Consider the following 72,089-nt stretch of genomic DNA (forward strand, 5'->3'; position numbering starts at 1 on the left):
CCAAAACAGGAGTCCCAGAAACCTTAGGTGGGGGCTTGGGCCAGCAGGTAGCTTCTATTCTATTGCCCTCAGCTTTCCAGATGCTGTCCTGGCAAAAGGGTACTGCTATGTCAGGAAGCCTCCTAGTGTTATGGTTAAACAAACCAGCTTTGGAATCCCACTTCCCTAGGGTCAATTCTCTCCCCTGTACTGAATAACTGCCTGACCTTGAATAAGTCCTCACCAGTCAGAGCCTCCGTACCCCATCTACCAAATGGCAGTAGTGGTCCTCAACCCCCTGGGATGCAGAGCACTGGGTGAGATAATGCAGATACACCACTTAGCTGAGTTCCCGACCCAGAGTAAATATGAAGTAAAGGGCGGCTCTAATTTTCATTGGAATACAGAGCATTTTAGCACAATATAAAAGGATCAAGCCCATCACAGCCCCCAAAACAAGAACATCAAAAGCAGAAACTTCAAGATCAGTTGGAGATTAGAACCGACACACTGCTCACATAAAAAAAAATGTCCAGATGTTGAGGCTAGGGTGGGACAAAAGTGCTGATCCTAATGAACATAATATTCCCAACCATCGAAAGTGAACAACTTAGGCAAACATTTCCGGATGTTCATTAGAACTCAACAGGGTAACTGCCGAAAATTCAGGAGGAAGGACAGGAGTTCATGCAGTGCCCACAAGTCTGCCAAAAGCCTTTCCAACAGCTTGACTCTCAACCACACATCCTTAATTGAAAAAACACCATTTAAAAAGCCATCTGAGAAAGCATTGGCCAGGAAAGGAAAGTCACTTTCCATAGGTCAGCAAAGAAGAATCTAGTCTCTACAGCCAAAGCCTCCCCACTACTCCTTTCACCAATTAGTAAAAACACAACCTTGATCTCAAAGCCAAAATAAACTGCTTCCTCCATATTTTTTAACCTTCTACATATTATTATTATTATTATTATTATTATTTAATATATATTTTTATTGATTTCAGAGAGGAAGGGAGAAGGAAAGAGAGATAGAAATATCAATGATGAGAGAAAATCATTGATCGGCTGCTTCCTGCACACCCCCCACCAGGGACAGAGCCCACAACCTGGATGTGTGCCCTGACTGAAATTGAACTGTGACCTTCTGGTTCATAGGTCAATGCTCAACCACTGAACCACACCAGCCAGGCTCTACATATTATTATTATTATAATTAGCTGTGCTTCCTACTGGTAGGGTTCACCAATATGATTATCTATCTCACTACTTCATGTTTTTCAGTTGTATCAATTCTACTGAATCTCATCTATTTTAGTCAATGATTTCAACCAATGTATTTTCAAAACTATTCTTTCCACTGGATTCTGTTTCATGATTTTCTTCTTCTTTTTCATTTCTATTCTAGTCCCTTACCTAAGCTGGGGTCCTTCCTTTGTTTATTTTAACATCTGTGTCTGTTCTAATAATTTTGCTTCATGTATACACTTAGTCCAGTTTCTCATCTTTTCTTTTGAGGTCATTGTACTCCTTCAGTTGTAATCTCTAGGTGTCTTCTTATTTTGGCCTGTGAGTTCATAGTCCTCAAAAGTATCTGTCATGCTACCTACAAAAGGGTGAAAGGTCAAACCCTAGTGTCTCAGCCAAGATGCTTCTAGGAGACAGAATGAGACAAGCCCTAGGATGGAGAGTTTGCAATCACTCCTCTAGGTCTCGCCCACCAAGACATTCTTTTGGCCAAGACCTTCATGCTTTCAAAGACAAACAATATTGGGAGGAGTTTTGGAGAAATGGAACACATAGGAAATCAATCACCAGCCTGTTTCCTCAACTCTTCATCCCATCAGGGCTCTTGCTCTGTCCTAGTTTACACCCACACCATGGTCGTGGCTGTTTGCGCAGTTGCAGGGGCACACAGTGCTTGTCCTGAGTCAGTGGTGGAGGAAGACAAGGGCAGAAATGTAACCAGTTTTATGTAATTTATCTGAGCACATGGCCCTCTGACCCAGACTGCCACCTCCACCCCCACTAACCCCCCCTCTCTCCCTTCCCCCTCCCCAAACCTACAGCTCAAAGCAGCTTTCCATCTCCCCAGAGCTTTCTCACAGAGCTTTGTTGTATGTTTGGTTGGTTGGATGCTATTGTTTTTATATTTTTATTTTTTTTAATTTCCTATATTTCATGCTTTCCTCTATAATTTTTTCAGAATTGATTGGGGGTCAGGTTACAGGTGGAGCTGGAAGCTTGTGCTAATTTCACATCTTGGGAGGATATGGAAATCTCTTATAAAACTTTGTATATACAATAAGATCTTGTTACCGAAATGACTCCAGAGATTGTCAATCAAAAAAGGACGGTTAAAGCAGGGAATTCTTTTTTAATGATGCATTCATATCTTAAGTATTTCAACTTAAAACAAACAAACAAAAAATCACACACACACACACACACACACATACAAAAAAAAATCCTGAAATACTCTGCTATTGCTACTAAGAGGCAACCAGTTCTTTTTCTTTTCTTTTTTATTTTTTTAAGGAAAAAAAAAACAATAGAAAAAAGGAAAGTGGTATTATTTTGTAGTGTTTGGGCCAAGGATTTTTCTTTGGATATTAATCTGATGATTGGAGTTTCACTTTTTCTTCCTATCACAAATCACAACCATTTTGCAGTATCTAAGATATCCTATTTCTGTTTCTTTAAAATAGAATGAGATCTTAAAAATGCTTGTAAATAAATTCTAAATGCTTGATGCATTTTTCAATTGCACAACTATCATGACAGCAATATTTTTAAGCATCTCATTCTTATTTTTTGAAACATTCAGTCTAATTTTTCTAAAACAACCCTTTTTCTGCACTCATGTTTCATCAAGTTTTAACTTTTAAAAACATATTTTCTCGATAATTTAGTTGCATTAAGTATAACTGGCTGAATAGGTTTGGCAACAAACACAATTTCCTGTTGGTAGGAACACAATGACTTGGAGAAAAGCACGGGGTTCCGTAAAAGAGCTCAATAGCCCTGACTCTTAGTGCACCCTGGGCATCAGTCGGCAACGTTCAGAGAGAAAGGAAATGTGGATGTACCCACGTCCTCCAGGCCCTCTGGCAAGACCGCTGGATGGACATCAGCTAGGAGAGAGTCCCCAGTACCTCTACCAGGGTATGATTTGGGAATCAGCTAATAAGTTAGAGATCTCAATTCAAGGCAGACATTCCTATGATTTAAATACTTATCCCCTATTATGATTCAAGTACTTCTGGGAAAAAGTGATATATATACTCGGTGACTCTCTCTCAGAACGACGTAAGTCCAATATCAGGGGCTGTCTGTGGGTGAATTCTGAAACTCAACTTCATCTTCACAATGATGTCGAGCCCACTCTTTCCACGCTGGTCCTACAGGGACCCAAGACTCGGTATGGGATTCTCACCCTGGTTACTCAGATAACCAAATGTTGCTGCTAAGCTACACTGGGCACAATTGCTTCCCTGCCTAGAGGAGGCCTCAACAGAGAGAGCCTGGGAGCAGGCCTCCCTGCTGAGAGGCAGCGGTAAGAACAAGGGTCCTAACACTGGCTGCACCACTCCCTGGCTATGTGATCTTGAGCAAGGTATCTAGCCTCTCTGACCTTTAATTTCGCCATATTAAATGAGGATTTATTTATTCAACAAATGCTAACTGAGTGCCTGCTAAATGTCAGGCTCTGGGTTAGGTCTGGGCGTCCGTAATTAACATACATCGTTCCTGCCACCGTTACGCTTCCGTTTCCAGGGGGGAGCACGTATCATTCCAAATTGAGGCAAGAGCTTTGAGGCAGAGTTACAGAATATTACAGGAGAGTATGGGAGAGACTAATTCAGTTGGGAAAGGTCATGGATGATAACTGCATTTACCTCTGAGACTCCTGTGAGGATTAAATGAGACTGAGAGCCTGGGCAGTGCCTGGCTTGTGGCCAGAGCTCCATGAATGGTCACTGCTTCTGTTATTCAGCCCAGTAAGATGTCAGCCTTGGGGGTTGGCGAGTATACAGATGCCACGTTTCCTGCTCAACATGCCATTCCTGTCCTGCATCTCTGTGGTTCAGCCCGTCTCAGCTACTGACAGTGGGAAAGCAACTCTCCGAGAGTGAATGGAGGGGACACGTGTTTAAATGGAGGCAATGAAGGAAGGTCTCAGGAAAATCCTGCTATTGCTAATGGGAGGAAACCAATTCATTTCTTCTTTATTGAGAGAGAAATGGAGAGAGAAATAGAGAGAGAGAGAGAGAGAGAGAGAGAGAGAACACACTAGAGTTGAACAAGTGAGCATGTCTGTCCTTAACCAAAGTACTCTTGGTGAGAAGAGCCCTTTGAACAACTTGAGGAAGTGATATAAATGGGAGGATCTCAGTAATCATTTATAGCCCATGAAAAGTTATTCTGGCCATTTCATCCCTGCCTCGGGCTCCAACGAATCCATGTATTCTCCTGAAAGGACTTCTTGCCTAGCTTCACAGCCCAGCTGAGAACCAACACAGGCCAGTTAGTTTGGAGGGGGGGGGGGAGGGGGAGGGAAAGGGAGAGAGAGAGAAAGAGAGACTAACATTTCCTTCTTCCTGATACTTTTCTTCTCTTTCTTTTTCTTTTTTCCCATTCAATCCAGAAGATATTTGAATCTCAAAACATCAAGGTTAGGAGAAAGATCATCCAATATAGCCATTTTCAAATGCAAGAGAACACTTTTGTTAAATGACATTTTTACCCAAAACCCTAATACAGAAAATGGGGGGCAAAATAATATTTTTCCTAGAAGTGTATCATTTTAGCTTCAAGTTATCTGTCAATGAGTTTTATTGAGGTTCCTTTGATGGATCCAACGAAGTATCCTGTGGAATTCAGCATAATGTGAGACAGTTCAGTCCTATCTGAGCTTCAGCATCTAATTGTTGTTGCTGTTGCCATACAGTTGCAAGAAAATTCTGGTTCTCGCAATCAGGCAATTTGCCAGTAATTATCATTACAATTTTCTTGTAATCTTTATGTTGTGAATGAGAGAAATTCCATTCGACTGAGATTAAGGGGCAAAAAAGTAGAGGGGAGCATTTATCAGCTCATACAAGAAAAAGTCAAGGGCTTAAAAAAGGTCCACCATGGCAATAACCATCTCCTCTCTCTCCACCTCTCAGCTCTGCTCTAAGTGGCTTTGTTCTTAAAGAGCCTGCCTGTACTGGAAGGAAGGGTGGCCCCGCAGCTCTAGGCTTACATTATAGTTAAAGCTCATGATCCTGGAAGAAAACAATGGTTTTTATCTCCCTGAAATGCCGGAGAAAATCCCAGGGCAGATACTGATAGGGCAGTCTTCCGACACATGCCCTTCTTGGAACGGGGAACTCTTAACTGGCCAGGTTAGGCTCATCTTGCCATCTTGGTGGGAAGGGACGATATCACATCAGCCCCTCCCATCCATGAGGAATGGGTTTCCATGGGAAAGAGAGCTCCTGTTAGCAGAACAAAGGTAAAAAGGAAAATGTGCTGATGGGACAAAACCCACAGCTACTACAGCTCACTTAACTTACACAAGTAGTTGCATATTTAACAGTTTTAACAGCTCACGCTCCAATCTCAGAATGATGGAACAAATCCAGACCCTGAGAGCAGGAATTTTTGCTCTAATGATGAATAACTAACAACAATTGTTTGCATTTCTTAATTATTAAATATTACCTTAGGAGGGATTTGATGAGCAAGGTCTTCAGCCAATTTAAAATTTCCTTCTTTTGGGAAACCAGAACACTCTTCAGATGGATCTTGAAACATTCAACGACATGTGTAATTATTAGACATCTCAATTCCTGTTCCACAAAAGACTTCAAAACTACCTAGTTTATTCTGTTTTTAAATGTTGAGTCCAAAACACAACCTTTCCATTACTTTAAGGAAGCTTTAGCTGTTCCTATAGGCAAGGCGAAGCTTGAGCCCCACACTGCCATATTGAAACCATTCCGCTTACTAAAGAAAGCCAGAGCTGTAACAAAAACTTAAATGCATAAATGATCTATGAAATTATATTGTCACAACTCAGCATGTTTTATGTTCTGCTGTTACTACCCAGCTGATCTATGAAGTTATGACAGAGCCTCACCCAGCCTATGCTTGAGAATGGCCTGCACATGTGTTAGAAGAATGTATACATTTGCACAGTTTTAGGCAAGTAGATGAGTGCTGGCCTAAATTATTTCTAAATATTAGTGTAACACCCCAGCCCCACAAGTCAACGAGACTTCCACAAGAATTTTAAATAAATGCAGAGCTCTGGTCCAAAGTTTGCATAAACCATGCAATGTGCATGAAAAGCAAGCCGGGGGTGTTCCCCACTTGCTGCATTGTGATAGGTAACGCATTTGAGTCTGTTTTGTTTCTACAATTCTTTTTGATCAATTTTATTGAGGTATAATTAACATGCAATAAAATGTGCCCATTTCAAGAATATATTTCAATGTGTTTTCTAAATAACTAATTTTTTAAATGATATTTTAGATCAGCAGTTCTCAACCTGTGGGTCGCGACCCTTTTGGGGGTCGAACGACCCTTTCACAGGGGTTGCCTAAGACCATCGGAAAACACATATATAATTACATGTTGTTTTGTGATTAATCACTATGCTTTAATTATGTTCAATTTGTAACAATGAAAATACATCCTGCATATCAGATATTTACATTATGATTCATAACAGTAGCAAAATTACAGTTATGAAGTAGCAACGAAAATAATTTTATGGTTGGGGGCCACCACAACATGAGGAACTGTATTAAAGGGTCGTGGCACTAGGAAGGTTGAGAACCACTGTTCTAGATTATAATCTTCATCACTTACATAGAATCTAATCTTTCCCATCTTAAAAATATCCTCACTGGCCCTCGCCGGTTTGGCTCAGGGGATAGAGCAGCAGCCTGTGGACTGAAGGGTCCTGAGTTCGATTCCCAGCCAAGGGCACATACCTCAATCGCAGGCTCAACCTCCAGCCCCTGGTGAGGGCGCATGTGGGAGGCAACCAATTTATAGTGTCTCTCTCACATCGATGTTTCTCTCTCTGTGTCTCTCCCTCTCCCTCTCCCTTCCACTCTCTTTAAAATAATAAATGGAAAAATATCCTCGGTGAGGATTAACAACAACAAAAAATTAAAAAATAAAGTCTTGCCGAAACCGGTTTGGCTCAGTGGATAGAGCGTCGGCCTGTGGACTGAAAGGTCCCAGGTTCAATTCCGGTCAAGGGCATGTACCTGGGTTGCGGGCACATCCCCAGTAGGAGATGTGCAGGAGGCATCTGATCAGTGTTTCTCTCTCATCGATGTTTCTGACTCTCTGTCTCTCTCCCTTCCTCTCTGTAAAAAAATCAATAAAATATATTTTAAAAAAAATAAAGTCTTGTTAAAAAAATATCCTCCCTGGGATGATATTAGGAAGCTATCATAATGAAAACAGTTTGGTACTGGAGCATGGTGTTGGTTTGTGAGGGCAGCACAGTACCACAACCTGGGAGGAACTTACTGTCTGACAGGCTTGGAGGCTAGACGTCAGAAATCAAGGTGTTGAGACGGCCATGCTACCTTTGGAGCCTTTGGGAAAGGATGCTTCCTTGCCTTTTTGGTGGTTTGCAGGCAATCTTGGTCATCCTGTGGCTCACAGATGCATCCAATCCTCCCTTGCCATATGGCTGTCTTCCCTCTGTGCATGTCCACCTGTGCCTGAATTCCCCCTTTTTGTAAGGACACCAGTTATACTGGATTAAGACCCACGCTAATGACCTCATTTTAACTTGATTACCTCTGTAAAACCCTATTTCTTAGTAAACGAGGTCACATTCGGAAGTCCTGGGTGTTAGGACTTTAACACATCTCTTCTCTGGGGAACAGTTCAACCCGTGACAACCATGCATAATATATGACATAAAATTTTACCAGAAATTGACCCAAAACACACGCAAAAAAAATAGAATATGATAAATGTGACATTTCAAACACGTTGAGGAAAGAGGGATTACTCAATACACGATGTTTGAACAACCAACCAGGTCGCCATCTACTGTATCAATAACTAAGTTGTATCAGTACTTTACACATTGGAACTGGTCACTTTCCAGTTCCTGGTTCCAGTCCCTGGGGAAGTCTTGCTGTCCTGTGAGATCTATAAAATACGTCAGTATCCTTTCAAATCCATTCACTTTTTTACAAAGGGCTTCCTAACTGGGCATTCCTTCTCACGGAAGTGTATATGTTCTTCATAAAAATAAATGAATGAATGAATAAACAAGCAAACACATAAATAACTTTCCTCTCTGTCATTGTACCTCCTCCCCACTTACATCTGGCTTCTCACCTCTACCTGGAAGTAGGTTATTTGAAGTCAATCGGTCCCTTCTGGATCGTCCAACATTCTGGGCCTCCCAGAAGTGATCAGTCACAGTAGAAACTGTCCTTTGAGGGCCACTGGGAAGTCTGCAAAGCCAGCTAAGACCGCAGCTATTTTAAAACCCAGACATCAAAGTATTTGGATGGTTTCCAGAGTTTCCTGCCTCGTTGCGAACTCCCTTCCAGAAAAGAATCAAATTGTGGGCAGGAGGGGAAAGCACCTTAATTGGACCTGCAATTCCCAAGTGTGCTATTGGACTCCTTACTCCAGAAAGGGGGCTTTTTGGAAGCTGGCTTAGTAAAATATTTTTCTGAAAATCGGTGCACTGCAGGGCAGTGCTTAAACCAGACAAAGCATCATTGAAGCTGGAGGTTCTCTCTCTTCCAGTTTGCTCCTACATGGACAGTTTTGCTTATCAAATGGTAACAATAGTTCCCATCTATTTGGCATTTATGTGTCTTGCATCTGTACAAAAAGACCCGCATGATTACATTTTCGAATTCTCACAACGTCCCCATAAGATAGGTCCTATTATTATTCCCATTTTACAAATGAGGAAACTGAGGCTGGGGGAAGTTGAGTAAATTTCCCGGAGCACACATTTGGGAAGTGACTGAGCTCGGATTGGAACGCAGGCTTGTCTGACTCCAGAGTCTGTGCTCTGGGAATCCTAAACCACAGTGGCTAAGCCGATGGGGGAGAACAGAAATGAGCGGCACAGGTCGGGGTGAGACCTGAGGAGTGGTAGGCAGAATGAGGAGCTGGGGAGCTTGCAGTCCATTGGAAGAAGGCACTGACTTTGCAGCAACAGCCAGTCATAGCTCGGTGGGAAGGGGGCCCCGGGTGGCCAGATTTTCCATCTTCAAAGAGAAACTTGAAATCTGTTTTTTTATATGAAATCTACCAATTTTAAATGTTGAGAACTGGCTCAAATGCTTTTAGGAAAACTTTGTGCCGGCAGAAAAATTGGCATCTGCAGTCCACTCTTGGGCAGGAACTCTTGCTCCCTACTTCCCATGTTTCCTGTGGGAGGAACTTTAGCGAGACTATGCCCAACCTCCCGTCTTTCTCCTCTGATTGGTGCATTTGGTGTGCGCAGCTAATCTCCTTCCTCCTCAGGAGCCCGCCTGCCCACCAATGGGCAGTGTGCCACAGGCTGGTGGGAAAGTCCATCTATTCAGGGATGAGATAAGCACAAACTGTCTTCATTGCAAACAGAAAGCCATGTTCTCCTTGGTGTATTAGCCTCCTGTGGCGGCTGTAACAAAGTGCCATAAAACGGGGGGGCTAAAAACAATAGAAATTTCGTCTCACGGTGCTGGAGGCTGGACATGGGAAAGCAAGGCGTCAGCAAGGCCGTACTTCTTTTGAAGGTTTTGAGGAAGAATTCTCTTGCCTCTTCCAGGCTCTTGTGCCTTCCAACAATTCTTGGCTTGTAACCGCATCGCTCCAGTAAATAATGTCTAGTGCGTCTCTTTCTCTTCTTATAAGGACATCCATGACATTGAATTTAGGCCTCACTTAATCCTGTGTGACTTCATATAAATTAATCACATCTGGGAAGACCCCCATTGTATGGTCTCCACTTTCCAAATTAGGAAACTGAGACACAGAGAACTTGCTCAAGATACACAGGTAATAATTGGGTATAATTAGGTAATAAGCCAGGATATAGACTCCCTGCCTTTGTAAAGAAATTGCTGAAGAATCCTGAAATCTGTGAACATATTAAAGAAAGTATGATGGGGATTACTCCCACTGGCGATAAGAAGGAAAAATAAAGCTGCCATTAGAAGCTAATGCCACTAGGGGGCAGTAGACGCATGCATTACCTAGGCTTGACGCTAGCCCATATAAATTTTTTTTTAAGATGTTAAATACTGAAAGTTTTATCGCATATTTCATGCTGATTATTAAGGAAGATATTAATCCAAACTACTTTTCTATTTTCCTTTTACTTTAAAGTGTAGACGACTGCTGTGAAGATTAAACATTATATATGTGAAAGTGTCTGGTAAATTGCCAAGCAAATGAAAGCACATTATTCCATCAACATTCAATAAACCGTTGTTATTCCCTCCTGTGAGCCAGACACTGGGCTGCTGCCAGGGGTCAGGGTGTACCAGGCAAGATGTTCACTGAACAATGAGAGACAAGGGCCCACCACGCCACTGTACCACTCTGCACTCACCCTTATTCTGTGTGAAAAGATCAGAGACGGTTCAAGCACCAGATGGTGGTGGCTTGGTCTAGAGTGGGGGCAGCAGGGACAGAGAGAAGTGGACAGGTTCAGTGTTATGTCTGGAGCAACTGGATGAAAGTGCATTTGAAAAAAACAATGTGATAAGCACTGTGTGAGAGCCAAGTGGCGGAGGAGTGCAGGAGAGGGAGTTTCTGCCTGGAGATGACATTGGAACTTGGCTTTAATATGAAAAAGAGCCTGCAGGACGATGGAGAGAAATGGAAAAATACTCCAAGAAGGAGAAATACTCTGGACGAAGCTTCCAGGGCATGGAATGTCCCTTTGCCCTTGGAGAATGAGAAGAGGATACCTAGGAAGGCCTGTGGGATGAGATGGAAGGGAAGGAGAGAGAGCCATCCCCCAGCCCCAAATATTCAACACCGAAGACAAGTGGGAGAATAGTTTGTTCCTAAAGGACACAACCTCCTTCAATCACTCCTTCTCAATATACCGCCCTTGAGTAGGGAACTTGGAAATCCCAAGTTATAGATTTTATTCTTTAGCTCCAAAAGGAACTTATTTTGTGACCCCTTCCCATCCCCAACACCAATTCCAATATGTCCTTCAGCAAGAAGTTGGTTCAATAGAAAATCAGTCTTGCTAAGCATTAGGTCCATTTTATAGATTAAAAAATGGAGGCAACAAAGGGGAAGTAGCCCCTATATCAGTTGAAAAAATATCTACATCTCTCCCTTTCCTTTTGAAGGATCTTTGTGTTAATAGTTATTCTTCTCCTAGTCTTTTACTCAAGATTCCTCCATATGTAATAAAGATTATAATCAGACATAGGTAGGTGGGTGGCAAGTGTGATTAACATAAAATAGCCACAAAATTCTAAATTTAAATAATGTCTAGTTGAAGGGAAACATTAAGGCTTGTCATAATATGGAAAGCACTATTCATTTATAATGAAATTTGGTGACGTTTTAGGAATGTTTCAATTAACTTTTGAATTGGAATTTTATTTCATAGGCCTGCTTGCTTTTAAAAGACAACCCAAGGGTGAAGAAAAAAAGATGGAGTTTGACAAGAATCAACTTGAAAAATTATCAATGGTCAGAGCTCAACCAATGTGAGCAGTAAAATAGTGATGGTGATAAAATGATGATTGCATTGTAATCTAAAAAACAAAATTAATACCTACGAGTCCATACAGATATAAATAAATGTTGAATAAATAAATAAATAGGGGAAAGGAACAAATAAATATTCCTTAGAGAAGACTTCCAAGTAGTACATGTGAAGAAATGAGGGAAGTAAAAACCACCACTGGAACACCACAGTAGTAAACGCTGCAGGCAGCACCCGAGGAGGAGTGCTAAAATTAGTGGGCAGCCCTGACCGGTTTGGCTCAGTGGATAGAGCATCGGCCTGCAGATTCAAGGGTCCGGGTTGGATTCCTGTCAAGGGCATGTACCTTGGTTGCGGCACATCCCCAGTGGGGAGTGTGCAGGAGGCAGCTGATCGATGTTTCTCTCTCATCAATGTTCCTAACTCTCTATCCCTGTTCCTTCTTCTCTGTAAAAAATCAATAAAATATATTTAAATAAATAAATAAATGAAATGAAATTAGTGGGCAAAGCTTTAAAGAGAAACAGAACGTTTGCAGTCTCAAAGTGTCTCCCCCCAAATACTTACTCGTAACCATGGTGCTTTTCTTTTCTTTTTATGTTAATCCTCACCAACGATATTTTTCCATTGATTTTTAGAGAGAGTAGAAGAGAGGGGGAGAGACAGAGAGAAAAACATCAATGTGAGAGAGACACATCGGTTGGATGCCTCCCGCATATGCCCCAAACAGGGCCAGGGATCAAGCCTGCAACCAAGGTGCGTGCCCTTGACCGCAATAGGACCTGGGACTCCTCAGTCCTCGGGCCAACGTTCACTGAGCCAAACTGACTACAGCCTGTGGTGCTTTTAACCAATGTCACAAATTCCTTGATACGCTTTCCTCAGGAGTATGGTCTAAACTTAGTGACTCACCCATAAGGAACAAAGGATAGGGAAAGAAAACCAGAAACCTCAGTGGAGAAACCTGGCAGATGGCCCTACCCAGTGATCATGGTTAGTACCGCCAGCAAGTCACAGTGATGTCATATTATACTACAATATGATGAGGACATTCTTCCTCAAACTCTATAACCCCTGTCTAACCATAAGAAAACAGCAGACAAATCCAAATTTAGGGAAATATCTCAAAATTTCAACCAGGAGGCTTCAAAAGTGTCAAGGTCACGAAAAACAAGGAAAGGCTGAAAAAATGCCAGGAGATAGGATGACCAATTGCAACAGAATGAAACGGAATCTTGGGTTGGGTCCTGGAACGGGAAAAGGGTATGAATGAAAAACTAATAGAATCCAAGGAAAGGCTGTAGTTTAGTTTACAGCACTGTACTAATATTCAATTTCTTCGTTTTGACAAATGTACTGTTTATGTAAGATGTTAAGAATGGGGGAAGCTGAGGGAAAGGTATACAGGAACTCTCTGTGCTGCCTTTATACTCATCTGTAAAACTATAATTATCTTAAAATTAAAACTTTTCAAAAAGTGATTCTATATGATGTCCCTAATGGGATAAACTGCTGATAGCCCACCCAAATGCCATTATGGACTTGTGGATATGAGACAGGCATAAGTGCATCATAATCATTTCTTAGTGATTCTTACCTCCGATATTTTTTTTATCAATCTGATGTCCCTAGGATTGTCATATGGGCCAAATATATAAGATGATGCTTTTCTTCTTGTGAAAAATTTTGGTTTATTATGGTAATCTGTACATTATCTTCACAGACTGACATATTGTATCTATATATCACAGTGTTGTATATGACTTCCTTGAAAGCGTTCTTTTGAAAAAGAATTAAGAAGTCCAGGTAAACAGGGATAAAAATATTTTAATTATTGAAATACATTGGTAAATTGAGTAACTTACATTGGAGTACTAACTGGATACACATGACATCATCAAATTAAAAACTTTGCAAATATCCTATTAACCATCCCTCACAGGTCCTTGAAATAGTATAGAATTAACATGATGAGAGGCTGTGATCATTCGAAGGTAGAATGGGAGACGCAATGGCTATGAAGTGTTTGTATTCAGAGCCTTGAACTAAAGGAAACAGGAAGATAATCAAATGTGTATAGCATTGCCAGTTTCAGTCATTTATCTTTAATACTGCAATGGCATACATTGTTCCTAATAAAGGAAATTCTCTGACATTTAAATAAAGCTGAAAACCAAATCGTAAAAAAAAAAAAAAAAGGGGGAAAGAGATAACATTAAGAATCAATTTAACAATTCTACAGCTAAAAATTAATGTGAAGTAGAAATAGTGAAAGATAACAGACAAATATATTATTTCAGGGAATTCGTCTCTAGTGCCTTATTATCTTCAGTTACAAATAGAATAAGGACTTGGTTATATAAAAACTATCAAAAAAGTATCAGTGAAAAGACGTCATCTTCATGAACCGGTTGAGTGGCCAGGGTGGAAATGCTGCTGGCGCAGAGCAGGCTGGCTGGGCAAGTCTGTTAGCTCGTCTGTCGTAGGTGGACCGTGGAAAGTTCCATATACAGGTGTACTGTCTAAGTCCTTTCTAGTAGCACATCGTTCAATAGGCACCCATGGCTTTAACCACAGACTTAAGACCTTTGGGGAGGTTGGGGAGGCAGGTGACTGTTTAGAATTTCCTTGGAAATGTCTGCACATTGCAACGTCTCTAAATCTTGATGAACACGCTATGAAGATAACAGACAAAGGGGAAATAATTAGCAAGCTTGAGAAAGTACAACGTCAATAAAAATATATCAGTGCCTGGCCGGCGTAGCTCAGTGGTTGAGCATTGACCTACGAACCAGGAGGTCATGGTTTGATTCCCGGTCAGGGCACGTGCCTGGGTTGCAGGCTTGATCCCCAGTGTGGGGCATGCAGGAGGCAGCCAATCAATGATTCTCTTTCATGTTTGATATTTTTATCTCTCTCTACCTCTCCCTTCCTCTCTTAAATCAATATACACTGAGTGGCCAGATTATTATGACCACCCAATCGGTAGTTCATTGGGCCACCTTTTGCCTTCAATATTGCAGCGATTCTTCTTGGCATTGACTCCATGAGATGTTGAAAGGTGATGCGAGGAATCTGACACCATGCCTGATGAATAGCACTGCCCAGTTCTGTGAGATTTGATGGTTGTGGAACCAGCTGCCTGATGGCTCTTTTAACTTTGTCCCACAAATGCTCTATTGGATTGAGATCTGGTGATTGTGGGGGCCACCTAAGCAAGGTAAAGTCGCCCTCATGTTCTTGAAACCACTCCTGCACAATACGAGCACCGTGGTATGGCATATTGTCTTGTTGGAAGAAGCCATCTCCATTGGGATATGCCATCAACATGATAGGATGAACTTGATCAGCAACGATACTTAGGTATGTTGTGCTATTCAGACATTGTTCTACACAAATTAAAGGGCCCAAATCATGCCAGAAAAACATGCCCCAAACCATAACACTGCCCCCACCAGCTTTAAGGGTTGTACTCATGCATGTGGGGTGCATGCTTTCATGCTGTTTCCACCAAATTCTCACTGCCATCTGCATGATGAAACTGGAAACGTGATTTACTGGACCACATGACTTTTTTCCAATGTTCAACTGTCCAATCCTTGTGTTCCTGTGTGAATTGGAGACGTTTTATCTTGGTAACTGCAGACAGCAAAAGTGTTCAAACAGGCCTTCGGCTTCCATATCCCATACGATGCAGTGTACAGCTAATTTGCCTACAAATGTCAGGTGGTCATAATAATCTGGCCACTCAGTGTGTGTGTGTGTGTGTGTGTGTGTATCAGCTGAAGGTCTATCAATTATTTACTTATTTTCTTTAAAGTAAAACACACGTTCAACATTCGCTTACTGTTAATACATAGCCAGCACAGCGCTAATCACTGACTTATATAACGGGGCAAAGTCAGGTAGAAAAGAAGACTCATAAACTTACAATTAAAACATGTCATAATAATTCCCAAAATTAGCTGCATATCAGCATCACCCAAGTTGAAGGTACAGACTGCTCAGCCAAAGCCCCGTCCCTTCCCTACTTGGGCAGGCTCTCCTGGGAGGGGTCCTGCCATCCACATTATGTCGAAGGGGGGTGCTGACTAGCTAGCTAGCCCATCCATTGGCATCTGAGAGCATCCCTGAGCTCCTCTGTGCTGGCAGTACTCCACATGTCTAAGTGGGCATAACTTTCACCCTCAAGTCATCTGTATTAGAAACTACACATTTATATCGTGATACAAGTATTCTTAAAAGATTCTGAAATCACTCCTCAATTTGCTTCAAAAAGCACCCAAGTCAACTTTGAACTTCAGTCATTGAGTGAGTTCTGGGGCTTTATTTAAAAAGAGATTTTACGTGGGAGGCCACAAAAAGGTGTCTCCACTCCTCTGCATAAAACGTCTTTCTTGCCAAAGGACAGTGTTCTCGTCAGGGTTTCTGCCCAGTCATTTAAGCCCAGAAAGCCATGAGTTCAGATGGGTTACAGATAAGCACCACATGGACGCTTAGCAACTAGGGAAAGCGGACAGCCTTTCAACTTGGGAAACGTTGCGGGTAATTCAAAGGAGGCCAAAGAAAAAACCAGGATCAAGCCGGTTGTGTAGAAATAGGGAAAACTGAGAAGAGAGAGGGATGGCAATAAGTAATATACATTTACAGCTATGAGTTGTAAGGAAATAGTCTAGCCAGCTGTCTGAAGTTAGGTGGGCTGGCTTATGAGCAACAATGCTAAATTGTTATCAGGGAATTTTAGATGCACATACGAATTTTAGCAATCATCTTGCCTCCTCTGCGAAAACTAAAAGTGAGAGGAGCTGAGAGAAGAAGGTAAAGGATTTGTCTAAGGCCCTGCGTTAACAGAGCCACCGAGTCGCCTGATACCCGTCTACGTGGTACCTTTTCCCACTCTATCCCCTTGCTTTTTGAAATACACCCTGTTTTCAGGAATGCTCTCTTTCAACGACATTACCTTTTTTTAATTGATGCCAATAATTAAAGTGCTACTGCAATAGGGGGAAACTGGCAGGGAATTCAGAGATCTATATGGAGGGTGAGAACTCTATTAAAGAATACTAGGAATAGAAAACCTCCATCAAGTTCCTAGCGACACTCAACACCCTAGTGTGATCAGGGCACGAGGGAATGAAGCTCCGTGAGGCTGTTTCCTTGAGGAGGAAATCTTGAAGGAGGAGCTGCCAAGACTGTGTCCCCATCCCCAGTGGGAAAGCTGATTTGTCTCCACCTGTGAGCTTATTTTGTGACTCTCCCCCATCCCAAACACCAACTCCACTACTGTCCTTCAGCAAGAATTGGTTCAATAGCAATCTGTCTTGCTAAGCATTAATTCCATTTTATAGATTAAAAAATGGAGATAGCAAAGGGGAAGTAGTGCTAGTCAGGTGGCTCAGTTGGTTGGAGTGCCATTCCTTACACCAAAAGGTTGTGGGTTCAATCCCTACCAGGGCACATACAGGAGACAACCAATTAATATTTTTCTCTCACATTGCTGTTTCTCTCTCTTCTCTCTCTCTCTCTCTCTCTCTCTCTCTCTCTCTCTCTCTCTCTCTCTCTCTCTTCCCTCTCCTCTCTTCTCCTCTCTCCTCTCCCTCTCTCTAAAAACGTGTCCATGGGTGAGGATTTTTTTTTTTAAAAAAAAAGGGGTGGGGGGACACTTTCCCCAGCTCATAGTTAAAAGAGCTTGAATTCAAACCCAAGGCTGTATGGCTCCCAAAAGAGAATGGGTTACCTCAGGAATCTTAGGAGACAGAACATCCTGATCACTGGAGGTTCAAGAGGCAAGATGTTATCCAGCACGACTGAAAGGCAGTGGGATCCACCCACCAAATGTGTTGTTAGACCAGGTGGGCTGAGGCTCTTGCCTCTACCAAAAGGATGCTGGGTACATTTCAGAGACAGGGGGTAGGTAATAAATGAAGCTATTTTCACCTGTTCTTGTTCATCTTATTTAATTCTAACTCCAAGCTCTTCACCAGGACCCCAGGTCCATGGTGCATCCTTTAGACAATGTTTTCTTCTGTCTACATTGAACATGCTTTATGATATCCGAGGAGTAAACTTGGCCTGTGATTTTACTACTCCTTCCCACATAACTTGACACTGATGGCTTGCCCATCTCCACTGGAGTCTTGGTAATGATACATCTCCTCTATGTACATTAACTAACTCCTGGCTGTTGTCAAACACTTAATGTTGATCCTAATCTAATTCCCAGCCCCATCCTCTCTAGTCTCTCCCTGTCTAGAAGGTCCTAGCCCCATAACGTTTTAGGCAATGACGAGTGAAATCTCACTGTTTTGGGTAAACTCTTGGCTTGCTTGTATTAAATGAATTAAGTTTCAGTTGAAAGAAAATGAAAAATATTTTAAAACCTGCAAAAGAAATTGATCTGATCATTAAAGACTCTTTACAATAAAACATGTTCCATTCCATAGATTTGCGCACAAGATGAACCCTCCCTCCTAATCTTGAAGTCCACGATTTCTTAGAAATACATAGTAAAATAATAGTTCATTTATCAAGGCTAAGCATATCCAATTATTTAGAAAAATATACAGTACCTCTTGATTATTGTCATGATATTTTCTTCTAATCTTAAAGAGAAAATTAAGAAAAGTTAAATATTCAGAACATATTCTAGTTTCTCATAAAAGCACAAAGAATCGTGACATACATTATTTGCTAAGTCAAATCATAAAGTAGAGAAGCAGCAATGAGGAACAAATAAATAACGTATGCTAAAATTAATGCCATACAGCCTTGTGTGCACATTAGATATATGAATAGCTCTTCAAAACTCATGAGACAACTGTGCAGTGCCCAGTAAATCAGCACTCTCTACCACAACCCTCACTTAAAAGTTGACTTAAGCAAGAAGCTATCTACAAAGTTGCAGTCACACCTATTATCAAAAGAACCTCGTTCACTTCACAATTACTGTTAACCTTACTTCATTTAATTGTGCAATAGAGAGTTACTCTTCCTCCAATCGCTAGACTGATTATCTTGTGTGTTCTACATATAAGAATTTACTTGTATGTTCTACAAAAAAAAAAAAAAAAAACCCGTAAACTGACGGACACATTAACTTCCATTTTCACGCTGATCACCACTGAAATTAATTAAAAATGAAACATACCAATACCCCTGGAGCATAACCACAAACAGAGGCTAAATTATGGCTCTCATCATAGGAGTGGTAATTTCAACAAATGGTTCCAAGACCAGAGACCTGGCTCCCTGCTACTCAGTAATATGTAGGTGGAGATAAGGAGGCTGAAATTTAAATTTCATATTTTTCACAAAACACAAAATACATCTTTAGAGAAAATAAACATCACGTGATTTTGCTTACTTTTTTGAACTGTCTTTGTTGGATTGGATACCATGTTGACAGCTTCAGATGGGAGACCAACATACACTCCTCCATAGTTTCTTCAAGAAGCAGATATAGAAAAATCAGACCAATTTCGATGGAACTTTATATTTGAAGAAAGCAATAGAAGCATGGAGTAATTCAAACAATTAAAGAATTATTAAAATAACTCATGTTTTTTTGTCAAAAGTAGAATTCAGACTGTTATTGCCTTTGGAAATGTAATTTATTTTCTATTAAAAGAAGCTACATATATAAAAGAAAGCTGTATTAAGTTAGTAGAAATTTTAGATATTTTACTTACAATAGGAAAGAAGAAAAGAGATATAGAAATAAATATCGGTGGAGTGACGTAATATTTATCAAGAATTCCCAGGGCCAAAGTGATATTCAATGCTATGGGCCTACAAAAACATTTCAGCTATAGGTAGACATAAATATAAAATTCCGAGATAGAGAGCTAAGGAGTAATGAGAGCAGGGAGAGTTAACCAGAGGAGGAATGGGGAGACGGAGAAGGCTGCAAGAATAAAGGGAGGTCACCCAGTCAGGAAGAATAGCACATGCAATGGCCACAGGGTGAAAACTACTAGAGGCCGCGTGCATAGGACAAAAACCAAACTCGCTTGAAAGAGGCAAAGATAATGAACCCTGGGCTAGTTCTTTTCCAGATCACATACTCCATGCCAAAAGTTGTCTTGGTGGAATCTCTATTCTACTGGTAGTGTGCTACAGTGTTAAATTAAATTTGTGAGTCAAATTAAAGCACGTTAAATTACATCCATGAGATGTGGCCAAAATTATTCAAATTAAAGCCAGCTTCACTATCAAACATACCGCCTCTTGTCATCTTCTGTTAACGAGTCTTCTGTTCTGAAAGATCAAAAACATATTTATGAGCCATTTGGTTATGTAGTCAAAGACTTCATTTTTGGTTATGAGAAAAGGAACTCTGAGTTAAAATCTATTTGATTTCAAGTTCTTCCATCAAGTATCTTGGTTACACAGTGTCCTGGCTCCACCTCAATCATTCATACACTAAAAAAATTGGTGATTTTCTACTTAACAAACCATGCAAACCCAACAAATGCCAGAAAGCTCAACTGCAAACAAAATTAAATGCTGAGGGCAGCCAACATGGGGAAGAGCACAGAAATGAGGCGTCAGGAAGCCCTGGTTCTTCTCTCAGCTGTGCCACCCGCCCCCTGTGTGACTGACAGGCTGCGGGCAAGTGGCCCACCTGTATCTCATTTGAAAAATAAAGGGGTCGACCAGATGGCTCTGAAGGTCCCTTCCAGGGTCCTAATACACTATGACTTTGTATTTCTCATGCCAGTTCAGTGGAGCAACTCCAGGTATGAAGTATTTCTTTAGTGCAAAAAGAATTCATGTCAGCCGAAACCGGTTTGGCTCAGTGGATAGAGCGTCGGCTTGCGGACTGAAAGGTCCCAGGTTCGATTCCGGTCAAGGGCATGTACCTGGGTTGCAGGCACATCCCCAGTGGGAGATGTGCAGGAGGCAGCTGATCGATGTTTCTCTCTCATCGATGTTTCTAGCTCTCTATCTCTCTCCCTTCCTCTCTGTGAAAAATCAATAAAATATATTTTTTTTTTAAAAAAAAGAGTGAATCAAAAAAAAATACTTCATACATGATCTACTGCAAAGAGAAGGAAATGTTTAACGGGAAGTCTTAGAAGGAATCACTACTGTAAAATGCACAGCCCCTTTCCTGGTATAAGGGGAACCCATATTCTGCTAGAATTCCTTGGCATATTTCTAAGAGGATCAGGAAGCTTTCCTTGAAGCACTAGTTAGCATACATACGTTACTTTTCTGAAAGAAAATGAAAACTCAACGAGATCCAAATATATCTGGCTGAACTCAATATACAATTTTAGGGGCTTCAGTCAAGAAGAAAAGCAGCCCCGATGACATGGCTCAGTGGTTGAGTGTTGACTTATAAACCAGGATCACGATTCAATTCCAGGTCAGGGCATATGCCTGGATTGTGCGCTCAATCCCCAGTGTGGATTGTGCAGGAGGCAGCAATCAATGATTCTCTCTCATCATTGATGTTTCTATCGCTCTCTCCCTCCTCCATTCTTCTCTGAAATCAATAAAAATATGTTAAAAATAATAATAATAAAATTTAAAAGAAGAAAAGCAAAATGAAAACATCTAAACAGCTTCACTGAATCTTCTAATTCTAGGGACTATCTAGGGACTAATTGTGGGTTCACCCACTTCAAAGCAGTAAATATTCCAATGTATATGTACATGAGATTTTACTTCATTGCAATAGCCAGTAAGCCCCAAATCTATAAAGGACGGGCTTATAAAGGTGGCAATTATCTCTTGCACATTGGCCATGCCCACAGCTGATACTCCAATTGAGGTCAAGATCCCCTGGAGGTCTCATTGATCCAACTGAGGACATAACCTGCACTGGCCAGATAATTACCAACTTCATTTCTCTCTTGCTCAAGTTGGGTCATTTTTTAATTCAAAGGTGTCAAAGTCATACTGTATTAAAAATGGTGTTATGCTCATCGAAGTGGTACAACAAAGTGTTGTTTACTCCTTTTAATTAAAATGGATTTCTAACTTGTTAGTATAGGTAATAGGAAAATGATGGTGACAAACTCGTTCAAGATTATTAGAAAGGTTTACTGGGTCCTGAGTGACAAAGGTTATCATGAAATTATTTTTGAAGTTATATGTAACTGATAGATTTGGACATATTTTCTGCCATGGCTAACCTTTTCACATCCAGTTATATATCTGTTTATTTTGATTATTTTCCTTCCTAGTTCTGCTTAAGGATAGAGTCAAAGTTTTAAAATGTATTTTAACTTCCCCAAATATAACAAAATCACAAATAATTTTAATCTATTATATATTATTCAATATCCTAAAACCTAGTCTGTATTCATATGTGTCAGTAGTTTGTAATGGCATTCAAATAAAAATTGTATTCATTCTAAAAGAAAAACAATCAACAACCTCACATATCTAACTGGCAGGAAATGATCATGTAGCTACCACATTTATTGGATAATAAATTAAGCTTCAGATATAATACAAAATGTGAAAAAAAATACCACTTATACTTATAAGATGTCTATTCTTTTAAACCTTCAAATAATTTATAATGCCTGCCTTTGTACATATGCCCCCATGTATAAGACTGTTGCTTCACCCATTCCTTCCACAAACAATTATCCTGCAATACAATGATTGGAGACCGAAGACTACATGGGCAAATATGGCATGATCAGTGAGTCCCTCTCATGTGTCAGGTACAGTGTGGGGCACCTCACACCATCAGTGCTATTCCTCACAACAACTCGGAGAGTTCATACCTGAGGAAATAGGTTCAGAGAGCCATGTTGTTAATACACATGCGAGACCAACAAGCAAGACCAACATTGACCTCATGCCCCTGGCACCAAAGCCACACTCTGCATTCTCATCCACCACTCTGCCTCTCAAATAGAAAGATGTAAAAGTCAATAACACTTCCAGTGACAAACCAACAAGGTGGCTTCCCCTAAAGTGGGCTTCTCCCCTCTCCCCCCCCCCCCAACTCTATCAAAAGCCTTGAGCATCACCACTGGCTCACAGCCTGCTGTGTGACTGTCCCTGTTAGTGCTACATTATTTCCTTTAATCCTCACTACTACCCTGCAAGACCGGTGGTGGCCACATTTTAAAGATGGAAAACTGAGCACTGCATGGTTCAGTAACATACCCAGGGTTACACACCCACATAATGGAGTCAGAATGCACACACAGGCTAGTGTGATTCCAACTCCTGCTCCATAAACCGTGAGCCCATGCTAATTCAAGCCAGAGAAGCACCCTATCTCCCAAGCTAGATCTTCCCAATTTGTACCATCCCACTTAGGAAAGAGGAACCAAGATGGTCGAAGAGTCTTAGTCAACGTTTCGTTAGCATTAGGAGAAACCCCTAGCAGCTGCCGTAGTCACCGTAGTCAATCCATCTTCGCAGAACTTGACAAACTGCCGCGGAACTCATTTTTATCCAAGTGCCAAAGTTGTCCTGATCAGATGTTACATTAGAATTTATTCGCCTGAAAAATCAGATCCAGACTGAGATTCAGTCAGAAATGATGCTTGGTCCAGGGTAAACGAAATCCACCCTCGCCGGTCTGGCTCGGTGAATAGCGTGTAGGCCTGTGGACTGAAGGGTCCTGGGTTTGACTCCGGTTGAGGGCACATCATCATTGATATTTCTATCACTCTCTCCCTCTCCTTTCCTCTCTGAAATCAATCAAAAATAAAGTAAACTAAATCCCCTCTGAACAGATAGGTCCAAGCCATTGTGTTTCACTGCCTGAGGACCAATTGCTGCCCTGCTCATGTCCAAGAGGACAGCACGCTACCAGCTGGGATGACGTGGTCTGGCCCCAACTCCCCAGGCTGTGGCCTCAGGAAGAAGAATTTGCAGCAACAAAGCTTCCTGGCTAAAGGAAGGCCCGGAGCTGTTGAGCCACAGGCCCTGGAAAACCGGAGGAATTGCCACAAGGTCACTACTGCTGCGGGCGAGAGCTGCAAAATCCTCCTGGTGTGGGGGACTAACTTTTCTAAAAGAGCGTGGGGTTATTTTAGATTTTAAACTATTTTCTTTTCCTGGAGTACACAGCCTCCCTTTTCACCAGGTTATAATATTTTTTGCTTTTCGTTTTTCAAATAATTTTTTATTTTTTCAATCACAGTTGGCCTACAATGTTCTATCAGTTTCAGGTATACAACCCCGTGATTAGGCATTTATATAACTGACAAAGTGATCACTCCAATCAATCTGTACCCATCTGACACCATATACAGTTACTGCAATGTTACTGATTATATTCCCTTTGCCGGACTTTACATCCTCCCGACTGCTTTGTAACCACCAATCTGTACTTCTCAATCCCTTCATCTGACAGGTTCTTTCTTGTTCATATGGGAAGTGGATATTATCTTGAGGCAGTTCAAAACAGGGGGGTTAAGTTAATCTGACCACTAAACCACTGAGCAAGAAATGTAAGTCTTTGGGATTCTAATCCTTGGGAGAGTCTCAGGTTTGGAATGATGCCCTGGCTGTCCGCACACCGGGGCTGCCCATCTGGACACCATTTTAAGATATCATTGCGCTCGTTTCCTCTTGCAAAACACATTTTGAAAGGTTTTGTTATCAACCGGCCTTCACAGCGAATTCACTGATTTTTCTTAGACATTCAGATGCCAAAGGGAGCTTGTGATGAGCCTGGGATATCCCAGGTTCCCGCTGGGAGCTGATGTAATGGAATCTGGTGAGCCTGTGCGGCCTCATTGTGGGTAAATGCAGGTTTCCATTCAGTTTCTGAGGGAATGAAATTAATCCATCGTGGTCCTTCTTCGGCCTCACAAACCCAGAACGTCCAGGTGAGGACCCTGCTCAGGTCAGCGCCTCCCCACCAGGGAGCTCTGGGTTGAGCCCGTCTGCTTCACTGAGGACTTGATTATTTTTCTTTCCTGGTCACTACAGCTTACGTGGGAGAAGGGTGGCTACTGGGTGGCCTGCAGCTGTGATGGCTGATGGTTTATAAAATCTGTCCCCCAAACCGTGAAGGGGGAAGGAGGGAGAACAGAACACAAAGCCACACCTCCCGGCTCTGGGAGGACAGTGGCATGGACAATCTAGAAAGTCCTTGCTGCCAGTGCTGGAGCCATTCAGGAAAAGCAGCAAACGAGATGACCTCGCCCGTGAATCTTCCCTTCGAGAGGCGAGCCCGGAGATTAGATTATTCCATGCTGGAACAGATCAAGTGAAAACGAGGCCAGCTCACAGCAGATGAACTGGCAAAGAGGCCAAATGCTCTGCTGTTCTTGATGACACTACTCAGGAGTTACTGGTCCAAGTACCGCTATGACTCAGCCGGCCCATAATCTTGCTCCTTCAGAAAAGGAGCAAGTGGACAGACATCAGCCAGGATGAGCCTCCTCGGGGTAATGCACTTCTAAGTAATAGTTCTAACAGCGTTCAGGAGTCAAGGCCCAGACACCAACAAGCAGAGGTGCTGAAGAATAAGAAATCGACCGCAAACGGGGAAGATACCTTGAAAATAAGGCTTCTACCAAGAGAACCAAAAATATAGGGTTATAGGAGGTAAGGGACCAGGTACCATAAACCAAACCACCTCAAAATCAAAAGTGAAAGGTAACTTTTACCAGGTTCCCTCTCCGCTCCCCTGCCCTGGCGCCAAGGTCACCACTAGGGAGCCAAAGGCCAGGCTCAATGAGGGAGAAAGGAAACTAGCACAAATTACCAAAGGGTCCAGGGTGACCCAGAAACAACCACGTGGCATACCAAGACAAAACGCGCTCTTGCTAGACACGGGCTGGACATGAAGCTACTGTCTCTCACCACCAAGTCCTCACCCCCTGCTCTGTGACGCTGGGGCTGGGGTTCTGAAAACCATACTCTCCTTTGCCATCGGGCTCCCTGGCAGGCTCCACCAAGGAGATGCAATTGAATGCAAAGGAGGAAAAGGACTACGCCTGTCAGCATCCCCCAGCAGCTGGTGCCCGTGTCCAGAGCAGGACCCTTTACTCTCCTTTTCTGGTCACTACAGCTCAAGTGGGGGGCTGGGGCAGTGGCTACTGAGTGGCCTGCGGCTGAGATCACTGAGTGATTTCAAAAGTGAGATGCGTCACCTCCAGCCTGGAGCGCCCCGTCTCCCCAGCAACAGCCAGGCAGCACTCTCTCCTCAGAATCTGGGCCCCAGCCCCTGAGAACCCCTCTTCCTCCAGCTCCTAGATGTCCAAAACCCCAACCTCTTTCCTTTGTCACTCCAGCCCGAGCTCAGGTAGCCTCTTCCCACTATTACGGCCTTCCTTTCTTACCTTTTCAATCCTCCAACGTCTGCTTCACCACGTCCTCACAGGAAATTCTCTGCCAAAAGGGTTCGTGATTTCCCTTACCCTGACTGGGCACCAACTAATACATCACTTGGCAGCAAGAATGGGCTGTATCTCACCCACCGAACCCGTCTCACTAACCCATCTAAAGTACTTGTCACTTTCTGTTCATCAGGTCCACTTACAGTGTCATCAATATATTGGATCAGTAGGATGTGCTGTGCAGAACAGAGGATAGGACACAGGCAAGACTGATGGTGGACTGTCAGCTATGCCAGGACTAGCAAGCTGCTCCTGGTAATCTTTGCAAACTGGCTCAGAGGTGAAGGATCTGCCAGACCAAAGGTTTCATAACAGAAGCCAGGGCTCTGTTGGTTATTCTCAATGAAGATGCCATATCTTGAACAGCAGCTGAAACTGAAATCACCTCTTCATGAGGTTTACAATACTCCAAAGTCACTCTGTAAAATACACTTGCCTTCTGCACAGGCCACACAGGCAAGTTCAATGGGGATAGAAGAGGTATCTCCATGCCTTTGTGTTCTCAAGTCTTTTGTGAGGACACTAATTTCTGAAATTCCCCCAGGGATGCAGTATTCCTTTTGTTTATTATCTTGGTAGGGAGGAGAAATCCCACTGGCTTCCACTTAGCCCTTCCTACCAAGATAGCCTTACGTCATCAGTCAGAGGGCCAATGTGGGGAGTCAGCCAGATGCCAAATATGTCTTCTCCAATCATGAATTCAAGAACTAAGAAAATAACCAGAGCACGGTCTGCAGACTATTACACCCACTGTAATTCTGAACATTAGCCAAAATTCCATTTTTCACCTGACAACCATAGGCTCAGGCCCACACATGGACTGGTGGGCCACTGTGGCACTTTTGGGTCCTCGGATGTTAATATAAACTCAGAGCCAGTGTCCAGAAATGTCTAAAAAGTCCAGGTACTTTTTTTTTTTTTTTTTAGCTCTGGACACAGTTGCACATGAGCCCCTTTGGAGAAGACGGAGGATTATCTACAGCACATGCCTGTGGCCATGTTTAATGTTCCCTCAGGGAGCATGGCCTCCCCTTTAATCAAGGGGCTCAGAGACTACTTTGGGTCTAGAAACTGAGTTTCCATGGTGATGACTCAAGTCAGGTTCCTGACTCCCAGACCAGAAGTTTTCCCCTTATAGAAATACACAAAGGAAGAATATTAACCTTTAAAAAGGCCGTCCATCTAATTCATCCCAATGGAGACTGTGATCAACTAGCTACGATCAAAGATCCTTCCAGGATAAAACATTTTTTTAAGATGTTTTGCTGGGGTCCAACCCCAGCAGGTCCAGGGGTCCCCAAAGGTGTGGACGGAGTCGGCGAAGAAGGAAGGACACGGAGACAGTGTTCAGTTGATCAGCAGCCTAGCCAGGATCTCCAGCCAGGATCTCCAGCCAAGTTCTGGTCTGGATCTCCAGAGGGGTTCTGCTTCGGATCTCCAGCCAGGTTCTGTGGCCATGTTCCCTCGCTAGGTTCTCCAGCCAGGTTCTGTCCAGGTTCTCCAGCCAGGTTCAGTCACCAGGTTCTAGTCAGGTTCTCTTGCCAATTTCTGTAGTCAGGTTCAGTCCAGGATCTTTTGCCATGTTCTCTCCAGCGAAGTTCTTCTGTCTGTAGGTTCTGTGTAGGTTCTGTCTTCTTGGCTCTCTTCTAAGTTCTGTCTCTCTCTGTCTTGTTATATCTGTATTTATACCAGTTGACTCAATCCTATCAATCTCTATTACAAAGGTTAGGGCGTTTCTTATCTCCATTCCAGGGAGTAAAGATTATGCAGCTTAAGCATGATTGTTCGTAGTTAAAATGATTAATTACCCGCCTGGCACTTAGTTAAAAGGTTTTATTCCCTCCCTAACTTCAGGGGAAAATCCCTACCTGGGGAAACAACCTTTCTCGGAGAGGTGACCTTGGTTAAAACACAGCGCCAAGAAGGTGAGCAAACATATTAAGAACCATATGCCATATATGCCAGGTCCCTTGAAACAGCAAGCATGGACTGGCTCCCGGCAATGTTTAAAATTGATTTTTAGAGAGAAAGAAAATGAGGGGGAGAGAGAAAGAAACATCAATGTGAGAGCAAAACATGGATCGGCTGCCTCCTGCATGCCCCCTACGGGGATGGAGCCCAAAACCCAGGCCTATGCCCTGACAGGAAATCAAACTGGCAACCTTGCAGTGATGGGACAATGCCCAACCAATGGAGCCACACCAGCCAGGGCCGGGATAAAACATTTACTGCCTCCTCACCCTGCTGCCCATGACAGTAAGTGTACCCACCTTGTCTCACATGTTAAGTTCTACCACCACTTGGCCTCTGCTCCTAAGGGCCCATCTCAGGGACAGCTTCTCCCACTGTCATAGCCATCTTATGGGGGAAGCCACCTCAGAGCTTATCAGAGATACTAGTACTCCCTCTTCTGTTTCTCAATGGAGCAGGTCACACTTCAGAGATTCATACCGGCATTCCTACCCCCTTAAGCCTTTGGGTCCCCTTCCTCTCCGTTATACCAGGGAAGCTCTGTCATAACTTCCCTGGTTAGAGTGCAAGCTCATTCTGTTTCATCAACTGAGTTAACTGAACTGTCCCAGCCGGGCACCTAAGTTATTAAACCTAGAATCTCCATTAGATAATAAATCCAGTCAAATTCAATAGATACTCCTTCCCCCTTGGTTGCACACCCTTAGAATCCATTCCCAGACACATTCCCTCGGTGTCTGGTCATACAGCCTACAAAACTCTGCAGTTGTTTTGTAGTCTAAACTCGCTCCTCCCAGGTCAGACTGTGCACTTGTCCCTTTGGGGAGCACTGGGGTCTGACTCTATTTGTGGGTCTAGCGGCAAATGGGTGACTAGAGTGAGTCTGGAGGAGGACAGCTGTACCCTAACAAGGCAACCACCGCAATTCCATGCCTCCCACCCTACTGGCCTACCCCCTTTCTCAACGGCACTGCCAGGAAGACAGAAAGTTCCGGGACGGCAAAGAAAGTCCACTCCCTGTCATTAGTTTCACCTCGGTTCTAATTTGGGCCGGTCTCGTGCTCTTGAGAGAGGAAATAGGAAACATAAGCGGCCACATCAGCTGTCTCTAATCTCACCAGGGACTAAACAGCCACAAAAGCCTCCCTGCAATATGGAACTGAATCTAAAACTCTGCCAGAGAAACCCTTGAGTTTACCACAGTTTTAACGCCCTAATAGAATAACCAAATGCAGTGAGACGGGAAAGTCACAGCCCACCTTGACTTCTGGCCTCCCTAACGAAGTCAAGAGTAAAGGGAGGTAAGGACACAAATAGGTCGGCTTTTTTTTTTTATTCAAAGGTATCCTATCTAATAAAACAGAAACATGGTAATTGGCATACGACCGCTACCCTTCCCATTGGCTAATCAGTGAGATATGCAAATTAACTGACAGCCAAGATGGCGGCCGGCAGCCAGGCAGCTGGAAACTAACATGAGGCTTGCTTGCTTTAGTGACAGAGGAAGCCAAAGCTTTCCCGCCTGCCTTGCCGGCCTCTCAGTTGCACTCTAAGCAACTATGTTACAAAAAATAGAAGCTAAACAAAACCCCCGGCTTTAGCCAGCAGGATCACAACATTGTTTCAAATACAGAAGGGTAAACAAAGGCCAGAAACCTGCTTTCAGCAGTGCAAGTCTCATAGCTGGAGCCGAGCCTCAGAGCTAAAGCTGGCCCAGAATGAAAAAAAAAAGGAAAAAAGGAGCGGTTGGGAGCTTCAGTCACCCGCCAGCCTGAAAACGGCCCTCAGCCCCTCACCCAGGCTGGCCAGGCATCCCAGTGGGGACCCCCACCCTGAAGGGCGTGTGACCAGCTGCAAACAGCCATCATCCCCTCACCCAGGCTGGTCAGGCACCACAGTGGGGACCCCCACCCTGAAGGGCGTGTGACCAGCTGCAAACAGCCATCATCCCCTCACCCAGGCTGGTCAGGCACCACAGTGGGGACCCCCACCCTGATCCAGAACACCCTTCAGGGCAAACCAGCTGGCCCCCACCCGTGCACCAGGCTTCTATCCTACATAGTAAAAGGGTAATATGCCTCCCAGCACCGGGATCAGTGGAGCCGCGAGGCCTCCCAGCACTGGGATCAGCGGAGCAGCAAGGCCTCCCGGTACCGGGATCAGCGTGACAGGGGGCAGCGACCAAACCCCCCTGATCGGCCCTGCTCTGTGTGTGACAAGGTGCGGCGCCCCAATCCCCCCCGCCCCCCCACGGGCCCTGCTCTGTGTGTGACGGGGTAGAGCCATAACCTCCCCATCGGCCCTGCCCTGAGTGTGACAGTGGCGGCGCCCCAACCCCCTGATCCGCCCTGCTCTGTGTGTGACAGGGGGCGGTGCCCCAACTCCCCTATTGGCCCTACTCTGTGAGTGATACAGGGGAGCTCCTCAACCCCCTGATCAGCCCTGCTCTGTGTGTGACAGGGGGGAGCTCCCCAACCCCCTGATCGACCCTGCTCTGAGCCCGACCAGGGGCTGCACCTAGGGATTGGGCCTGCCCTCTGCCACCCGGGAGCAGGCCTAAGCCAGCAGGGCATTATCTCCCGAGGGGTCCCAGATTGCGAGAGGGCACAGGCCGGGCTGAGGGACCCCCTCTCCCCCCCAAGTGCACAAATTTTTGTGCACCGGGCCTCTAGTATATATATAAGCAACCAACTATGTGAATAATTTTAAGGGTCTAGAAAGGATGAGATTTAAGTATAGTTTAATTGTACCTGTTGGTTAAAGTTACAAATTCAAGATCTCTATGATCAGTTACGTGGGCCTCTGTGCCAAAAAGAGAAGCATGAGTGTGTGTGTGTGTGAGGGAGGGAGGGAGGAAGGGAGGGAGGGAGAGAGAGATAAAGGGAGAGAGAGAAGGGATAGACCCCCGGGAAGGGCCAGAACTAAGGCTGGGTTTTGGGTATCAACATCGTCCATTCCACAGCTGTGCCCGGAATCAATCTTAGAAGGAAGACTTGCTTCTATAGTCCAGAGAGCAAAGGAGGAAAGTAGTACTAAAGGACTTGCATTATTTTCTAGTTATATGTGAGCCACTACTCTACAGAGTAAGCTTGCGTGCTAAGCGTGTTTGCTGCAGAGAGAGCATGACCGAAAGCCTAATGGTAAACTGCGTTCTCCGCTATGAAGAGAGTGCTTTCTTTCTGACCATAAACATCATTTGAAAAGTTGTGGAAAGTGCTGTAGAGTTTGAAAAAAAATGTAACAGTGCAATTATTTTTTAATCATCAGCTCGCATACCATCTTATGAAGAAAACCTTTTAAGCCAAAGGAACATTTTCTAAGAGCCATGGAACATGTATTAACTATTTTGGACCAGGCTTAAAAAATACACTGGGCATTTCATTAAAACTGGGTCTCTTTTGTTAGCAAAAAATTAGCTTCTTTTACCAATGGAGAGGTGTTCAAGGAGAAAGAACGTCCAAGGTTAACCCCGTGGTTCTCAAAATAACCTCAAGTGAGATCACCTGCTCACAGGCATGGACTCAAATTCTTGGTCATGGCATCAATAAATATGTTTGAGGGTGGGCCACTCGTCACTAATATTTCCCCCACTTTGGAGATGGTTAAAGAGATAAATCTTCAGTTGACATTTTAAAACTGACAGACCCTTGCAGAGTGGTATACTGTTGAGTGACATCTCTCTTACCAAAGCTGGCCCAACACTTGGCCCTCACACAAGCATGTCAGAAAAAAAGAAAAAGAAAAAAAGAGGAACTAACCATCGGCAACCACAACTAAACGTACAGTTGGATAACTTCAGATTTCAAACCTGCTTTCTTCTATCTCAGTTACCACCAACACCTGTAGCCTCCTGCCTGTGAACTTGCTAATGTCTGAACCCTTATCAGACTGAACATCCGCACTGATTCAGAGCCTGTCTGCTTCACACTAGGTCTGTAGACCCTTCCTGAACGAACCAGACAGACCGGATTTCTCTCTGACTTCTTTCAAGTCCAGGTCCCAGGAGGCGGGCTGCCTCCAAACCAGTTACGTGCCTGTGGTTGCTCTTTGGGGGGAGATGGCTTTCCTCTGCCTCTCCTGTTTATCACTGTATTCTGTGCCTTCCTATTTAAAACCAAGTATCTGTACAGAATACCTAAATCTTTCCATCAGTTTATACTACTATGATCTCCATCTTATCAATAACTATCACTTTAATTAAAAGAAACCTTATCCAGCCCTGACCGGGTGGCTCAATTGTATGTCCCATACACCAAAATCGCTGCAGGCTCGATTCCGGGTCAGGGCACATACTGAGGTTTCAGGTTTGATCCCCAGTCCGGTGCATGTTTCTCTCTCACATCAATGTTTCTCTCTCTCTCTTCCTCTCCCTCTCCTGTCCTCTCTCTAGAATCAATGTAAAACTATCCTTGGGTGAGGAAAAGGATGGGAGGGAGGGAGGGAGGGAGGGAGGGAGGGAGGAGCCCTAGCCATTTGGCTTAGTGGATAGAGCGTCGGCCTGTGGACTTAAGGGTCCTGGGTTCGATTCCAATCAAGAGCATGTACCTTGGTTACAGGTTCCCTGGCCTTGGTCGGGGTGTGTGTAGGAGGCAACCAATCGATGTGTGTCTCTCACATGGATGTTTCTGTCTCTCCCTCTCCCTTCCACTCTCTCTAATAATCAATGGAAAAATATCCTTGAGTGGGAATTAACAAAAACAATAAATTTAAAAAGAAAGAAACTTTATCCAAAGTTACTATATCAAATATAAACCACTACTTTTTTCTTCCTCAGTAATACATGATAGTCAAAATGTTTTATTCACTTATTTGCTCAGTTTCTGAGTTGTATAAAAAAGCTATCTGAAGTGACCTTAAAAAGGGTTTCAAAGGTAAAATAATGGAGCCATGGCACGGATCCATTGTGTGCACTCTCAGGAACAAATACAGATGACAAATGTGAGACAGAGTTCCCTCCCCCACACCCAATTAGCATCTCCTAACTCATTCTGGCTATAGCCTGCCTTAAAATGCACAAAGTTCACTTCCCTAGCTTTCCAGACCTAACATAGTTATGTGGCAAGAGAGAGAGAGAGAGAGAGAGAGAGAGAGAGAGAGAGAGAGAGAGATTTATTTTTTTATTCATCAAGAAAAATATTCTAAATCTAGAGCTATTCTTATTAGCAATGATCTAAGAAGCTGAAAACCAGCCTGCAGTCTTTTCTTTTTCCATATTTGCAGTGCCACCAACTTAGTTTATTTGTAAACAGTAAAAATTTAATATGGAAGCCTCTGGAGACTTTGAGCGTAGCTAACTATCTACTTTTAGTTGCCATTCATCGTAATCTTTCGGAATAAGTTTGTTAATTGACAATACGGACTTCCAGTCACACCACAGTTCTCCAGATAAAGTATAATTATTTAACTTTCTTTATAATGTTTTTATGACGGCTCCTGCTTTCTAGGGTGCTTCTGATCAAGTCTACCAAACAATTACATTTGATTTAGGATCGAATTAATGTTTTATCGTGGACTGTTTCGGCCTATACGCAAACCTCATTCATTTCTTCCCAATGTCAAAACTTCTTTGGAGAGTCATCTTTAAATCTCTTCCTTGGATGAGCCCCTTGGCAATATCGGTCCCCTTCTTTCTTCTAGAATGTATTACTGGAGAACTTGAGTAGCATTCACTCCTTGTATGGGGCTAATGGATCAGAGCTGAATTACCATTTCCCTGCCCCTCTACTGCTCTCCTAAGAAGCACATGGGGTTGGGGTTATTTCATCACTGGCTGTGAAAGTAAATTTTGCCATAAGTCAGTCAGGAATGTTCTCTCCGCCTCCTTACCTAAAGAACCCCTGCTATTCCCTGATGGTATCACTTTTCCAGAACCTGGACCACATGCAGCTTTTTTCTCACATCCGAGTCTCCAAACAGGAGATGGAGCCAGCATGCTCCTCAACCTCCCCACAGAGCTCTCTCACTCGGGGCCAATTCCGCCTTCACTCAAAACCTCTCCCCTTGGGCGCCGGAGCCTGCTACAAACAGCCCCAACGCACTGAAGACCTTGGCTTTCTTTCTGAGCATCATGATCATCCAATCGACCTCTTGCCTCGCATTTCACTGACTTCCTCTATCCCAACCATTTTAATTGCTGCTCTAATAACTTACTCCCACGGCTGCTCAGTGGAGCTTGGTTCCTGGAACTACTTCACCTCTGACATTTCAGAGGAGAAAAATCCCACTCCCTAAGGGGGGGGAAAGTCTTCCTTCCGCTGTTCCCAGTCCCAAGACGCCCGCTGTCTTGTTGCAACTTCACCTCCAGTCCCTACACACACACACACACACACACACACACACACACACACACACACACACGTGCGCGCGCGCGCCATTCATGAGCCCCTGTGGGCGTCCCTCCCCGTCTCTCTAGCTCATGCCTTGTAGTCAAGCATTTCAGCAACATTTGCTGGTCTCTATCCCTGGAGGAAGCCACCCATCTACTTTATCTCTTCAAGGTCATATTCCGCTGGGTCCTGCCCAAGGAAAATCTAACCGTGTACGGACGGACACCCTCTGGGACTGTGCAATCTCTATGAAGGCAAGGCCCTCCAGGCAACAGGTCTTCTGCCATCAGGTATTCATGGCGAAGGCTCTGCTAAATCTTCTCAACACCAATTAAACCACCCAATCGTTCTCTAGCATTTACAGGGGGGCAGCAAAGCATATGCCAAGTATTACACTAGGACACAGAACTACACCAATAACCATCATAACCCTCGAGCAGTCACTTAAGCGCTCTCTGCCTCATTCCTCATTTGCAAAATGAAACAGCATTACTGTCCCCATCGGACTGCCATGGGTACGGAATGAGATAATGTACCTGAAGTGCTAGAGTCGCTATACAGCTCACAGCCCTCAATCAAGAGGAGCTACTAACTGCAGAGGATGACGGTAAAGATGAAGATGGCTGCCCTGCACAGTTAGTGCTATTCTAATTTTGCAGATAAGAATACCAAGGGCACAGCTAGTAAATGGCAGCAGGTCTCTCTGCTCCCCAAATGCACGCTTTTCCAATGCTACCCCGCCCCATCCTCCACACCCTGCCCGCTACTTCACAGAGGATGGGTCCATCAGACACCCTCAGGTTCGTGACGAGGAACAGAGGGCTGATATAAGATACAGAAATTAATAAAGGAGTCCAAGGAAACTCAAGACTAGAGATTCGTAATTTCATTTTTTTAAAAAGACAGAGCTTCAGCGTGTTTTATGTTAACTCGTTCCAAGATAATTTTCTCTTCAGCTGCCACTTTCCGTAAGAATAAAATTGCTTTGTCAAGAAAGGAACCTTAATGAAATGTCACTTTACAAGTTTTAAGTGAAAGAAGCACTTGAGTTATCTTGCTTACAGTGAGTGGCTATGGTCTTTTCCTTTTAACAGCAGCTACTAAGTCTGAGTCAACTTGTTTAATAGCATTTCTTATTTGAAGCATACTGATAACATTTTTATAACTACTGCTTAAAATTTTAAGTTGAGAGTTTTTTTAATAACATGAAAATTGGCCTACATGGAGAACATGCTTTGCTTCTGCCTGCCCAGATGTAATTGCCCCCATTCTGGTAACGGCATCCCAATTTTTCTTTGGAGTGGGAACTGCCACTCTCTCACTTTTTGGCCAAATAGTCATGTGGAGCTAATGGCACTGATTGGCTGCAGCAGTGGGCACATGACCTAGGCCTGGCCAATGAGAAGCTCACGTTCCCTGGCCCACTGACTATTTCAGAAAGAGGCACAGGACCCCAGTCCTGGCCAGGGAGAGCCTCGCCCTAGAACTTTTCATCAAACCACAGGAAAAGAGAAGCCCTCTTCCCACAGGAATCATTAAGCTGATAAGATATAAACTGGCATCTCCATCACCACTTGGGGAAAGCTGCCTATGCGTGGAGCCAAAAACAGGAAGGCGGAGATGAGAGCATTCGTACCTGTCATTTGATTACCTGAACCCAGCTGATTAGGCCAAACCCCTGGAGCTTTTCCGTTACACGTGCCAATAAATTCCTTTTTGTTTGTTTGTTTAAGCCAGTTTAAGCTGGGCCTCTGCCATCTCCAGCCAAAAATATCCCAACACAACCTGTTTGTGCCAAAGAGCTAAGATCATTCACTGCAATTTTAAAAAGCATGGCTGATCTTGGCAGGTTTGTGAAAGCAGCCAAATGTCATCACACTGAAGCCACTTCTGTTTTGTTCTGCATGTTACTGCCCTGTGATTTAATTTTAAAGAGACAGAGGGAGAGAGAAAAAGGAAGGCTCACTCCAGGATATGCATGCAAGTCTGTCTTAAGGCGATTAAATTTCATATATCTTCACCCATGCATTCCTCCTTATCTCGAGTTTCTAAGGTTAATCTACATTTTTAATCCTTGTCCCCTGTTCTAATACCTATTTCCATCATTTATTTTCTCCCTCACCACAGATAACTCCCTCCCCAAACCAACCTCAGCTTTTCTGACTCAACTGGTTTCAACCCTTTAGCCTAAAAGTACACCTACATATCCTCCACGCAAAAATTAAATAAAAGAGTAACAGACTTCAATGTACCAGATCATATATACACACAATCAGGCAGAATTAGAAAAAATGGAATAGTGTAAACTATTAATGATGGTTGTCTCTGGTGGTAGAATAGCAGCTGATTTTTTCTTTTAACTTTTCTGCCAGCCAGCATGGCTAGGTGGTTGAGCATCAACCTTTGAACCAGGAGGTCATGGTTCAATTCCTGGTCAGGACACATGCCCAGGTCTCGGGCTTGATCCCCAGCAGTGGGCATGCAGGAGGCAGCCGATAGATCAATGATTCTCTCTCATCATTGATGTTTCTATCTCTCTCTCTCCCTCTCCCTCTCTTTCTAAAAATAAATTTTTTAAAAAAATCTGTTGGGGGGGGGGTCATAATCACATTCTTCAAATAGCACTTTAGTCATAAACCAAATGATAATCTTGATTTGTACATAGTACAGAAAGTATTTCCGTGTCTCTTTGGCCATACCTACATATATCTAAAGGTCATAATCATGAAATGAGTGTGTTCCTTAGAAAGAGTTTAGCAAATCATAATATTAAATACTTACACATCTTTAGCCGCTCCTGCAGGGCCTGGGGAGGAGGGGGGGGAAGATAGGTTTGTATTAGTGAGATAGATAGTATTGCCACAAAAATTTTCAGCCCCCCAAAAGAATTTAAGCCCAATACCCAAATAAAATAATATTCTATGAGACGACTTCAGAATATGGTGTTTTAAACGATTATTTCAGGAAAAGGAGGACAAGACAATCATAAAATTCAAATCCTAAATTTAGAATTTATCCTGCCCATGTTTAACAATTCCTATATATTACAGGGTGGTGGTTCTGAAGGGATTTTTACAGATCACCTCATCCAATCTTCTCGTTTTACAGAGAAAGAAACAGATGGATTTGAGAAATATTTTCCTTTCTAAGCCACAGCCCTTCTAAGCTGGTGTCTATCTGGCATTGTTGTATGTCACACTCTGCATTACTCACAAAGTAAAGCACAGTCAGGAGCCAAAAAGAAGGTGAGGTCCTATGTGACGTAGGACATGTCAAGGACACCAGCCCAGCTCCAGAGGAGTTACATACATTTATAAGCGTGCTCCCACTTGCCATGGAGCCCTCTTGTTCCTGCTTCCCCCTGACATGCCAGAAACAACCCATCTCTCTGGACCCCAATCTTATCACTCATCACAGGTTCTCCGCCCACAACATGGCCTCCACACTTCCTTCCCCTAGTATCCTTACCTAGCGACCCAGAGCTTGGTTCCAACTTTACTATCCACGTAACAGTCAGTGTCCTTCAACCTCTCAAAACCTCACTTCCCTCAGGTGTCAAATGAGGGTAATAAGAGTAGCTTCCTCAAAGGTTATGAAGATTAAAAACAAAAAAACTATACATGTAGACAGAGCACAAAGTCTGGCCATAAAAATATCTCAGTTGTTATTATTAACAGTCACATTCCACTTAATATCTCGATTTCCATATCTATGAAATGGAAATGAAAATAACTTCTGCACAAGTCACAGAAACATCAAAACGAAGGAAGATGTGCTACAGAGTAAGCGAGTGAGTCTGCAGGAAAAGTTATTGCCAAGACTGCAGGAACTATGCTCTGGGGTTACTAATTTAGGATTGTCCTACTGCAAACTCCCTGCAGAGCACACAGATAACCAAGACTGTGTCTCAAACAAATACTTTTAAGGCTCTGACCAAACCTCAATTTTGTCACAAACGTAGTTCCTTTCTTCAGGGAAGGGTAATATTTCTGTGCCACAACTATCACTTATATAAATAAAAAGTGCTTTGGCATCTGAGATCATAAAACTAAAAAATCCTAAAACTTAAAAAAAAAAAAAAAAAAACATCTTCACATAAGAAACACTGCCAACAGCAGCGTAACTTGAGAGAGAGAAAAATAAAGGATTAGTGCCACCAAAAAACCGTGAAAATGAACATTTTATTTCAAAGTCAAAACGAGTATGAGAATCTGGAAGACAGTCCAGAATTAAAATACTACCCTATTTTCTCATTTTTATTTTCATGGAAAAGGGTAGGGAATTGAGGGTTTGGGTGTGGTCAGGAAAAGGGAGAACCAATGTATCAGAAACTTGATTCTGTGAAGTGTTACAGGGAAAAGAAGGCCGAGACCATCACGTGGACCGTGAGTCCATTCGGCAATGAAGGGCCACCTAGGACAGCCCACAGGGAGAATGGAGGGGACAGACGCCACCCGCTCCATCTCAGCAGGGGCAGTAGGGTGGCAGGAAAAGAATACCATGGAATCGGAAGGCAGAAGGCTCCAGTCAAGTCCTTGTTCCAATATTTGTCCAACAGCCAATAAATCACTGTGTTTCAGTGTCTAACGCGGGGGGTGGGGGGTGGGAGGGGGTGGGATAAAGGCCGCTGAGAAGACGGCTCAATAACATGTGTGAAATTAGTTTCAAAACAGCACCATGTTGTCTAATCAGCACTTATTTTAATCAGCCACCAGGAAACCTCCATCCACTTCACCTGATTGCACCAGCTCTGGGCACCCAGGGGCCTCTTCCCAGCTGGGTTCACCATCTCCCTTCCCAGCAGGCCAAAGCAGATGCCTGGAGTTACCTCCCCAAAGGAAGTCAGAGATCATTTCTTTGTTCTCAAATGCCCCTTATTTACATCACCATCTATTTAATAATGGAAAGAAGGGCAAAGAAGTCAGAAACACTACTTCAAGGGCATACACATAATTGTAATACGTGCTCGGTTTTTGTTTTTGTTTTTTTTTAGGGAAGGAAATGTGCAAGGTAACATGGTATTTTAAGTTTACAAGGGCAGGTAGAACATGACCAACCCCCCCCCCCACCTCCCCAACCCCCACACACACACACAACTTCTCAGTAAAAAAATTTAAAAAAAAGTAATCGTTGGGAAAAAATTGCAATTGTTGGAAACCCCCAGCAAAACTCTCAGAATATCTAGGAATATAAAATGTGAAATATCTTTGTGCAGTAAAAGTATGAAATCAAAAAATTATTATAAATATAAGAATACATATCATTTCCCTCACTGCAACATTTTAATCACACTTCACCAAAATATTGATCATCCTTAACTAGATGAAGGTCTCTAATTTATGCAAAAAGTACTTTGGTTAGAACTATTGTGTGTATGGTTCCCGTGATTTGTCATTTATTAAACAAATATTTACAGTGGTGTGGCCACCTCTTTCCAGGCCCCGGGGGGGGGGGGGGGGGGGGGGAGAAGAGCAATCATCCCTGTCAGTGCCACTTCATTTCCTGCCAAAATGACTCTACTTTTTAAAGGTAGCCTTGGTGCATTAGCATAATGGCCTTAGGAGAAATAGAGGTGAAACAAGGTAGCCATGTTTCTTGTGGAATAAAAGCACCACAAAACAAACAGACTATTATTTTTTGTGGGTCAAAGAGTTAATGACTATTTTCCAACGGTGTAAAGGATCAGCATAATTTTAAATATCTTCCTAAAAAGTAGAAGGGGGGGGGGAGGTTTGCTTTCATAAAAGTATCTATCACATGCAGTTCTAGTGACAAAAAGGAATTGTAAATGGTTACAATAAACCAGTAAATTTAAACTGGGAAGTAAAATACCTTTCTGAGTTCAGAGAGCCTTTCTAACAAATTAGAAAATCTGAGGATGGGGCTGTGGACATCCCCCCCCCCAAAAAAATGTGCAAGTAACCTGGGGACACAATGCTTGTGACTGGGCATCTGCCGGCACCGAGCCCTGAAACCTATGGTGACTGACCCTGCGTGGAGTTAGGTCAGACCTGACTCCAACTGTAGGACACCCAGCTGGTGTCCGGGAAGCAGAGAGCTGGGTGCTAGCAGGAGGAAAAGACCTCTCAGGTATTCTTCAGGTTTTACAAAATATTTTATAAAAAATTGGCCTCCTAATAAATGAGATTCTGAGCCACCTTGAAGTGCTTTATGAATCATACCAGGATGGAATGGTGCTGTATGCACTTCAACCAGTAATTATTTACATTCCAGGTGTAGAGTTTTTAACAATATTTTTCGTATATTCTAATCTTGTCCCATTCCCAAACAACGGCAGAAAAGCCTCCTGTATTAGTTTCCTATGGTTGCTGTAACAGATCACCGCAAACTGGGTGGTCCCTGGTTATGCTCTCGAAGTTCGGGAGGCCGGAAGGACAAAATCAGGGTCTCAGGTCCACACTCTCTCCGGGGGCCTTCGGGAAGATGCCATCCCTGCCTCTTGGCATCTGTGGCAGTGGGCATTCCTCGACACTGACGTTCTTCAGCTTAGGCCAGTGGTCGGCAAACTGCGGCTCAAGAGCCACATGCGGCTCTTTGGCCCCTTGAGTGTGGCTCTTCCACAAAATACCGACTTCTGCGCATGGGCCACAAAGTTTCAATCACACTATACATGCACGCCCACACATGGTATTTTGTGGAGGAGCCACACTCAAAGGGCCAAAGAGCCGCATGTGGCTCGAGAGCCACAGTTTGCCAACCACTGGCTTAGGCCACTTTACTCTGCTCATACTCATACCACCTTCTCCTCTCTCTGTCTTCTCCTCTTCAGTTTCTCATAAGAACACGTATCATTGGATATAGAGCCTACCCAGATAACCTAATATGACCGTCTCATCTCAAAATCTTTAACTTAATTACATCTCAAAGGTCCTTTTACCAAATAAGAGAGCATTCACACTGAAGGATTAGTACATGGACATCACTTTTTAAGTTATCACCCTACCCGCTACCCCTTCTTATCCCTGCCCGCCCCACTCCAAAAATACTTATCTTTGTAAAAGAAAGACCACATACATTTTCACTTTTGAAAAGGCAGTCTAATTAATGCCTTTTTTTCATCACTACTCTATATGCACTTTATAAAGTTGATGTAATATACTGGAAATATTCACACAAGTAAATGAACTGTTAAATTATATTTCATTAAATCATATTTCTTCTTTCATACTAAGTGGTGATCATTTAAACACACACACCAAAAACTAAAATTATATACATAAAGAATTTCTAAAAAGTACTAAAGATTTATGTCTTCTTTCGCCATAAATTATCAGAAACATAATAATAATAATAAAAATGTGCAGGAATGTTTTCATCTTTATTTGCTTTACAAAAGAGCCCCTCTGAGAACTGCAGAACATGACTGCAGAAAAATAAACAAAATCCTCTTTAATTCTGACAGCTTGCTAGGTCTCCTCTGACCCACAATAGTTCTAAAACTATGTCATAGTCTCAGTTTGGCCCAAAGAAGTAGAACAACAGCTCTTCAGTTTATCCAAAGCAATGTTTATTTTTCAAGAAGCCAACAAAAGACACAGATTCATTTCTTCAATGGAGAAAACACATCAGGTCAATGTGTCCTGGAAATACAAAATTATGTTAATGAATGTAGAAGCGCTTACAGAAAATCTCTTGCTTACAAGTTTTCCTGAGTAGTCACACCTTAGGTAAGTAAAAATTAATAAAGAAAGGTGGCCATGTATGACCTAACCGGTTTGGCTCGGTGGATAGAGCGTCGGCCTGCGGACTGAAGGGTCCTGGGTTCGATTCTGGTCAAGCGCATGTACCTTGGTTGCGGGCACATCCCCAGTGGGGGGTGTGCAGGAGGCAGCTGATCAATGTTTCTCTCTCATCGATGTTTCTAACTCTCTATCCCTCTCTCTTCCTCTCTGTAAAAAATCAGTAAAATATATTTAAAAAAAAAAAAAGAAAGAAAGAAAGGTGGCCATGTAAGTACAGACCTAAGGTAACGCATTGACATTTAGCTGCTATAATTTAAGCCATGTCTATAGTGAGCTAGAAGCGGCTCATGGCAGAACTGAGTAATTTACTTAGGTCACCTTTATGAACCATTCACGTGGTTTCAAGGTCAATTCTGGGGATTGGAACAAGTGAACTTCCTGATTCTGAAGGACCAGTCGTGATGCCTGGGTGAGGTATTTCCACTCTCTTGTTGTTCACCATCACTTGAAAGGAGGTACATTCGAGAGGATATTGATCACCTACCTCTTCCTACCTCCCTTTTAGAGGTAGTAAGTAGCATCTCCTTCCAGTTCCCAGGCTTTAACAGTTTGGGTTCATGTTTACTTCCCCTTCCTCCTTCCTCCCTGACAGAAAGTCCACCCTCAGCCTGGCTCTGTCCTCCAGGGGTCTCTGGCATCAACACCTCCACCACCCCAGACCCTCCTCGCTGCACTGATCCCAGAGAACAGCTTTCATTTATGTCACCCTATATGCTCACTCTCTCCTTCTACACCAGCTGTGAATGTCTTTCCCGATATTAACAGATAGCATTTGAGTACTTAACAATATACAAAGTGCTTTACATACATTAACTCAGTTCATCTTGACTCACTTCCATAGTTACTCCCCCATTTTACAGTTGAAGAAACTATGGTACCAACAGTTTAAGCAAGTTGCCCAAGGGCATGCAGCTGATCAATGACGAAAGCAGGATTTGCTATGATAAAATGAAAAAAGCCTCTGTCCTCCTCACCCTCATCCTGACCACTCTTACCTCCTTCCAAACACCCTGTAATCAATACGCACTACTAAAGCCAGGCAGGCCAGACTTCTCGCCGCCTTGAAATGCACCGGGCCCATCTCCGTCCCCCTGATTTCATACAGCTCTAAGAATGCCCTTGTTTCTGTTTCTGCTATTCCAATTCTTACCTATTCTTCAAAGTCACATAAGTCAACTTCTTCCAAGGAGGCCTCCCAAATGTTTTATTTTGTTCTCTCAACTGCCATATCCGTCACGGGGTCCCCACACATTTTAGGACTTAATTTTGCATCATCTTTCTCCCCCACTTCTCCCCAGTACACTCATTCATTCAATAACAACAAATTTCTGAGGGTTAAAAAATTCCTTTGAAAGTTGGTTTGTTGGTCTGGAGCAGGGGTGGGGAACGTCCAGCCCAAGAGCCATGTAAGGTTCCCGAAGTCATTTGGTCTGGCCCTGCCAAGGCATTAGGGGCGAGTTAGTTAAATGTTGGACCAAAATATAGCAGGTTAATTATTAAGTTGATAATTTTCTATGGCCCAAGAATGATGCTATAAATATCCAAATAGCCCTTGGCAGAAAAAAGGTTCCCCCTCCCCCTCCCTGGTCTAAAGGCTGAGGGAACAGCTATGCACAGGAGGCAGGAGGCTCTCCCAAGGCCAACATCTGAACACAAGAGACAATAAATAGCAGCTCTCCAGCGGAGACGGTTTCAGAGAGAAAACAAGCGAGTTCAGCAGGTTTAAGAAAAGAAAGGAGGATGGTGGGGCTGGGGCCTAAGTGAGCTGAGCAGCACAAGATAAGAGGACTTCTTGATGATATCAACAAAACTGTATAGTATTTCCACCGCTGTTCAGCCTGGACTAATGCACAGTGGCAGCAATACTACCAAAGCATTTCTAGATATCAATTAAGGCTGGACTGTACAGCTACACCAGAGGAGAATGAAATTATCTAATTGGGGATGAGGATAACTAATCTAAATAATTGGACCCTGCTGGGGTCCAACCCCAGCAGGTCCAGGGGTCCCCAAAGGTGTGGACGGAGTCGGCGAAGAAGGAATGACACGGAGACAGCGTTCAGTTGATCAGCAGCCTAGCCAGGATCTCCAGCCAAGTTCTGGTCTTGATCTCCAGAGAGGCTCTGCTTAGGCTCTCCAGAGAGGTTCTGTCCAGGTACTCCAGTCAGGTTCAGTGTCCAGGTTCCAGTCAGGTTCTCCTGCCAATCTCTGTAGTCAGGTTCAGTCCAGGATCCCTTGCCATGTTCTCCCGCTAGGCTCTGTCTCTAGGCTCCGAGGCCAGTCCCTCTCCAGGATCCTCCGGCATGCTCTCTCCAGCAAAGTTCTTCTGTCTCTAGAGAACGTCCTGTGTAGGTTCTGTGCCTAGGCTCTGTCTCTCTTGGTCCTGTCTTCCAAGCCCTGTGTTCTAAGTTCTGTGTTCTGAGTTCTGTGTTCTAAATTCTGTGTGTTTCTGTCTTGTTACAACTGTATTTATACCAGTTGATTCAATCCTATCAATCTCTATTACAAAGGTTAGTGCGTTTCTTATCTCCATTCCAGGGAGAAAAGATTATGCAGCTTAAGCATGATTGTTCGTAGTTAAAGGGATTAATTACCCGCCTGGCACTTAGTTGAGGGGTTTTATTCCCTCCCTAACTTCAGGGGAAAATCCCTACCTGGGGATTCAACCTTTCTCGGAGAGGTGACCTTGGTTAAAACACAGCACCAAGAAGGTGAGCAAACATATTAAGAACCGTATGCCATATATGCCAGGTCCCTTGAAACAGCAAGGATGGACCGGCTCCCGGCAGGACCCAAGAGAATTATATTAACTCCCTGGGTACAATGATAAAATGGAATAAATAATCATTAAATGCCTCCTCCTCCTCCTCAGACTCTTGTTTTATAACTATCAGAAGAACCATGGTAGAAACATTCTGATAATCAACTGCCCACAAAGTTATGGTTAAGTAGTTGCCAGTCACATACCTCTGGTAGAAAAATTACAACTAGCCCTAGCCGGTTTGTCTCAGTGGATAGAGGGTCGGCCTGCAGGCTGAAAGGTCCCAGGTTCGATTCCAGTCAAGGGCACATGCCCAGGTTGCAGACTCAATCCCCAGTAGGGGGTGTGCAGGAGGCAGCCAATCAATGATTCTCTCATCATTGATGTTTCTATCTCCCTCTCCCTCTCCCTTCCTCTCTGAAATCAATAAAAATATATTTATTTTAAAAAGAAAGAAAAACTAATCAAGTCAATCAACTACCAAGAGCAGAATACTTCTGAAATAACTGTTACTGTCAACAATTTCTACAGCCTTAGTCTGCATGGAAATGGGCTATTGTAGATACTTGGAACCATCCAAACTTTTAAAGGACTTTCTGGTTTACACTACAGACTTGCTTAACAATCTATATGTATAATTATATAAGAGGGAATGACTGTCCTGTTATAAATCATTAGCTCAAATGCAGGCTTGCTCATTTCTCTGCCTGGTTAGAGAATATGTTCAAAGAAAAACAAAGGTATAAAGAATCTGATGGCTGAGGCAGAGAGGTGTGGGTGGGGGTCAGAGAAACACAGAGAAGAGCAAAAGTCCTCTGCCTTATAGTAAATGTTACCCTTTAAAAATGGACTATTTATTCCAGATGTTTCTCTATAGGTTAGAGTCTAGACTCAGTGCAGGAACATGTACGGAATCTTCGCTGAGTAGAAAATACAAATCCTCCCACTTCAGCCCTCAGGAGGGAAAAATCAAATTCCTCCACTGAGAGGAATAAAAATGTACTAAAACTAAATGGCTCCCATGTTCCCATCTAGACTGAAAAGCTGAACTCCTCTGGGATGGAACTATATTATTCAACATCTCCTGGCCACGTGGAGGTTCAATGTGCATTCTATTGGCTTTGCAACTGTTCTCTAATGGTTCATCTTCCTACTTAGTCTATTAACTTCTCAAGAGCAAGAAAGTTTGACTTCATTTTATAACCATCATTGTTGGCTGCCCTGCCCCTGCCCTAAATTCCTAGCAGAGTGCAGTGCTCTGCACAGTGAAGGGTGGGTTTACGTTTGCGCTTGCAGTTAGAAATCTCCTGTGAAGGAAATCTAACCGGAATGATCTAGGGCCTGACTGACCTAGGGGCTGATTTCTTCTGGCCGTTGGCCATTTTACTGCCTATCCGTTTCTCCACATAGTGGACACACAGAATCAAATTTACTCAAGTACACTACTAAATACCAATGTGTCCTATTAACCAATTCCACCAGACAAAAGCCAAGGAAGGCAGTTGTCCAGATAGCTCGGGGAAAGGAGAAACAATGACCTGCTTTCCCTGGATCACTTAGGGAGAAAAACAGGGCTTATAATGGAGATTTCCAGTTCGGGAGCATTATTAGAGTGTACTAACGCTTCCTCTGAAAGTGGATTTGCCATGTTCTTACAGAAAAATATTCAGAGAAAGCCATTTCACCTTCAACATGGTAATATTCCACTACTCTATAATAATTACAGTACAGAGTGCTTTCAATCAGAAACTCAAAAAAAAAGGTGAAATGAAACGGCCGTAGTAACACAACCAACACAGTGCCAAAGTCAAGCTTAACCCGCACTCTCCAGGCTCAAGTTCAGCATCCTTCCTACCATCTCTCTCTGTACTTTTGTTGTTGTGGTTGTTGCTTACGTAAGGCTATTGGATTGTATGACCCTGGGATATTTCGGGGACAACATCAATGTAATGCATTTCATTGTGCTTGGGTTCAGCACTACAAGTTTGCAGCTCAGTCAATAGCATACTTGATGCTAATGTCTAAGTTCACAACAGAAAGAACTGAAGTACCTTTGCACTCTGGTTTATTTTTCTTTTACCTGCCATCTCTCTTCCTGATGCATGTCCTTTCTGAAACTAAAGTCATACCACCAGCTAACAGAAAATTTCAAAAATAACAATGACCCAATCCCCAAGCGAGCCAGCTGGACTCAGCAGGGAAATGTTTGGAGAACGACTTCTCAAAGATAAGGGCAGGTCCCTCAAAGAGGTGATGCAATAACTCCCTGTTCATGATGTGTTCTTCTCCTTAATGTTTCACAGCCTGCACTTGCTATCTTGCTCTGCCCTGAACATGAAGTAATTTTTAGCAAAGAGCAAGCAAGCTACAGGAGAGACTAACATGTTCTTGCATGAGCTGTCCATCATAAACAAAAGTAAGGCTACTCATTAAAATGACATGAGTTTTTCCAATATAACTATACCTCCCTTTATGTAAGAAGGAATGTGCTCCTGGGGGAGGGAGCGAGGGAGGGGGAGGGTGATCAACCAGATATGTGTAAGGAGAATCATATTTTTCCCATTTTCTTACATTACCATTTCAAAGCTACCTTATCATCACTCTGGCTTAGCCATGGGACTCCTCCCTCTATCCTCACACCAGATAAGCAGTTCAGTAATAAAAATGTAAATGAACTCAACTGGCTCCACCTTAAAGGAAATGCTACAAATCATTCTATCAGTTTTTACTATTTTCAATGTTTTTATTGATTTTAGAGAGGAAGGGAGAGGAAGAGAGATAGAAACATCAATGATGAGAGAGAATCATTGATCAGCTGCCTCTTGCACGCCCCCTACTGGGGATTGAAGGCCAAACCCGGCAATGTGTCCTGACTGGGAATCAACCCTGACCTCCTGCTTCATGGATCCACACTCAACTCCTGAGCCACACCTGCCAGGCCAATTTTTTTTTTTTTTTTAATGTGGATAACTGTCCTTAACCCTTTTGTAAAGTAGGGTGTGTGCACATGCAGTGGATTGCATAGGGCCACAGGGCATGTAAATGGAGAAATGTAAATCATGGTGAATGATGTGGCCTTGACATTGTTCCAGGTTTCCAAGCAGAGCTCTCTGGCCACTCTCAGGTGAGAATCCTGTTCTTGCCCTCCTTGGCACAAATTAATCTATGGCACAAGGCACTAATTAACCTACGTCATTGTTATATGAATCGAAAGATTTGTTCCCTGGTGGCTCTCTCTGCACGTCACAAGGATAGGAATTTAATTCCAGACAATAAAAGTTTACCTGCAAGAGATAAACTTTTCAAAAAATCAATACTCGGGTTCATTCACAGCTCTAGGACTAGAATGCCACATACTTTAGTACCTTCTCTTAAAATATCCCATATGTGGGGTCACAGACAAGCAAAGGGGAAAAACAAACTTGGCCAATTACCTGAGCAGATTTCCATATCTGATCCCAGGACAAGAGCATCAAAATAAACTTCAAAATAAATAAACAAATAAAGCGTGGATTTTAAACTGACTCTTCCACCAAGATCTGAGTTAAGGGAAGTGACAGGCCCAAGGTCACAAAGTCATTGACAGGGCACCCATGCCCACACCCACACACCCACCCCCTAGGAAACACTGCAGCATCAGACCGCTGTTTACATTTGCTGGTTGGGTTAGGATGTGGCATCTGATTGATCTCAGCTGAAGGAAATACAAATTCTTTCTCCTAACGGACACTAAAATAGGTCAGCAGGCATTATTCAAAACAGATCCAGGCTCTTAAATCGGGAGGCACTAGCTGGGTTAAAGGAAAGGGTTAAATTTTGGATATAAGTCACTTGATAAAACACACACACACACACACACACACCTGGATGACTGGGGGAAATCTAGACTTCGCCTGCCAATCAACAAAACGAAGTGGTGTAAAAAAAGAAGTTTCAGGATGTGTTTATTTTTTTAATGAAAAATCTAGGAACAGATCACTGCTACTATTAAAACTCTCACATATCTAAAGCTTCCTTTGTCCGGCAGCCTCTCAGAGAAACCCTACAGACAGCCGGGCAGGTCTTAAGCATCAAGACCGACTCGGATGAAATTTTGGAGCCCTGTTTGCAGTTCTAACCCCACTCGCATTCCCCCAGCACCACCCTCAGAAAGTCCAGAATTGCTTTGCTACACTTTCCCAGGTGCAGCGAATGGGTTCCGGATTCCGAGGGGCTGGGGCGAGGCCGGGGTGGGGGGGAGGGGTCCGAGTGTTGGAGCGCAGGGCACGGACACGGACCGCTGCTAGGAACCCTCTCCCCAGGAGAATGCCCAGCCCAGCCACCGCAGGGGACCCCGCCGCCCGCGCTCCCCGCGGTCCCTCCGCAGAATCGCCCTGCAGGCTCTCCTCGACCAGGCGTGACCGCCCCCGCGCGGGGGGACATGCCCTGCTTTCAGCGGTTCCAAAAGCGGGCGGTCTGCTCCGGTCCCGAAAACGGGGACAGGCACAGGGGGTGCATGCCCTCCCTCCCCGGCTCCCCGCCGCCTTTCTCCTGGCCGCTCTGGCCGAGGTGGCCCGCCCGGCTGACTCCCCACCATCTCCCGCGTCGCCGACCCCAGGCTCCTGGCTGCCCGCCGCGCTCACCTGGGCCCGCGCCCGCGCTGGTGGCGGTGGAGTTCCCGCAGCCCATCGCGCCGCTGGCCGGAGAAGCGGCGCTCGCAGCCGGCGGCCGCAGCTCCCGGGGGCGGAGACGGAGGCGGAGGCGGAGGGCGGCGCGTCCCGAGCGGCGGGGGGCGCGCGGGGCCAGGGGGCGCGCGGGGGCCGGCGCCGCCCGCCGCAGACGCGCGCGGGCCAGGGCGCGGCGGAAACCGCCGGGCACCCTGGCCCCCGCCCTGACGGGACCCCGCCGGGCCCACCCGTCACCTCGGCAACAGCGCGCCGGCCAATACGCAGCCTCCTGCGGGCTCCCCGGCCCGGCATTGGTCGTCATTCGGAGGAGGCGGGAGTTTAAATTGGGTTTGGGGGCTAGGGCGAGGCTGACGGGCGTGGCCGGTGCGGAAGCGGGGCTGTGGCCTAGGAGCTCGGGGTGCTCACTTGCTCACCCTGCACAACCTTTCGCCTTCTCTTTTCCTTCCCCACCGGGATGTGGGGAGCAGAGGAAGTGGCAGGGAACACTTGTTTTGCGCGCAGTGGGAGCCCAATAAAATGGCATATAATGTTCAGATCTGAAGCCAAACCGAAATTCATGTATGTTTTAACAGGAGCTAATGCATCTCTGTTCCTGCATCCACACTGATTAATAAAGAACATAATGTTGGTCCAATGTTGGTCATATTAACTTATTCCTCTTTAAAATAAATGCCACCATTTCGATCACCTGGATACAGGACCTCCATTCTAAGTGGCAGAACTGTGAATTTGCATGGCACCTTTCAGTCTAAGAGTTGAGCGAGTGTGAGTGTTACTGGAATCAGATCGTCCAGGCTAAAATTCCTGCTCTGCCCCTCCTGACCTCAGCAAAGTTACTTAACCCATTAGTGTAGCTGCTGTTTTACCTGTGAAATTGCAATAATAATTCAGATACACCGAACACCTAACACGGTGCCTGACACAGTGCCTGATCCTTTAAAAAAAAAAAAAAAAAAAGCCAGCTATTTTTCTTTTTCTTAAATCTATTAGAAATGATTAATAATTCCCTGAAGGTAAGGACTGGCTGATTTATCATAATGTCCTGGCTCATAGTACAGACTCAGCAAATGTTTTGTGAGATGAATTCAAGCCAGGAATTAAATCTCCATTTTAAGCCCATTTAATATTTATAGAGAGCCTAGCCTGTGCCAAGTCCTTTGTTAAAATTAAGTTCCAAGGATACAAACATGTGGGAGCCAGTCTAACCAGGCAGACTGATTATAAACAAATTAATTGCAGTGTAGCAGGAATGCTACCAGAGGAATACAGGGCATTTTGGAAGCCCAGAAGGGACTCTGGTTAAAAGACCTCCTAAAGCCATTCTGTTGTAACTTAGAGAAAGCCTTGAAGCAGAATCAAGGCCCTAGTGGACTGACTGTTCAACATGACCTGCAAGGCAAGAGTGAGGACTGGGTAAACATATCACTCAAGAGCGTCATCCATCATTTGAAAATTAGATACACCTGGGCATGTGCTGAGATGGTAATTCTTGGACAAATAAGGGTGTTTTTGAATTGTTTGACTTCTAGAAGCAGTTTCTCTACCTTGGCCTCCACTATCTTGGTTCAGTGGCTACCCCCATACAAATCCAGAATTAGCAGGGAGGAAGGGGGGAACTATCAAACAGCCAAAAGAAATACTCCTGCTTATTTCTGGACTTAACACTGGACTCCAGCCCTAAGACACTCACCAGAAAGAGAAAAACAGACCCTGGCACCCAGAAACGGGCCTGACACAGCTAGGCCTTCGCGCTCTCCCACTAAACACAGCTGCACAGACACCAATGTCATCAGACAAGGCCACTCTACAACTGGGCTGAAGTGAGGCCAAATAAGACCACTCAGCAATCTTGTCTAAGTCTGACAAAAACAGTGTCACTGGTGAACCACAAAAACACCAAACTCCGCCCAATCCTGGCTAATACGGATGACTGCTACTTGCTTACAGTTACACTTTTAGCTCCATTCCAGTCTTTCTGCCTCATAGATGAGATTTATTAAGACTAGTCCCTGCTTCCTGACCACATCCAATCCAGAAAAAGGTCCTGCTTTCTTCTTTATCTTTTAATATATTTTTATTGATTTCAGAGAGGAAGGGAGAGGGAATTAGAAACATCAATGATGAGAGAAAATCATTGGTCAGCTACCTCCTGCACACCCACAGCTGGGGATCAAACCCACAATCCAGGCATGTGCCCTGACCGGGAATCCAACCATGACCTTCTGGTTCATAGGTCAATGCTCAACCACCGAGCCACGCTGGCCGGGCAAATCCTGCTTTCTTAAACGCCAACCAAAATCATCCAACTCAAACCCCAAGCCTTTACGGTCCTTTCTAACTCCCTGTAACTGAGATACATCATGGTCCCCCATGGTGTGCAATGAGGAATAAACCCTAGTTCAACTACCAGTATGATCTTGGGGGTCTTCGGCTGAAGGATGTTGACCCTTATAAATAAGGATCTCTGCCTTGTAATGTTATCTCTCCATTCTGAGTGTTCTCTCTCCATTCTTTCAACAAACACTGTTGAGCAGCCACTTTGTGCCAGCCGCTTTTCCAAGTTTGTGATATAGCAATGAACAAGCCACAGAGGAAAAATCTAGTGCAGTGGTTGGCAAACCGGCTCGGCAAACCGCGGCTCGTGAGCCACATGAGGCTCTTTGGCCCCTTCAGTGTGGCTCTTCCACAAAATACTGGCTCTTCCACAAAATACCGACTTCTGCGCATGGGCCACGAAGTTTCGATCGCACTGTATGTGCGCGCCCACACGTGGTATTTTGTGAAAGAGCCACACTCAAGGGGCCAAAGAGCCGCATGTGGCTCGCAAGCCGTGGTTTGCCAACCATGGATCTAGTGGGAGCAGACGGATCAAAATCAAACCAAAAAAAGATAATTTCAGATGCTATACATTCAATGGGAAAAAAATAAGGTAGGGCACTAGAATAGGTGATGAAAGGTAGAGGGAGAGATGCTATATTAGGCAGGAGAATCAAGGAAGGACTCTCAGAGGAAGGGGTATTTTAGCTGAGTTCTGATTAATGAGAACATATCAGACATGTGAAAACCAAGGAAAGAGCATGTCAGGCAAAGGTAATGCCATGTGCAAGAACCGTGATGCAGGAACATGCTGGGTATCCTATCTAATAAAGAGGGAATATGCTAATTGACTGTCACACTCTCAAAGATAGCAGCACCCACAACCACAAGATGGTGGCACCCAGTCCCCTCTGCCCCACCGGGGCAGCAGGCACGCAGCCTGGCTGGGCCCACCCCCAGGCAGGTCCAGCCGCTCCGCATGCCTGCCTCCAGAGTCCCCCATCCCCTCAGCGCCCCAGCCGTCCAGGGCCAGCCCGAGGCTCAGGTAACCAGGGCCAGCCGAGACTTGTGCTGCCGGCAGTGGCAGCAGTGGAGGTGAGATGGGGGTGCCACCTACCCCTGATCACCAGGTCGCCTCCTGCCCCTGAGGGCTCCCGGACTGTGAGAGGGGGCAGGCCGGGCTGAGAAAACCCCCCTCCAGTGCATGAATTTTCATGCACCGGGCCTCTAGTGTTTCATAAACAGAAAAAGGTCAGGATGGCTCACAAAGCAGAGATGGCGGTGGGTAATTGGAGAGGTAGGCCAGATCACACTAGGTATAATGGGCTTTGTAAGGAGTTAACAAAATTTAGGTATTTTTATTGATTTCAGAGAGAGGAAGGGAGAGGGAGAGAGAGATAGAAACATCAGTGATGAGAGAGAATCATTGATTGGCTGCCTCCTGCACACTCCCTACTGAGAAGCAAGTCCCAAAACCCGTGCATGTGCCCTGACCTGGAATTGAACCTGACCTCCTGGTTCATGGGTCTACGCTCAACCACTGAGCCACACCAGCCAGGCAGGAGTTAAAATTTTATTCAAAGGGCAATGGAAAGTCATTTGATGAGACAGTGTATGATAAGTTCCTAATAAAGTGTTAAGCATATAATAAGTGCCCCATAAATGTCAGTGTGGAATGAAAAAGTAGTCCAGTGTTTTCTTTTTCCTTTTTAGGAATTTGTTTTATTTCATAGACAACAGTTAGTTGCATTTGGATGTTTTCAAAAACAATGATGCAAAAGAAAATTATTAATGCGTGCCTCATTTCCTGACTGGTCAATTTCAGCTTCTTTCTCTGCACTAGTTGAATCATACTGGTTCAGCTGTTGTTTTCATTCTTCAAACAAGAGCTGATGTGGTGTGAAGGAGAGAGAAGAGGTGTGTGACTGAAATTGGTCTGATAAGAAAAAGAAGGCAAAAGACAGGAGAATATGGGGCTAAATATGTCTCAATTTTCATGGTGTCTCTTCCATAAAAGGCTCCCCACAAAAGTTTGCCAACCTGAGTTTTATTTTTGTTTTTCTCTCTTTCCCTGTTGACATACTGCTAGATGGTGGCCTCGGCTCTGAGTAGCACATCCACACACAGCAATCTCAGCAACAAAAAGGGGGCTTTTCTCCCTTCCTTTCCCTTTTTATTTTTTTTTTTTTTTGCATTTTCTTTCTTTTTTTTTTTTTCCTTTTCATTTTTTAAAAATATGTTATTTATTGGTTTTTAGAGACAGAGGAAGGGAGAGGAATAGAAAGAGAGATAGAAACATCCATGAGAGAGAAACTTCATCAATTGGCTGCCTCCTGCATGCCCCCTACCGGGGATTGAGCCTGCAACCCCGGCATGTGCCCTGACCGGGAATCTAACAGTGACCTCTTGGTTCCTGGGTTGACTCTCAATCCCTGAGCCAAAACCAGCTGGGCCTTTCTGTCCTTTTTAAAGCTGGACACTTCCTCTCCCATTTCATTGGCCAGAATTGGGTCACACGCCCTGGCCTGATCCAATCACTGAGAAGGTAAATAGGATGGCTGCAGGTGGCTCTGATAAGTTACAATTTATCCCTGAGTCATGATAGGGAGCGCAGGATAGACTCCCAAACAAAACTGGGGCTTTGCTGCGGAAAGAAAAAAAAAAAAAGAGGAAGAGGAAATAATTCATATCTGTTTAATCGGCAGTTTAATAGATATACAAATGTGTCTCAATATCTCATTGTGTTCTGGATTAGGCTTCTGGCCGCCTTGAAGATGGGCATGGACATATGACTCCCTTTGGCCAATAAAATGTGAGTGAAAATGAAGTATAACTTAGAGGCTGTATGAGTTCTGGTCCACTCAGAGTCAGGAGTCAAGAATACGAGATTTATTATGGGTCATGCTTGAAAGATACAAGAGAAAAGGGTCAGAAGTGGGCAGGAAAGCCTTCAGGCTGCATTGCAGGCCGGACACCCATGGGGGAAATAAGAAGAGAGACACCTAAGGAGAACTGGGGAGGAAGAAGCTCTGAGCTTGCTGCAGCTCTGAGCAAGTCTTGGCCAGGGCCATTGGAACTTTAAAAGCAGATTGCCTGTAAGGGCGAGGGTGGTCCCAGGCAGAGATGGCCAGGCTCAAGGAACCACTGTGGGCTGCCAGCTGCCCAGAGAGATGTTGATTTGGACTGGAACACAGCGGCAGACACTGAGGGCTGTCAGCCAACTCCACTGCTCACAGTAGGTTCTCTCTGGAAAGGACATCTGAGCAGCACATCTCCAAGCCTGCTGCACAAGGAGCGGTTGATCGTGAGAGCTAGATTCCCCAGCTGGGAGGACGCTGGGAGCACATGTGGAGAGGTTGCAGCCTCCATCAGCCTGGATTCCTAAGTCACTACATCAGGCAGGTCCCACCCACACCCACACAGGTGCCGCAACATGAGCCAGAAGGAACTTGTGTTGTGTTTAAGCCCTTGGGATGTTAGGATTGTGTTATCATAACATATCATATCAGATCAAAGCAGAGCAGAGCATTTCATAATATATCATAACACAGATACAGCAACAACCTGTACCTGCTACAGGATTCATGTTCAAGTTCATTGGCATAAAACTGATCACAGTAGCTTCTTGTGGCGATTTTTATCTCTTCTGTCTGTGACTGTGCCCCCTTTTGCCTTCCCAGAGTGTTTATTTGCACTTTTTCTTGATTTCTTGACTCATCTCACTATAGATTTGTCCATTTTATTGGAGTTTTCAGAGTCCACTTTTAATTGTTTTTGCTATCTTTTCTGTTTTGTTTATTCACTTATTTCCAGTCCTCGTCTTTACTATTTTCATCTTTCTAATTTCTTTGCATTTACTCTGTTATTTTTATAACTTGAGTTAAACCCCAAACTCATTTAAATCTTTCTTCTTTTCTTTCTCTCTTCTAAATTTAGCTTGTACTTCATCCCAAAAGTTTTGATATTTTGTATTTTCACTGTTGTTCAATACTTTACGACTTTCATTACCTATCAATCCAGGAATCATTGAGAACTTTTTTGTTTCCATATGTATTTCTTTCTAAAATGTATTAATATTTTTTACTCTTGATTTTAATTTGTCTTGGAGAGAGTTATCACTGTGAAAGTGGTGATTTGAAATATATTGGGACTTCCCTTACAATTCTCCTTATTTAATATTTGAACATGTTTCAAACCATTTTCTTATGGAACATGCTACTTAGCTCATAAATGACATTCTTAAACAGATGGCATTAAATATACATATTTCATATCTCTCTGACACAACTGTTAGCACTTTGAGGAGAGATGGTGTCCCACACTTTTTGTTTCCTTACTGCCCTACGAGAGCAGGTAAAATGTCTTGGTGTGAGTGCAAATGGAGGAGGGTGAGGGGAAGTGCAAGAAAATCATTGTGAAAACATGTTTAAGCCCAACTGCCATCATTAATCCTTGGACTGGTTTTCCAAAAACAATTTACATCATCTTTCTGAAAACAATAATAATACATTTTTGAGCTCTTACTGTGGGTCAGGCACAACGTCAAACACTTTGCATGGATTGTCTCATTTAACCCTCATGGACACCTTAAGGGGTACATTCTGCAGGGTGGTTCACAGACTTAATAGAAAGGCTGGGAACTCATCCTGGGAAGCGGTCAGGAAGCAAGGGAGGCTGGGCAATGCGACAGCGCAGCCACGGTGCACGGTGCATGGTCCCTGACCTCCAGTGCCACTCTACCTGCCCTGCCTCTACCCACGTTGCCATCACAAACCCAACCCCACCCTACCTGCATGCCTCTCCGTCTAGACTCCAAGCCCTGGGAGGGAAGATCCAAGGCCAAATGCTCTGTAGGCTCAGAGAGAGAAAGGAGCTGCCCCCCTTCCATTAAGAGACTTACACAGCAGGTGATGTCCCCAAAACTTGAGAAAGGGGTCCTTTCCTGAGTAGTTTAAAAAGGCCGTTATCCACTGGAACACGTATAGCGTTTGATTTAAGAACATCGAATCCCATGCTCTCACGTGAGAGCGAGGAGCAGAGCAAAGAGGCCCAGCTCACCGTTGCTTTCTTATTAGCAGAGCAAGAACTTGAACCCCCGGCTCTTCATTTCCTGCCCGGCTCCCTCAGTGATGCTGTCCTGCCTCCTTCATCCTGAAAGACAGGCTGGAGTGAAGGCATCCCTCTCACTTATCCTCCCGTGTGGATATTATTCCTCCTTTGGGAGAACGAGAAGGGCCGACTTTGGGGCCTCAAGTAATCATGAGATTTGGGGAGGCAGCTTTGCTTCTGAAAACCTAAAGTGCTTGTGGAGGCTCCCAAAGTTGCTGGCTGGGGAGGCTGGCTGGGAAGGAGCTGAGCAAGGAGTCTCATCATGGGTAGGAGAGAAGGATAGTCGTGTTTTTTTCCTGGCGCCTGGCCACAGGCACACTCCCTGGAGCTGAAGCTTGGCCTCGGTGGCTGCCGCACACCCCCTTCTCCACCCTACAGCTTCCAGAACATTCTGATCTCTCTGGTTCCCTCCCTTTCCCACTCAGATCAACCAAGATCACACCCGGGCTTCCAAGAGGAACTTTACTAGGAAGCCAAGAGACAGTAGTCTCCCCACACAGTAATTTTTCAGCCTAGACAAGGATAAATTACACAACCTATTCTAGCTAGATGAGACTACCAGGCACCCAAAAATACATCTGCCCAGGCCGATGGTCGTTGCCCTCCTGCCCCGGCTCTGGTGCCCCTCTGCTTGGCAGCAGGAGCTGACACAGGAATCCCTGCCTCCACTGTCCTAATGCAGCAGATGGGCATGCCCAGATGGAGACCGCTCCCAGGCTCCCCTGTTGCCCATCAGCCCTCTCACTATTGGGTGAGATTTGGCAAAAGCAAGACAAAAAGCACTGGCTCACAGAACTGAAATGGACATAAGCCAGGACCACTTGGGCTGTGCTTTGACAAGATGCTGAAAGTCATCAGGACTCAGCTTCACACCATCTCTCAGCTCAGCCCCATTCTCGGGCCCCACTGGGTGGCTCCTGGTAACATCAGACTCTCCTCATCATGGTGGCCAGGCGGCTACAGCGGCCCCTCGTGTGTGCTCAAGTTCAAAGCCAAAGAGAAAGCCGGTGCATCTTTTCTGGCAATTCCTGCTGCGTTCCCAGTAGTCACTCTGACAGAGCCAGCTCTCCATTGCGTGTTCTTCAAGGAACCAGCTGTGGAGGGCGAGAGGGGGTGGCGATTGGTCAGCCAGGCTTGTGGCACTCCTATGGCTCCGTCCGTCCGTACCGCAGGGACTTGAGAGGAAGGGGAGGAGGAGAGCTTGGTCAGGCATCGAGGCCGCTCCCCTTCCCTTCCCATTCCCCATGCCAAAGAGTGACTTTTCAGAATGTAGGTCTGACCAGATCACCCCTGCCCACCTTCCTGAGGGTCTTCAATAGCTGCCCATTTCTCGTATGATAAACACAAAAGCCCTCACTTGGGCTTGCTTGGTCTGACCTCCATCCACCTCTCCTTTGGTCTCTTGTTTATGTCGTGTCCCTCCCACCATTCTGCCTTTGCACTAGCTGCCCTCTGCCTGGGACACTCTGTTCTCTCCTCTTTGCCTAATTAATTCCTGCGTGGCTTTCCAATTTCACAAAGTATTTATTCCTTCTTCAGAGAAGCCTTGTCTCACCTCCCTGACGAGGTTACATTTCCGGAGCACACAGCCCCTCGGTCCTCAAAACAGTTGTCACGGTTGCAGCTCTAGGTTTCTATGCGATGCTTAGCTTGACATCTGTCTCTCCCACTGGACTGTCTGCTCATTAATACTGAGAGCAGGCCTGGTGTGGCTTCATCGCTGTTTCTCCAGCACCTGGCTCAGTGTTTGGACCAATGCAGGAGCCCAGGAATAGGTAAGAGCATCCATCTGTGCCGCCATGTTGCTGACCTTCTAGAGAAAGAGACAAAAAAAAAAAAAGGCCCCAAATCACCAGTGTAGGTAAGTGCAATGAAGATAGATATTCAGCCAACATAACAGGCTGAGATTAAAAACACACGTGGAACCCAGCAGGCATGGCTCAGGGGTTGAGCGTCGGCCTACGAACCAGGAGGTCAGGGTGCGATTCCCAGTCAGGGCATGTGCCCGGGTTGCGGGCTCAATCCCCAGTAGGGGGTGTGCAGGAGGCAGCTGATCAATAATTCTCTCTCATCATTGATGTATCTACCTCTCTCTCCCTCTCCTTTTCTCTCTAAAATCAATAAAAATCTATTTAAAAATATGTGTTTTTTTTTTAAAAAAAAACAAAAAACACAAGTGGTTTTTAGCTGAGGAAGTGACATTTTGGGTGACACCGGAGGATAAGAAGATGCCTGGCTCTCACAGCTTCTTGGCTTTGTGTGTTAGGTATGGGCACCTCAGGGCACCAAGTCTCCGGGCTTAGAACCAACGATAGGCAGAGGCCCAAGAATGGAGAGAAAGGTGTGCTAAGCAAATCTCCTAGGATTTCAGAGCCAGAAGGGGTCCCAGGAAATGTGGTCTGGCGCCCTGCCATCAAGCATCTGGTGGGACCCCATGCTAGAGCTCACACAATGTATCTACTTCATTGTCTCCAGGCTAAAGGGAGAGAGTTGGGCCTAGACCAGAAATAGAGCATCCTTTTCCCTCACCCATCACTGCCAGCCCTTGCACTTTGATGCTGTTACATTTTTATAAATTGACATGAAATTCACATGACATAAACATGCAATTTTAAACTGTGATCCGTGGCATTTAGTGTCCACAGTGCTTTGCAGCCATCTCCACTATCTCTTTCCAAACCATTTCCATCCCCCCAAAGAGAAACTGCGCCTGATAAGCCCTCACTCCCCACTCCCCTCCTTCATTCTCAGTCCCTGACAACCACTAGCCTGCTTTCTGTCTCTATGGATTTGACTATGCTGGATATTTCCTATAAATGGAGATGTTGCACTGGCCAGTTTGGCTCAGTGGATAGAACGTCGGCCTACAGACCAAAGGTTCCACGTTCAATTCCGATCAAGGACACGTACCTCGGTGGCAGGATTCTCCCCAGCCCGGCCCTGGTTGGGGCTCCTGCAGGAGGCAACCAATGGGTGTGTTTCTCTCACATGGATGTTTCTGTCTGTCTTTCCCTTACTCTTCCATTCTCTCTAAAATCAATGGAAAAATATCCTCGGGTGAGGATTTTTTTAAAAAAAGAGTAAATGGAGATGGTGTTGCATTTTAAATTGGTGTCTATGCCACCATCCTAGCTTGTACAGTGTTTTGTGCTCTTATGAATACAGACCGAGCAGGTCCAGCTGAGATCTAGGATGCAGAGTCAGCGGCTACTTACAATAATGAGGAGAACCAGGAGCAGGTCTCCAGCAGGAAGGTGACAAACCTGTTGCTTGGTGCCTGGTGGGCACCATGATGAACGTTTAATGCACATGTAAAATAAACAATGTCATGTCCTTTTCTCCGAAGCAAACTGTTACGCAAATATCCTCATTTCCTTCAGGGAACTGTGAGCGTTTTCCTTAGGGAGCTGAACGCTCAGGATCTGAAAAACATCTATTGTCCTGTGCACAGTGGACGGGCTTGCCCTGATGAATTGAAAAAAAGATCAAGCTAGAATTCAAACCATAAGCAGGAAGGAACTTGCTTGAAATCCTTTTTAGTTTCTGTGGGTTATTTTGCATATTATTTTTGAGGATTTGAAACATGGTTGAATCATCTTTGATGGCTTCAAAAAACACACACACAAAAAGATTCTTTCAATGTTGCATATTCATTTACAAATGTCACGTTAAATGTGCAAATGCCCTTTCATGTGAATCACAATGAAGACCACATATTTTAAATTCTAAAACAGGGCCTTTGCTGGGTAGCTCAGTTGGTTAGAGTGTCCTTCCAATATACAGAGGTTTTTCAATCCCCTGTCAGGGCACATACAAGAATCAACCCATGAATGTATAAATAAGTGGAACAACAAATGGATCTCTCTCTCTCTCTCTCTCTCTCTCTCTCTCTCTCTCTCTCTCTCTCTCTCTCTCATCAATAAATAAACATTTTTTAAAATTATAAAACACGGTCAAACCTTAGGGAAAACTGTGAGTGACCGTTTAGATGCATATATATGAAGTCTTCATTGCAACAGACTATAATTTTATAAGTTTAGTTTTTAAAGATGGGATTTTTAAAATTCCATACTTGTTTCTCCAAATTGGAAAATAAAAGGAAGCTTGATACTGAAATTCTGAAATCCACATTTCTCCCAAAAATGTTCTTTTCCTCCAAAGGAATTCCTCTCCCCACCAGATTATTTTTTTCATAGACTGCTTTAAATGAGCCACATTCTCACCCTAGTAATGATTTTGCAAATGTATTTGAAAGCCAAATGATATATTCTAACAGGCTAAGGAAACTTTTTCTTTAGTTACACCATCATTTCCAAGTGTATTGGCAATTCATGGAGATCATTCAAGCCTTTATGCTAGAATCTAAAAAATTTGGCTAACACAGCTGGACTGTCAATAGCATGTCTAAATTTAGTTGCTAATTGGCCTATCAAATGACTCCGTTGCCATGACTAACTAAACAATATACATAAATGGTTAAGATTAAATTGCTTGGAAAAGAAGGAGGAAACTGAAAAGTGAAAAGGAGACATTTAATCATTAGCTAAAGCACAAGGAATTTAGGCTCTGTGTCTGGACTCAAAGAGATTTTCTGGACTCAAAGAGATTTCTAAAGGAAGTGATTTCCAAATTCAGGCCCTTTTAATTGAGAAAACTAGAGGCCAGGATTCAGGGAGATAAGGAGGGACATCATTTTCTGATTTTAAGTGCTGTAACAAATAACCAAATATATATCCTATCTAATAAAAGAGAAACATGGTAATTGGTGTATGACTGCTACCCTTCCCATTGGCTAATCACGGCGATATGCAAATTAACTGCCAGCCAAGATGGCGGCCGGCAGCCACAGCTGGAAGCGAACATGAGGCTTGCTTGCTTCAGTGATGGAGGACTCCAACGTTCCCCGCCGGCCTTGCCAGCCTCTGAGCTTCAGTTTGAAACATTGTAACAAATATAGAAGCTAAACAAAACCCCAGAAACCAGCTTTCAGCGAGCCGGGATCTCAGAGCTGGAGTTGATACAGAGTTTCGATTATAGAACGCAAACAAACCAGATACCTGCTTTCAGCAGCGGAGGCCTAAGAGCTGGAGCCAGAGCTAAAGCTGGCCCAGAATAAAAAAAAAGAAAAAAAGGAGAAGTTGGGAGCTTCAGTCAGCCTGAAAACAGCCCTCAGCCCCTCACCCAGACTGGCCAGGCACCCTAGTGGGGACCCCCACCCTGAAGGGTGTGTGACCAGCTGCAAACAGCCATCATCCCCTCACCCAGGCTGGCCAGGCACCCCAGTGGGGACCCCCACTCTGATCCAGGACACCCTTCAGGGCAAACCAGCCAGCCCCACCCATGCACCAGGCCTCTATTCTATATAGTAAAAGGGTAATATGCCTCCCGGCACCGGGATCAGCGTGACAGGGGGTAGCGCCCAAACCCCCTGATGGCCCTGCAGCTCTGTGTGTGATGGGACGGGGCCACAACCTCCCTATCCGCCCTGCTCTGTTTGTGACAGGGGAAGGCGCCCCAACCCCCTGATCAGCCCTGCTCTGTGTGTGACAGGGTGTGGCGCCCCAACCTCCCCCCCACGGGCCCTGCTCTGTGTGTGACGGGGTAGAGCCATAACCTCCCCATCGGCCCTGCCCTGAGTGTGAGAGTGGCGGCGCCCCAAACCCCCCCTCCCCCCACAGGCCCTGCTCTGTGTGTGATGGGGTAGAGCCATAACCTCCCCATCGGCCCTGCCCTGAGTGTGACAGGGGGTGGTGCCCCAACTCCCCTATCGGCCCTACTCTGTGAGTGACGGGGGGAGCTCCTCAACCCCCTGATTGACCCTGCTCTGTGCATGACAGGGTACGGAGCCCCAACCCCCTGATGGGCCCTGCTCTGTGCATGACAGGGGGCAGCGCCCCAACCCCCTGATTGACCCTGCTCTTTGCGTGACAGGGGGCAGTGCCCCAACCCCCTGATTGGCCCTGCTCTGTGCGTGACAGGGGGGAGCTCCCCAATCCTCTGATTGACCCTGCTCTTTGCGTGACAGGGGGGAGCTCCCCAACCCCCTGATTGACCCTGCTCTGTGCGTGACAGGGTACGGAGCCCCAACCCCCTGATGGGCCCTGCTCTGTGCGTGACAAGGGGTGGCACCGCAACCTCCCTACCGACCCTGCCTTGAGTGTGACAGGGGGCGGTGTCCCAACCCCCCAATCAGCCCTACCCTGAGCGTGACTGATGGTGGCATTGCAATCTCCCAATCGGCCCTGCTCTGAGCCCGACCAGGGGCTGCACCTAGGGATTGGGCCTGCCCTCTGCCACCCGGGAGCAGGCCTAAGCCAGCAGGTCCTTATCTCCCGAGTGGTCCCAGACTGCGAGAGGGCACAGGCTGGGCTGAGGGATCCCCCCCTTCCCCCCGAGTGCACAAATTTTTGTGCACTGGGCCTCTAGTATATATATATATATATATATATATATATATATATATATATATATATATATATATATATATATAAAGCCTAGGTGGCATCATGCACGACATCATCACAAGATGGCCGCCACAAGATGGCCAACAGGGGAGGGAAGTTGTGGGTGATCAGGCCAACAGGGGAGGGCAGCTGGGGGCAACCAGGCCTGTGGGGGAGGGCAGTTGGGGGTGACCAGGCTGGCAGGAGAGGACAGTTGGGGGCAACCAGGCCAGTGGGGGAGGGCAGTTGGGGGCCATCAGGCCAGCATTTAGCTGTCAATCAGGCCAGCAGGGGAGCAGTTAGGGGATGATCAGGCTGGCAGGCAGAAGCAGTTAGGGGCAATCAGGCAGGCAGGCAGGTGAGCAGTTAGGAGCCAGCAGTCCCGGATTGTGAGAGGGATATCCGACTGCTGGTTTAGGCCCACAGGATCAGAGAGGGTGCAGACTGGGTTGAGGGACACTCCCCCGTGCATGAATTTTGTGCACCAGGCCTCTAAAATATATATATATTCCTACTGTGGTTCCTGGCTTGAAGATCTTAATATGATTTTTTAAAATATATTTTTTTTGGTTTCAGAGATGAAGGGAGAGGGACAGAGAGAATGAAACATCAATAATGAGAATCATTGATCAGCTGCCTCCTGCATGCCCCCTATGGGGGATCGAGCCCACAACCCCAGGCATGTGCCCTGACCAGAAATCAAACCACAACCTCCTAGTACATAGGTCGACAATCAATCACTGATCCAAACTGGGCTGGGCTTAATATGATTTTAGATACAGTGTCTCAGGCTGGAAACCATAGATTAAAGCTGTATTCTGAATCCTAATTTTCTTACAGACTCTCAGTCTGCCCACCTTGAGTTTCTCCAGCCTCCCCTAAAACTGGCTGCTTCTAATCCCAACAGGAATGAGAGGTGTCTCTACTATGCTTTGTTTAATTCTGCAGTTCAGTTTTTTGAATATCTTTGTGATAAGCCTGGTGAACACTCATATTATGTTTAAGATGAAGCAGAGCAAGGAAAATGTGACATTTGTAACTGAATAATCTAAAGCCCCCAACCCCCCACGCTCATAAATGTATGATATAGACCAATGATGGCAAACCTATGACACCTCTGACACGCAAACTCATTTTTTTGGTTGATTTTTCTTTGTTAAATGGCATTTAAATATATAAAATAAATATCAAAAATATAAGTCTTTGTTTTGAAATTTCTACATGTGACACGGCACCAGAGTTAAGTTAGGGTTTTTCAAAATGCTGACACGCCGAGCTCAAAAGGTTTGCCATCACTGATATAGACGTAATCTAAACAACAAACAGCACAGATTCTAGAGCAAGGCAGCTTGGGTGAATATTCAAATTTACCACTGACTACAAGTTACATAGTCACTCTCTTTTTCTCAATTTCCTTATTTATAAAAAATAATAGGATTGTAACTGGAACCAAGGTTCTGCTACCTGCCGCCATGAAAGCCAAAATAGTGATACAAATATTAGTTTAAAAGCAAAGTGGTTTATTCAAGTGCTGGACACCTGAGAAAATGAGGGACTCTTGTCATAAGGCCCATCTCAGCCTCTCGTTGCAGGCAGAGGTTTTTATAAGGAGGGAGAGAGAAAGCAGAACAAAGAGATCAAGGGGAGGGGATTGAAAAGTTCTCTACATGCGGGCCAGTACAGTCCATTCCAATAAGGATCTCAAAACTGGTCAGGTGATGGTCTGGTGTGTATCATCCTGGTCCTCATCATCCTGGTTCTGTGGTTGAAGATCAGCAAATTTCCTAGAACTGGGATGACTCATGGTTGGAGTCTGTATTTCCTGAAGTTAGTTCCTAGGATTCTTATACAAACATGCTGTTTATCTACAAGCTTCATATAATTCAGACTCTGCCTTTATAGAAACAATGTCAACAATGTGGGGTGGGTTACAATGCTCCACTGTTACATTACCTACATCAGAAGGTTGTTGTGAGAATTAAATGAGTTAATATATTAAATCACTTCAGCAACCATGGGGCACAGAAGACTTTGGTCTCCAGGCCCTGCCTAGCTCCTCGCAGCTCAGGACACCTAATACATACTCTTTGTAGTTATCTCTGACGACAGTTTTATTCCTGGGCCAGGTCCTCTATCTAAATTCTGTTAGGCAAAGAGGAGGTAATAAACTCTTCCTGAGTCTTTTTGGGCCCTTTCACTCAAAATAGTCTGCATGACAAAGTGACACCTTCTGGTGAAGGGATTCTTGTTCTGAATCCCTTCAGCTCCTTGCCAAGTCTTCTCCTCTGTTCCTTGGAAGAAATCATTCCTATTCCCTCTATGCTTTAGGCACATTCTTTACCACATTGTATCACCATATCTTATCTCGACACCCTCCCCGCCCCCACCCCGCCTCGCACCCTCCCCACCCCTGCCTCACTACCACCACCAAAACACAAATTCCACAAGGTCAAGGTTTTATTCAACTTTGCATTCCCAGAGCTTAGCCAAACACCTGGTAAGATCTCAGTAAACTTGAGCTATTTTTTCTCTGAGGGATGCTGAGCAAATGTTCACTGAGTCATAGAGTTGGTGTCGAGAGAACTTGAAGAAAGAGTCAACCAACCAGATCAGAGAGTGCTCCCAGCAATTTTGTGCAGGAATAATCAAGTAGCATTTCCTGACATTCTCAATCCTTAGTCTCTATTGCACTTGCTTTTGAAATGTACAACCAACAAGAAAACAAACAAAAAAACATTGGAAGAAATTACAGCTTTGGAGTCCCAGTGAAACATACAGTCCTAGCATTTGAGCTTCTCTTGCCATACAGTAAACTACTAGTATCATCACCCACAAGAGACCATGACCTAGAATTCCCTGCACAATAAATTGGAAGTAATTCCTACCTATCAGCCCACAATGCTTGCCAGGGACATACATGAAACCAATTCAGGCTCTGTGATTAGAAGTGGGGACTGCTTTGGTTGGTTGGTTAGAGCATTGTCCCAATATGCAGACATTGCAGGTTCCATCCCCAGTTAGGACACATACAGGAATCAACCAATAAATGCATAAATATTAGTAAGTGGAACAATAAATTGATGTTTCTCTATCTCTGTCCCCCTTCCTCTCTCTCTAAGATCAATCAATCAATCACTATTGTTTTTTAAGTGGGGACTTGGCCCTCAAATCCTCCCACTGACTAGTTCTGAGAAGTCCTTCACCAATGTCACTGGGAATGAACAACACCTAACAGGAGAAGGCTTATGGCAGCAAGAGTCAAATATAGGCATTTAAAATCAGCAAATCTCTGCATTTGCCATGTGACTGGAGTTGGGCTGCTGGGGTAGTCACATAATGTGGCCATGCTCATCAAAAATTGAGATGGGCATTTGCAACCCCACAGCACATGGGACTGTATTTTTTCTGTACATAGGTCACCTTCCCCATGTGCCTTAGACTCCACCCCATGCTACCAGAAAAGACATCTCACTTTTACCACTTTCCTCTCTCTTCTCTGGCTTTAATAGTGTCAACATCTCCCCCAGTAGTAGAGATAAATTATACTGTTTGAAACTATTTCCATTGCTCTTTCTAGCTGTTCTCACTTCCCCGTTTATGGTCTACCTCCTGTCTTTCCTGGATCTCTCTGTCTACTCATCATGAGTGTTGAATAACTTCTGGGACAACCAACCTCTGGACTTCTTGTAAGGTAGTGAGACAAGAGAAATCTCTACTGTTCACAATTCTACTAGATATTGCTACTTGCCACTGAAGTCATCTTAATTGATATACTACATGACAGTAGTGGATTGCTGTGGTTTTGGCTTGCCCAGCATTTCCTCATCCTCCTCGTCCTCCTCCACCTCCTTAATATATTTTTATTGATTTGAGAGAGAGAAAAAGAAAGACATCGATGTGAAAGAGAAACATCTATTGGCTGCTTCCTGCAGGCCCCATACTGGGATGGAGCCTGAAACTTGGGCATGTGTCCTGACCAGGAGTCACAGCAGTGACTTCTTGGTGCATGGGACAATGCTCAATCCACCAAACCGCACTGGCTAGGCTCTTCCCCCTTCTTCTTATCGAAAGAATCTCACTTTCATTTGGGTAACTTTTCACCTCCCATTCAATGTGGTCCTGAGGGGACTGTAAGCCATGACATCTCACCAAGGAGATGTGGTTGAGGGGTAAGCTGTTGTCCAAACTGGGCTCATCCAACTCTTTCCTGGGAATCTGACTCTCGAGCAGAGTGACACTGGGTGGAAAGCAGCTGGAGCTGAGTCATCCTGAGGGCAATGCCCAAAAGAGCCTGTTCATGGAACCTCCAGAGCTTCTCTGGGTACTTTTTCCTGAGGCATGCTGGGAGCTAAAATAGTTAAGGAAGTTCACCAGGACCCAAATTCAAGATGAAGATGATTTTGACAGAAGGGAATACTTTTAGCTTTAAAAAAAAAAAGTTTGCTTCATTTTAATGACTTTGCCATTCTTTCTTTATGTGTGACAAATTTCACCTTTGATAGTGTAAAACTGTGATTTCCTTTCAATCCATTCCATTTTTTCTTAAGTTAACTTGACTCAGTTTCTAACTTTAACCAAAGGACTGTAACTAATATAGTGACTAATAAATAAATTAATTAATGACTGTGTCTTCAGAAACCAATCTAGAAGTACAAACTAAAATATGCTTCCAGAGTTTTCATAGTTATGATACACATTCTCATTCTGTTTGAATTTGAATTTTTAAAGTGTTAATTTCCAAAATGAGATATTCTCATGACTTATAAAATCCAAAATGGAATCTCTGAGGATGTTCTTTGAAAGTGTTCAGCTTTTATTCCAGTTTTTCATATATATATATATATATATATATATATATATATATATATATATATCCCAAAAATTATGCCTAAAAGATCTTTTGAGTTTTGTTTGATTTTTTTTATTTTGGGAAATATGATGTGTTTAAAATAAAACTTGATCTTCATGCCTTGGAAGTTCATCATTTCGGCTACTTGTCGCAAGCTGGGGAGATGTTCAGTTTGGTTGGGCAGGTGCTGTCCTCTAAGCTAAGGAATTTGATAGATCCAATATTCGTAAGTCCTCTCCCCCCACACCATTTATAATCTTTCCTAAGGGAGGAAATGGACTCTAACTTGCATTGCTTTAATTACGGTTCCTGGCAAGTCTTAATTTGACCAGCCATGACTCATCCTGCAGAAAAACACATTTCATTGCTGGTGGATGACAAGCTTCTACTCGCAGGGAGCCCCAGAGAAGCTCGTTGGCAGGCTCACTGACTTTTAATTGTTTCCTAGAAAACTATTCAAAATCCCCACCCGCAGCTTTGAATAGCATTTTTCAAAAATGAAGTCTTTATCTCTTGACAGGGAAAAGTAGTTAAGGCAATTCACCAGGACCCAAGTTCAAGGTAAAGATGATTTTGCTAGAAAAGATACACTTTCAGCTGTTAAAAAAAAAATGAGGGATATTCAATTTTAACTACTTTGCCATTATCATCTATTTATCTTAGAACATCAGGTGTTTTTCTCTGCTCTGCATGCAGACCTGTAAGTAGCACGGTTAGATTGCTGCACTCTGACACTCTCTCAGGAGAAATGTCGCCTTATTCTTATGATAAACTCTCGCTATTATCTTCCATACTTGCTACTGGTTGCCAAGGAAACTTTTCTTCCTTGTGTGTATAGGAGAATTTTATTATCATTTAAAAAAATCTCTTTTTTGGGGGGGGGGGGGCGGTGGGTAGCTGTATATTGCATTTCTTCTTCTTACCAAGCAAGGAGAAGGAAAACATCGTGTCTAATCCCGATGAGGAGAAGTTCCAGCCGAACGTGGAAATGACACAAGCTAAGACAGTGTTTTCAAAATGCTAGTGAGTGGACTAGCTCACATCAGAAATAACGGAGGAGCTTCTGTGAAAGGCATAACTTCCTGGGCCTCACCTGAGCCAATGAATCGGAACCATTTTCATGGAAAACAAGCATGTGAAAGACTGAAGCGGGGCTGCATATGCTCCATATACAGGTGTTCAGAAGACACGGGCCGGGACAAGCAAGTTACAGGATGGTAGACGTAGAATGGTCACTTTGGGGGTGGGGTGGGGGGAGGGAGATGCAAGTAAGCACAGGATGGCATTATGTACAAACACTTTTTGCAAGGCCATACACAGTGGGGTTATTCTAGGAAGTACAAAGTGGAGGAGAGGACATTTACCTTTTTTTAGGTTCAATGGTATTTTTCTTTATTTTTCAATTACAGTTCACATTCAATATTATTCTGTGTTGGTTTCAGATGTACAATATAGTGGTTAGAAGAAAGTCATGTACCTGGGAGGGGGTGGTGGTAAGAAATGAACCAAAGAACTTACATGCATACATGCATTACCCATGGACACAGACAACCAATAGGGTGGTGAAGGTCTGGGGCAGGGTGGGATCTGGGTGGAGGGGGGTAATGTGGGGGTGAGGGGAGAAGGGGGACATCTGTAATACTCTCAACAATAAAGAGTTAAAATAAAATAAAAAGCAATGGGGGAAAAAGAAAATCTGTACTCATGTACCATACAGAGTGCCCCCCCACCACCACCATAATGTTTCAAGTACCCACCTGGCCCCACACATAGTTGTTATGATATTATTGACTATATTCCCTCTGCTGTGATCTACCTCTCTCTGACTCTTCTGTAACTACCAATTTGTACTTCTTAACCCCTTCACCTCTTTCACTCGGGCCCCAGCCCCGCTTCCCTCTGACAGCTATCAGTCTGTTCTCTGTATCTATGAGCCTGTATCTATTTGTTTTGTTCTTTAGCTTCCACATAGAAGTGAAATCATACGGTATTTGTCTTTCTCTATCTGACTTATTTCACTTAGCATAGAGCAGGCATCTCCTTTCCATTTTTTATCCTTCTGCACTTTTTGAATCATTTTAACCCAAAGCACATACTCCTCTTGTCATTGAAATGAATTATTCAACAGTGGAAAATACGTGAAAAACTTCCCAGGGCATTCTGATCACCAGCCAGTTTCAGGGACCATCACACCAGGCAAATGAGATAAAGGTCCATTAGCTTAATTTCTCAATTAAAGGAATTGTGTTTTCTCTCAGGATGGAAGGTCTTCTAATTATCCTATAAGTACCAGGCCTCAAAGCTATGTTGACATCTGCGGGCACTCACCCACAGAGAAAGCAATAAAGGAGAATAAATAATGGGGAGTAAACAAACAACTTGTATTGAAATTTGGAGGTGGAAACATTTTAGTCCAAGGAGAATAAAGCCTTGAAAATAACTTTTACAGCAATGGGAACTGGAATACTAAATTCCTATCCACCATCTTATATGTCCCATACATAAAATGCTCTGTCTCACTTCCTGTCATGAAAAGACCCATAAATCTAGCTAACATTTTTACTGCCCTAGTTCCCTCCTGAAAAGTTGGATTGTCAGTGGCCAATATATTGAGTGTTGTTATTAAAAACTGTCATCATTTATCACTTCACCTCAGCACGTAGGCATTGGATCATCTCACATCATCTCAAGAAAGGTGAGTACAGTACAGTAGGATACTTTGAGAGAGAACGACCACATTCACATAACTTTTATGGCCATATGGTGTTGTAATAAAATTGCTCTATTTTAGTACTCATTATTATTATTAATCTCTTTTTTTATATATTTTATTGATTTTTTACAGAGAGGAAGGGAGAGAGATAGAGAGTTAGAAACATCGATGAGAGAGAAACATCGATCAGCTGCCTCCTGCACATCTCCTACTGGGGATGTGCCCGCAACCCAGGTACATGCCCTTGACCGGAATCGGACCTGGGACCCTTCAGTCCGCAGGCCGACGCTCTATCCACTGAGCCAAACCGGTTTCGGCATATTATTAATCTTTTATTGTGCCTAATTTATCAATTATACTTTATCCCATGTATGTCTGTATAGGAAAAAACATAGTGTATTTAGGGTTCAGTGCTCTCCATGGTTTGGGGCATCCATTGGAGGTCTTAGAACATATTTTCTGTGGATAAGGGTGGACTACTCTTGCTCTATGTACCTCTTCCATCTGGCTATTCCTGAGTTATATCCTTTTACAATAACCAATGTTCTAGTAAGTAAACTATTTCTCTGAGTTCTGTGAGCCAGCTCTGGCAAATCAATCAAACCCAAGGAGGAGGTTGCGGGAACCTCTGATTTCTAGCCAATCAGTCAGAAGTACAGGTAACAACCTGGACTTGCAACTGGTGTCTGAAGCCCAAGGACGGGTCTCTGGAACCTCCCAATCTACAGCTGGTCAGTTGGGGGGTGGGGGGGTGAACCTTATAGGACTCTTATAGGACTACTACTAAACAAATGGGATCTGATGCTATTTCCAGGTAGATAGGGTCAGATCTGAGTTGAACTGTAGAATACTCAGCTGGTTCTGGACAATTACTTGGTGCTATGTGGGAATCCCCCCCACCCCACCCCCGACACACACACACACATTGGAAATTGAGTCTCAGAACCCTACTGACACTCTTACGCTTGTATAAATGTCATGCCTGATGATCACCGCCTTCTCTAAAAAGCTTCCTTTTCCTTTTTTCCCAAACTTAGTCCCAAAGACTCCTCACATTATCATACTTCTAACTTTTCGGACCATCTCTCCCCAGTTCCAGCTGTTTGTCCTGCCTTTTTCTGTCATCAATAGTTTCAAAAGGTAAATATGTCTGCAT

The 72,089-nt window shown here is 44.2% G+C and overlaps 1 protein-coding gene across 1 annotated transcript; it reads right to left on the minus strand.

Annotated features, from left to right (window-relative positions):
• Nucleotides 1-13,492: 13,492 nt before the first annotated feature.
• Nucleotides 13,493-49,819, minus strand: C2H12orf75 (chromosome 2 C12orf75 homolog). Its single transcript, XM_059681774.1, has 6 exons — nt 49,459-49,819; nt 37,094-37,118; nt 19,906-19,941; nt 19,049-19,128; nt 18,255-18,287; nt 13,493-14,360 (listed from the first exon to the last, which is right to left on the minus strand). The coding sequence occupies exons 1-5, from the start codon at nt 49,802-49,804 to the stop codon at nt 18,283-18,285; spliced, it is 492 nt and encodes a 163-aa protein (XP_059537757.1). The 5' UTR covers nt 49,805-49,819; the 3' UTR covers nt 13,493-14,360; nt 18,255-18,282.
• Between the last annotated feature and the right edge of the window lie 22,270 nt (nt 49,820-72,089).

Source organism: Myotis daubentonii, chromosome 2 (assembly GCF_963259705.1).
Source record: "Myotis daubentonii chromosome 2, mMyoDau2.1, whole genome shotgun sequence".
NCBI classification, from domain to species: Eukaryota; Metazoa; Chordata; class Mammalia; order Chiroptera; family Vespertilionidae; genus Myotis; species Myotis daubentonii.

What these genes read in the sequence shown, in the direction of transcription:
- C2H12orf75 (XM_059681774.1), bottom strand. Translation starts at nt 49,804, where the DNA reads ATGACGACCAATGCCGGGCCGGGGAGCCCGCAGGAGGCTGCGTATTGG. An exon ending in GCAGGAGCGGCTAAAGATGT is followed by an intron (nt 19,942 to 37,093) that starts GTAAGTATTTAA and finishes TTGATCTTTCAG; the next exon opens with AACAGAAGACTCGTTAACAG. An exon ending in ACAGAAGATGACAAGAGGCG is followed by an intron (nt 19,129 to 19,905) that starts GTATGTTTGATA and finishes TGCTTCTTGAAG; the next exon opens with AAACTATGGAGGAGTGTATG.